This window comes from Cupressus sempervirens, chromosome 3 (assembly GCF_028749045.1).
Source record: "Cupressus sempervirens isolate cs-2001-9-10 chromosome 3, ASM2874904v1, whole genome shotgun sequence".
Taxonomy (NCBI): Eukaryota; Viridiplantae; Streptophyta; class Pinopsida; order Cupressales; family Cupressaceae; genus Cupressus; species Cupressus sempervirens.
In genome coordinates this window covers 736042399-736114487 of record NC_143120.1, presented here as the reverse complement: position 1 = coordinate 736114487, position 72089 = coordinate 736042399, and positions in this window count along the sequence as shown.

Genomic DNA, 72089 nt, shown 5'->3' with positions numbered 1-72089 from the left:
ACACCCCCCCTTTTCACTAAATCAAGAAACCCTCCCAAAATAGATGCTTTGGGCACTTTATCAGTAGTGTGATTACAATGGGCCACTTGCCAATTTTTGGCCTTCGTGGACTTCTGATTTTGCTTGTTACAACCTCTTAATAGAGTACAAATCTAAAACTTTACAATGTGCTACAATGCTGAAGCATTACAAAGCAAAGAAAGACCCTATTACTGAAAGTGAAAATTTTGTCCACACAACTCTATAATATGATGCTAGATCTAGAAAGTAGACAAAAAAAATGCACTTTCAAAAAAAATAGAACCTATTTTTGACTCCAGATGTGCTCGTACGGAGTGTTTGAAGTTGCAAAATGTAAGATTATGTAGGTACAGTTGCAAAAAAATGAAAATTATGAATAATCCATCCACCAAAACTAGAAAAGAGATACACCACTAAAAAATTTAGAAAATTTTACCCAATTTCAAAAAAAATTGCATCTGATTTGGAGTTAGGATGTCTAAGTTATGGCCTCTCGAAGTCAGACTGTAAAAACCAAAATGAATCTGGAGAGGGGTTGCATCAGCGAATCATGGGGTTAAATTTGATAGTCATACAACCATCTCAACAATTCTATTTTTCCTTGGAATGATGTCCAAATTAGCATCAATTTTAAGACTAGGGAAAAGGTGACGTCTGCAAAAACTCAACCAGCAGTGATGTCAATGTGACATTAGGATGACATCATCATGTATAGAATTGTACAAAAATCTGACTGGGAAAAAAATCATATGCTGACTATGCATATGATTTGGCTACCACGTAGATCTGATGTGGCACGGGTGATAGTGCTGTATCCCTGACTGCGCAGTCTGTACAGTCAATGCTGACTGTGCAGAGCAGGGCTGGATCATCCATGTGGCAGACTTGTTGTCAGTGGAGGGTATGAGAGAATGCCGCATGTCACTTGGTGCAAGTCATAGATGGGGTCAGTTTGAACCTTGAATTCGATGGTAGATTTACCCTGTAGGCGCCAAAAAGTTGAATCGCCAGAGGATTTGAGCAGTGGTGCTGGAGACTTTGCGCGGGTTGTCAGAATGTACCAGAATATTCCTTCAAACTGCGCAGTGTTCCCTGATAAGCTTGCCAAAACTTGTTTTGTTGCCAAAGTTTTGGGTGGGTTTTATCCCACATGCGTTGTGGGAGGAAGTTGTGGCGCTTTATATGTAGAAGCCCACAGACTTGATAATGAAGAGTCCGCTGGGTTTTGCGGCCGCGTGGGCTTGTTGTCTTGCCAAAAATTTGTGAATGGCCTCCGACTTGATGTCACCAGCAATATAGATTATGGTGGTCATTAATCGGCTATGTACGGGAAAATAGAATGCGTCAATTTGAATATTGAACTTGCAGATTTAATATAAAACCCTATGAATTAATAATCCACCACCAAATACAGAGCCGAGCCAAGGTGTCATTGCCTAGTTTGGAAAAAATATTTTCTCTACCTAGAAATAATTCCAAAAATACTAGATATGAAAATAAATTGCAAAGAAAAAATTGAATGCAGATCCAATAATAAAATAATCAGATCAAATAAAATAATCATACCCAGAATACAAATTAGGGCCTTCGAGTTCCGATTTGCAAATTTTTTTTGCCTCACGATCAACTTTCACCCAATATAGAAAAATTTATAGTTGATCTTCATCAAATCGATGCTTTGGAGACAACGGTGAGGTCAGATCTGGCTCTAGATGCTTCCAATTTCTGTGGATCCTCCAGATTTGTGTTGAGGTGCAGAAGATTGAATGGTCTCAAATGGCTATGTGATGAGAATCTCCCTCAGCTCTGATACCATGTAAGAATTTGGCTTAGGCTAGAATTCAACCAAGAACTAAAGAACTCAACACAAGCACACAATAGACCAAAATAGATAGAGTATGATTAGAATGATGATATTCATTCAATAAATGGATGAGAGTACACTAGGAGTACCTAAATATAAAGGCCTCAGGAGAGCTTCTAGAATGCATAGAAGTTAGCATCATGATATGTCATATAACTAGGCACATGTCCACCAGATATGGATTATCCTCCATTAAGCATGGGATTAAGTGCGATGATGTGAGGATAAGCCTACAATGGTGTAGCATGCAAATCAGTAGTGTAGACAACATGTGCTAAATAAGGAGTGCGGATAACTGTGTTGTCATCGTGACAACTCAGTGAATGATGCATACTCCTATGTTGTAGACACCATGTGCATAATTAGAGTTGCATAACTCAATAAGAGTACACAAACTCCTAAGTGTCTCACCTAAAATAATAAAAAAATAATGAAAAATAATTAAATAATGCATTAACCTAAGTAAAACTTAAGTGTAATAAGTAAATACTTATTTACACCAACAAACATGAACTTTGAACCAATTATCCATGGTTCAAGAGTTCAAAGTTCATAAGATTAAAAGGTGGTTGTCAGATATAAATGGTGCTACAGACACTCCTAAACTTTCCAAAAATGGGGAAAAGATACACATTTAATGGTTATTGGTAGGAATGATGACATAGTAAGATTTGGTAGTTACAATTATAAAGGCACTCATTAATGAGTAAAATGCACTCTATCATATCATTACTTTTGCTATCATCCCACAACATATACTCCAAGTTTTAACTTTCATAAAATCCCTTTTTGGTTATTTTACCATGAATGTTTGAGGGAAGAGCTTTGTTTCTTCTGCATATAAAAGGAGATAGAAATGTCATGTGCCATGTAAGGAATTTTTGCATATTCTATGTGTTAGCCCTATTTTTCATAGGCTAATGTTTTTTTTATATCTTAAGAATAGTCCTCTTTTTGTCTTGTACAGGGTTTGTTTTGGTTTTATCATTCACATATTATTACCCTAAGTATAGAACTCTAGGTCTATTATACATCTTGTATTAACCCTCAAAATATTTTTTCATCCTAACCCTTACCTTAATACATTTCTTCTATGGATTCACAACTTTGCATGAGATGTAGGGTTTATATATTCTAGGTCACGAGGTCGTGATATACTTTTTTTTTGTAGCATCTCTAGTCTCTTTTCATGGTTTACGAATTATTTGTTGTGATTTTATGATGTGAAGAAGTGTGTGAATTCATGAGTTTTATTTGGTATTATAAGATTTAGGTTATGAAGTCATGATTAAATAATTAGTTGTAACATCTCTTACTTCTTCTGTACAACAATATTTATGGTTGCAAAGTTGCGGTCAAAGTAACCCAAGTTGGGAGTACTACATCACAATGGTTTTCATAGCAATATGTTAAGGGTAGAAATGATGTGATATATCATTTTTTTCTATTATCATAACTTCTCCATGGTTTAAACTAAAAGGAATAGAGCATTTTTGAGGTAGTGATATGTGTGTTGGCAGTCTAGTGCAACATCTCCATAGTTAATACTGTGATGTATTTGTAGCCTGTGATGTTACATGGTCTATAAAAGAATTGTGATAGCTAGTTCTCTATATTTTACCTAGACTAGAAGTTTCAAGTCATGAAGTGACTATAAAGAGGTTGAGCACAACTTCACAAAGATGATTATAAATCATATGTTTCCATGTGGATAAATTAAAGAAAGGAAGAGTAGAAGATAAAATGGTGAAAATGATGTTGAATCAAGTGGGCCATTAACCTTGGTAATCACATATGTTTGTAGCGTTACAAGGAGTAAGATTTTGTGTTATGAAGTGGCGAGGATAATGAAATACATTAAAGTACAACATCACTAGTTAGGGTGCATGGTTAAAAGTAAAGGTTAACATGTTATAATAAACAAAGTAAAATGCACCAATATAACATCTCCACTATAAAGTGTTCTAACTTCTTAACTACCACAATGTCATGATGAAGGTTAAAAGATGTTAAGCGTAACATTGCAAGTTGGTCCATGTGGTTAAGTTTTGGAGTAGCCATGCTTCAAAATGAAATAGAAATTTTAGGCACATCTTTGTGAACTCATTCCACAGTTTAAAGATAAATGTTGTGAAGCCCGAACCAAGTTCAAATGTTAAGAGTAATAGTTAAGAGCTAGATAGTAATAGTTAAGTTTTATTTTTCAAGCCTGGTTGTGAAGTGGAGATAAAATTAAAAGGAGAAGATAATGACTTTGCAATCCTTTAGGAGGTATAAAAATAAACTATGGTGAAGTAATGATAAGGGCTATTAGAATGGTTGAGCATAGTATTGTGACTTTCAATTTGAAAAGTCTTAGCAAGCCTATTAGGGAAGAATAGGTGGGTCCACCCAATCATTTTAACGCCATTGTTGAAAAAATTAAAACTTGTGTCCAGTTGTGCAATGTCACAAAAATATTTATGTGAAGTAATTTTGAAGATTTAAAAATTGAGTTTTTGCATGCAAATTTTAATGGCATATATATTGGTTCTAGCTTTTAAAGGTATTACTAAATAACTAGTAGAAATCATCATTACAGAAAAGTTTTCAGAGTTGAGGGAATTTGTAGAGATAATATTATACTGAGGATTGCAGGGTTGATTTTTGGTTCAAGATGGTAGAGTAGTAAAGTTATTTTATTGTACAAGTGGAGATTGAAGAAGCTTCAGTAAGTTAGATTCACATAAGAACTAAAAATCCAAGTCCTTTTGCAGAAGAACAGGTAAAAATTCTTCCCAATTTTTCATACACACTGTCTTTGAATTGTAATGCCCAACCCAGAGATCCTTGGAACAAGGATAAAAAATGCATTGAATAATTTTTTTTCTTTAGATAAGTTACTTAACAACAACATAAGGTAACCAAGTGCAATAATGAAACAACTAGACAAGATAATAAAATAGGGAACATGGCTAAGCTCACATGTTCACTTACACTAGTGGAAGTCTTACAAGCACTTCAAAATATCTCTAAGCACAAAACCAAAACTTACAAAGTAATGATCACACAAATCATGAGAATAAACCAAGGAGGAATGTTATTTTTTAGCCCCAAAGAACAAGCTCCTAGTAAGGTTAAACATACAAGTCGATTTCCAACTAATCATAACATAATCAAGAATTACAAGTAGAGACCAACAATAGCCATGCACAAGATGAGGGGTCAAAGCTACAACCAATCATCTACTAGACACCATGCTGAAAGATAAATGCTAAATCCTAAAATTTGGCTAAGTCTGAAATCTAGAAGCCCTAAAATTTGGCTAAGTTTGAATTTCTGAAGCCCTAAAATTTCCTAGAATCTTTATCTTAACTTGGAGAGGTTTGAAACCTATCTCAAATGAATGATCACACATATTAAAATAAATCTTAAGTATAAATGATATATTTTAAACCCCATATAAAATCTATTTTGAACTAGGAAGGTGTAAAACCCTAAAGGTTCACTTTCCTTGGCCAAGACTAAATGCCCACTATCTCTTGCATGAGGAAGTGCACTGGTGTCAAGTCTCATGCAAGAATTTGTATCACTGTGCATGAGAAAGTGCATTACTCCATGTGAGGAAGTACATTACTTTATGCGAGAATTCACATTACACCACACAAGAAAGTACATACTCTGTGTGAGGAAGTAATTTCTTGCACAAGGAAGTACATGCTTGTGCGAGAGAGAATGTATGTCTACATGAAATAATACATTCTTACACAAGGAACTGCCCTTCCCATGTGAGGAATGCCAACAACACAATAACAAGGCAAGACAAAAATGCATAAAAACATGAAACCTCCACATTGGGGAGTACTAGATCCATGTAAATCAAGGAATGATCACTCAAGAGCATACAGGAAAAGACACCATGCAATAGGAAGGAGAAAACATCTATCCATCTAATCCATAACAACATATGAAAGAACATGCAAAATTCAACATCACAATGTACATACATGGTTCATAAAACAAACATCATTTGAAGGAAGCATAAATATCTAAGCACCAACACAACTAAAATTTGTGCATGGTTCCTCCCAACTAGAATAACAACATGAGATCTCAAACGCCCTAGCCATCCCCAGTGCGTAATATCCCAAACTTCCAACTAGATAGTCAAAGCTATCTTATGAGGGTGTTACTACTACAACATAAGTAACATCATAAGAACAAAAAGATCTAACATGCTAATCCATTAAATAATAGATACTCCAACTAGAAGTGAATCATATCATCTAACCATATTCTATAACATCATAATAAAGGGCTGCATCAAATGAAACCACATCATCTATACATTATATTCAAGAATTCCAATTAAAGCATAAATCACAAGGAAACATACTCTGGAAACCTAAAATACCAAGTGAACATTAAGCACTGGTCTGAACTAGAAATAAACCCTCTCTATACACCAGTCCCTAGCAGTTGTATAGGTAGCTATGCCTCCCAACCATGTGGAACCCATAGGCCCACTCTTGCTGTGCTAGTGGAGATAATGATCCAACCAAAACACACATAAAAAAAACATCCATGGCTAACACTCACATCAGGCAGTAAAGAGGACTGAAACCAAGATGATGAGATAATGTAGGTATAATAGGTCCTAGATAGGCACTTTCTGGGTCAACTATGTAGGGACTCTAGTGGAGTCTAATTCGCTTGGCATCAAAAAGCCCAAGCTAAAATTGACACAAAATGAATCCCTCAGGAAACCATCACACCAGTGTGGAATGAATCCCTTAGGAAACGATCACAACATGTCTTTGGAGACACTGTAGATGCATTCACTTATTTGAATTAAGTTTTATTACCGATTTATTAATTTAGTTATCACTTGTTAGAACTTCCTCATGTTACCTTGTCAAAAAATAACCAAAGTAACAAGAGAAGCCACTCCACATGCCTACCCTCACTAGTACATTTGAGACCATTTTTCGACCATTATTGGTCGAAATTTTGACCCAGTTTTCGACCAAACTTCGACCAAAATTGACCAACCCATTGGTCAGAATTTTTTCAATCGAAATTTTGACCAACCAGAAGGTTGGTCGAAATTTCGACCAATACGTTGGTCGAAAAACTTTGATAGCCTTGGTGTAAGTTTTGCCAAGAATTGGTCGAAATTTCGACCAATGAAGGTAGAAAATTTCGACCAATAAAGGTAGAAATTTTGACCAATGAATGTAGAAAAATTTGACCAATAAAGGTAGAAATTTCGACCAATAAAGGTAGAAATTTCGACCAATGAAGGTAGAAAATTTTGACCAATGAAGGTCAAAAATTTCAACCAATAAAGGTAGAAATTTCGACCAATGAAGGTAGAAATTTCTACCAATGCCTTGGGGTAAATTTTTTTTTAGGCATTCTATAAAACAGTTCACATGCCTTGCGTATGATATGACATTTTGCATGGATCCTGCACTCTCTCATCCAGCTGATGATGGATTACGGAGAGTGATCTGAAACGATGATGCTAAAAAACACACGCAATCAAATCCAAAACGAACTTGCATTACAAATGGATTGTGGAAATTTGATATTGTTAATTTTGCATGCATGTCTACCAGGACAATCACAACTTAATTGTGATTGTCCTGGTAGACATGCATGCAAAATTAACAATATCAAATTTCCACAATCCATTTGTAATGCAAGTTTGTTTTGGATTTGATTGCGTGTGGTTTTTAGCATCATCGTTTCAGATCACTCTTCGCAATCCATCATCAGCAGGATGAGAGAGTGCAAGATGCATGCAAAATGTCATATCATATGCAAGGCATGTGAATTGTTTTATAGAATGCCTGAAAAACATCGACAGTAACTAATCAAACTGTCGTAAACACCAATAGTAACTAATATGCTTCTTCATTAATATGCCTGATACAATAAGAAAACTTGGCAACTATGCACAACAAGTTATACGCTAAAAGGAAATCATTTAGGAGATACAAAATTTGAACAACCATATGTTAAGATTCAAAAACCTCATGCCAAACAGATATTGGTACTAATCAAATAGCTAGAAAGAAGGAGAAAGGGCAACATCATGCCTTATCAGGATGCCACTATCACTTTTCATTGATGATCTAAGAGGATTTGTCAACAAACAATGAACTCAACTTGCCTCTATTCAAAATGCTTTCAAGCTTAATAGCACAAAATTTGGGCACACGTAGACAAGGAGATGGAAGATATGGAGTGGCTGGGTTTAATTTTTTAATCCTGCCTATGAGCCTAATAGAAATAAACTATCTTGAAATAAGGAAAATAAACTTAGTAATTAATGCTAGAGAAAAGGAAAACTGCACCAAACTTCAAAATCATAAGTGTCTTAGTAACTTACACATTCTCCCACATGCCATAATGAAAAAAATACTTCGTTACATAAACTCAGAAGACACTTTTGCATATCATGATCACACAAACTAGAAGGAAAATAAGTCAAGTCTACTTACTCAAATTTTGTTCACATCTAAATGGCTGATAGCAAAATGAGTCTTTATATGCCAGTGTGACTTCTGACTAATGTCCAGGTAAGATGTACACCAGATCATCACAGTCACTTGTCTCTATTCAAAGACATGAATATTTTGAACAAATAATACTCCTGATAATCACCTTGAATAAAATTAATGACATTACCAGTTTGGAAAACAATATTATTGTACATTTACTCTGGAAAAAATTGAGAAAAAGAAATGAAAACTAGGACAGAAAGAATTACATGACAATAATTTATTATTTGAACTACTCTATTTGAACCATTATCAATTATAATTTAGCACTATTGTAAAATAACATTTAGCATCTGGCATATTCTGCAGCATGCCACTTCAAGGATTTCAGACATAAACAAAAACTTGGTAAAATATTCATATGAGAAGAGTAATTGATAAAATGATAAACTTATTTCGAGAAGCAGTGATTAAAATAAAATAAAAAAATTATTATTGTAGATAAAATTCATGATAATGGAGGACTTTGTTTGAAAACACAAATTGGGTCTACTTTGATCTTTTCTTAATTTGCCGAGTATATTTATTCGCAACTTTTAAAAGTGAAAACTCCAAGCAGAGTCTGGATTACCTTGTGAGGTTCTAGTAGAAATTCATGTGTTCTTTTTGCAGTGTTTGCTGTCGCAGGTTTTGGAGATCTAGAGTGCCATGAAGATTTCTCTTCAGTTCTATTCAAAAAATTGGTAGTGGGATCTGATTTATGCATGGAAATTAAGTCATCATTAATGTCAGAATCATCTTTGTTAGAAATGGTGCAACCTGAAGCCCTTTCCTTATTTTGAGAAGAACTAATCGCAGTTTGAGGAGACATTTCCATTGCACCATTAGACATGGAAGTGCTATGACCCTGAAGTTCATCTTCTGGAATTGTAGCATTATACTCATCTGGCTCCTGATTTAGAAAACAATGATTTAAACAAAATGAAAAAACATTACAATCGAAGATAAAATCCATGACAATGAAGGACATTGTTTCAGAACAAAATGGTTCTACTTTGATCTATATGGTGTCCATTGAAAGTTGGACAAAGAAAATTCACAAAGACAATGATGACTGAATCTGATAGAACAACCACCAACAAGGAGTTGGTATACCAAGGCAAATAGCAAGGGTGTGAAGACATGTTGCAGATAGTAGTAGAGGTCTCAAGGTGCAAAGAGACTAAGGATGAGAAGATAATGGAGATGAAGAGCCAAGGGAAGGCTAAATAAGGTGATTATATTTCGAGCATGGAGAAGTATGAAAATATGAGTTATTTTTGGTTTGTTATTCTGATTTTGTTGCAGGCATATGAGAATATGATGGAGATTCCTAGTGTGGGGAAGATAGCAATAATTGGTAAGAGTTATGTTCTAGAAGGAGCTTGTTATTGCTTCTTGTTTCTACTTATTGGGTTGATGACTACTAAGCCCAAAAAGAAGAAGAGAAGGGGCAAGAAGAATGGGCATGTTACAGCTCACAAAGGGATGTGGGAGCAGATGAATCAACATATTAAGAAGGAAAGGACAGTCTTGAAGAGTTTTAGGACACAAGAGGACACAAGGTGTCTACAAGACACATGCAAGTGCATGAAGAAGAGGAACACATTGCAAAGACATTGAGATATGTTTTCTAATGTTTATTTTGTAGGTACACAGTTTCCCACAGACTGGGAAACATTTGAAGTTAAGGAGTTTGGTGCAGGGGCACCCAACGCACATAGGAAACTACAGGGTACACCAAGATCTATGAAGGAGACCATGAAGGTACCAAGGGAAACCCATGCCTAATGAAGACATATCAAGTCAATTGATGAGAAATCATGGCTATTGAAGCCATTAAATGTAAGAAATATAATAAAGTTGTCAAAATGTAATGCCTTGGCAAGAATGGGCAAATTAGCATAAATAAGGAGTCAAGAGTCATAAAGGGTCATTTAGGTGTTATTAAATGTGTCCAAGGTCATGAATAATGTAATAGGCTATTAAAGCCTCTAAATGATGTAAAATGCACTCAAAGTGCAAGATGTGGTAAAATTGTTAACATTGACAATGTAAGCCAAATGCGGCACCTTAGAGGAAATTAAGGATAAAGGTGGAGTCTTTAGGTGACTTAGGTGTCATAAAGTCATTTAGGCACAATAATAAATGTTCCCAAGATCTTAAGGGAAGAAAGTGGCAAAGGGAAACCAAATAAGTAATGACTGTCATTTAAAAGTTATAAAAAATGCTTGTTTATTGTCATGTGACAGTTATATGGGAGTTTCGTCGATAGGAGTCAGTTTTAGGGTAGTTAGAGGGCAAGAGGTCTTTAAAAAGAATGCATTTTGAATGTAAGAGACAATGGTGGTCGAGGAGGAAGCAGTTTGAAAGAAAGAATAAATAAAATCTCTGTCATTTCAGTATTTTTTTCTGACTGTCATAACAGTGTTGTCCATTATTGTTTGATTTCAAAGTATTTACAAGTTTCTTGGCATGTAAAGTTGGTGTTTTGTAAGATTTAAGGTTGATTGAAGAATATCAATGATTTTTTAAAAGTCTCTTTAACATTGGAGTCAAATATATTGTAAAAGTTTATTGGAACAGTGCTGAATAAATTATTGTCTAACATAAGCACATGACAGTCACCTTGCTATTTTGTAAACAAACAATTTGTCCACAAACAATTATTGGCAATGAACAAGATCCTTCTCCATTAACTGATTGTCATTGGATAAAAAATGCAAAATTATCCACTGCCCACTGCCCGCTTCCAGTTCAAAATTGCAGCATGTTCAATGGGTTGGCGAAGATTTGGACAAGAAAAACTTTTCTACAATTTGGATTGTCCAGTGTGGTTATATGGATTGTGGAAAACACCCATCATCCATTTGCTCTGAGCTATAAGAGGATTGTAACTATTCAAATTGGTCATATGATAAAAGCTCCCGTAGTTTGAAAATGACACTTCATTACATCTCTTCTTTTAAACCTCCATTGGGAATTCAAGATTAAGTGATCAAGTTTTTTTTAACTGAAGAATCGAAGCAAGCAGAAAGTGGCTTATCCGCATCAGTAAATGAGGATACATAAAGTTTTGATTTTTCAACATACTCCTGTATTTGACATTACAGTCCATGTTGTTCAGACATCCCTTGTGGTTTCAATAAGCCCAACATAATGTTTACATCTGAACATAGTGGATTAAACATATTGAGATGATGTTGAATACCAATGTTGGTATTGGTGGAACATGATGAAGTAACAATTTGGGTATTTGAAACATGTGAAGGAAATGTAGAGTGGCTTGTTCTTGACATAGCAACCCCAAGCATGTCATTGTCCAATTCAACCACGTCTAGATGTGTTCTTGAGTCAGAGGAATTTATAAAATTACCATTTTGATCTATTTTAGTCTAAAATGGCATGCCTACACCATTTTTTGAAAGTGAAGCATGCAATGTTGGCAGCTCAGCATTGAGTGTTCCCCATTTTATGTAATTGCCTATAGCTTGAAGGTTATAAGAGTTATGTATCTCAGGGAGTTGGTTTTCTACTTTTAGCTTCTTTTTTGAATCTGTTATGTTCACTTTTCAAGCTTTTAGACTTACTTCCGCTGACTCATCTTTATTATCTTATATTTTTCAGGCATGCAAAATTCGATAATTTTGTGTTCCTGGTTGTTACCTTCAATTGCGAATTTAATTTTGCTTGCGTCTATTAGGTATAAGTCTTTCTGGAACTATTTATTTGTCCAACAAAAATTCTATATTCAGTTATGACAAAAAGTTCAGAGGAATTGATCTTAAAGGGTGAAATACAAGTAAATGTAGACTATATATGAGAAGAATCAATAAGAGAAGCTAAGTGAGAGCCCTAAATTAAAGTTCTTGAATAGGAGTTCAAATAAAGTGCTAGCAGTAAAAAGTGATAATAGATTCTACCCGAGTAACCATACTACTATATAATCATAAAAAATATGCAGCACAAAATTATAATCCATCAATGAAGTGACCCATGCAATCAATATGTCAATGCATTCAACTTCCCCAAAAATAAACATGCAATAAAACTACACAATCTATTTTCTTAGAACAAATCAAGTTGCTATACATAAAAAATAGAGAGTAAAGATAAAATATTGAATAAAAGCATCATAAGGTCTGACCCAATTATAGCTCACAGAAAGACAAAAACAGTTGGTTCATAGGCAATACCTACCTCAAGCCTGAAAGCTATGTCTGGATATCTTTCCCTGCTATATGGTGTCCATGTGCACAAATGTCAGCACAAATATTGTCAAATACATTTACCAGATGTAATGAATCATATTTGCAGTATTGTCAAAGGCAAATTGATTAATCGAATTTTCCAGACATAAAAGAAACATTAGAAAACTCATAAGATAAGTATAGTGCATAAGAGTACTCTAAAATAAATGCATAATCTTCCAAAAAGACAAATTGAGACCATACCTCCCTCATAACTCTAATTCAGTAAAAAATGAATGAGTGTTTCTTTTAAATATCTAACCATCATCAAATCATATAATAAAAAATGTAGATTGACATATACTTTTCAAGAATAAATCATATTTGATGATTAATCTTACTATTGTTTCTAAAACAATGCAATCAACAATTATCCTCATGTCAACCAAACCTTTCAACAGTCTTTTTCATAAAGTATCTTCTTCATTGATCGGTTTTCATGTGCACACATAATTCTTTTTTCATGACTCAATCTTATTTTTTTGTCTGAGTTGTTCAATACAATTCAATTCTTAATCTACTCTTGCATTATATCTTTCAGCATGCTCTTCTTTTTAAAGAAAAATGAAATCTGCATCATAGAAAAATGTGAGCCATCTTTCTTGTTTCAATCAATATTATCACCTCTTATTATTTTGTTTCAATGAATATTATCACCTCTTATTATTTTGTTCAAATCAGTTATGAAAACCAAATTCTTCTAAAACCGATAACTATCTTTTTTTTTAAAAACTTGGCAAACATCTTTATGACATAATAAATCTGTTTTCCTTGAAATAACATTCTTCAATCATAGTAAACAGGTTTTCTTAGACAAGTGTTTGAAGTGAACTAAGTAAAGATTAGTTGAAATTGTTGAACCATACTTCATCATTTCTCATTAAATTGATTGTGTTTGTCCAGCTAACCAAGTATAACAGAGTTAGAAGTAGTTACTTCTGACCCTGAAGCTATATAGAAGAGGTAAAATCTCTAAGTCAAGTTATCCACATTATTCTCTTCAAGCTCAACATATAGTGCAGTGTCATCTCCAAATTGGATTTTCATTATTGTCATTGTTGGGTAGGGATAAACCTATAATCTTAGCAGTCAAAGTTAATTATCTCAAAAGATAGAATATAGCATCAGATGTAATAACAAAGAGTGTAGAGGCAAGAGGAAATTCCTAACTAATTGACCTCTCCAAAGAGAATTGCTCTGAAAAGGGATCCATTAACCTCTACTTGAGCTACATCATCTTTCAATAGTTTTAACCATCTTTCTAATTGACCTCTCTAAAGATAATTTATTTGAAAGGGATCCATTAACCTCTACTTCAGCTACATCATCTTTCAATAGTGTTAACCATCTGACAATTTCTTTTAGAAAATTCAAATTCCTCAAGGGTAACCTTGAGAAAGGACCACTATGCCCCATGATATGTTTTTTCAAAGCCCAGAGGAAGGACAAAAGAGTTCTGTTTGAAATATCTAGCCCCATCACATAGCCTCCAAAGTGGTTAGGAGGTTTTTGAAAATATATCTCCCTTTTTTGAACCTTGTTTGAGTCACACTGATGAATGGGGTATGTCAACTAGTCTCTAGCTAAGATCTCTTCAAGGATATGAATTCAGAGGTCCTCAATGGTAATTTGAGAAAGGACCACTCTGACTGTTGGTACTCTCAATTTCCTGAGAGTAGCATGTTGACATCTAGCTATAGATCCCCTGTTTTCACTTTTGAGCATTAATGCCCCATGAGTTTCATGCTATATCAAGTGAAATATGTTTCACCACCTTGCATTCAACCCATACATTGCATGTCCCTATACTTCAGATTGAAGTTTTTTGGTAATGAGTCATTTCTAGCTTGTCTCAATCTGCATTTTTGCCTAGTCTCAAACTAGTTCAACATGCCTATTTTGCAATCGAACATTTTAGTCCTTATTGAGTGTCATGGCCTACTAGCCTAGGGGTATGATCATTGTGTATCAAACATCTTATCATTAAATTTTAATGGTGATCATGACATCAATGATCCCAAAATTGCAACTTTAATGCCTGCACTCCTCCTTTTAGTTGCATATCAAATAACTCATTTAATTGTAATATCAGATCCCCTCCATTTTCCATGGTACATTGTTCTAAAAGATCTAGATTGAAGTTCTCATAGTTATTCAAGGTCATTATTCTTTATAATCTTTAATCCATGAGCTATAGCTTCAAATTCAGCAATTACTACATCACTGACAACTTTTTCCTTATCTGAATCTTCAATTCTAGCTTCATCATTATCTGAATTGTGATTTAGTATGGAACTCTTAATTATTGTGGAATCCTCATCTTCTACTTCAGCTATTTTTTCATGTAAAATGTTATTATCACCTCTAACATCCTCACTTGCAACACCCCATTCGCCATCCTTATTGATTATCAAGTGTCACATGGCTTGACAGATGAGACCTTTGAAAGATTTATTTGAACTTAAAATATTGATTCCTGAATTACCATGGACACAAGTTGCCATGTGTTATGAATTAGCATAGTACAACTACATATAGAAGATAATCGCAAAAGTTGGGTGGCTGAAAAAGACAAATATTTGAAAGCTGCTACTGACGTAATTCTTCTGCTGCCTATTGGCTGCTACAAGTTTGATAAAACTAGGAAATTCTTTTGAAAACTATTGCTAAGTAAGAGCTGTGACCAAGTATGGAAAATAAAAGGATTAGAGCGATTAGAGCGTCCATTGCTAGGCATGGGGGTAACCCACAGGCTGAATTCAAATATAAGCAAGTTTGAATAACAATAAAGCCCTGAGGCTAAACAAGTATAAAATACTTTCAACGGGGCACATGAGCAATGTTTCTTGGTCCCTTGAAATGTATAATGAAAAAAAAACACAAGGCAGTGCCTGCCTCAACCTAGAATAAAGGAAAGACCTGCAACACATTGCAAAAATAGAGGGAAAACAAAATTTGTTATAAGAAAGTCTTTTAGTTTGTGTAGGATGGCACGAGTATCCTGCATCAGTGGTTGTGGAGGAGATATTATTGAATGCAACATTGTGACTTATAAACATCACGATCATTCCATAGAGATACCAAGAGTTTTACATTTGAAGAAAATATTGAATTGACTAGAAAGAAATGAAGTATTTGGAGGAAATGTATAGATTTATAGCATCTTTGTCTTTCTCTTGCACTATACCAAAGGCTGCCAGACGTGAATCAACAAGAAGCAAGACTTTGAGCAGCTTCTGGAAACCAATAAAAACCAATATTAATGAGAAATAACTGGACAAGATTCTGAATTTTAAAATTTGTTATGGCCCGTGTTTGAAACCTTAATTGCAAAATTTCCAATTTTCTGAAGTCTTTAGAAGAAATAAAATATTAGACTATGTTTTTACAAACTACTCTTCTATGGAAGAACTTAGAAGAATAAATTGAAAGGTGCGATCTACGAAATTTAAAACACTCTAAATGAAGTGTTGCGATTATATTTAACTAAAGAATCGACACAACATTGGATCAAGGAAAATAGAAACTTAGCACTCTTGGTTTTGTTTTTGGGCTTCCATTGAAAATACATATCATGTATCAATCGTCAATAGCAGGAGATTTGGAGCAATTACGGTCAAAGCCTTTTAGTTGACTATTGAAGAAGGCAACTAAGCTAATATTTTTTTTCTACCATGAGATGATTAGCAATGTATCCTTTGACCATCAAATATACTCTAAAATGATAAACAATAAAGAGAGTATCGGGTGACTAGTCACAAGCGATCACATAGATTGGGTTAGAGAACAACTCAATTACAAACAGAAAAGATGGTGATTAGTCATGAAATGTAGTTAAAAGATTATCAATCAAAGATTAGTAATATGGAACTAAATTATATTTAGATATGGGGCACAATTGATGCAAGGTATACTATGATGCACTCCACTGTGTTAACTTGGTATTTGTAGTCCAAACCATTTCATGTAGGAAGACTCTGAATATTTGTAGTCTAAACCATTTAATGAAGCTGTTACAACTGCAAGGCTTTAACCAAACCCTGTAATAGTGACAAAAAGGGGCCAGTGATGGAATGCACGAGAAAAGTTAGGGTGATTGTGATACCAGCATCAAACTATTTCAACTCCACATTCTGAAAGACATAGCCAATGCAAACAATGTTCACTTTCTTGGTAATTATTTCACTAGCAATTGTAATAATCATGATAATGAGTCAACTCTTGATCAAGTGCTATTGACGATTTGGATATTTTTTGAGGCTTTAGAGTCTTGATTCTTTATCATCTCTTATTGATGAAAAACCTGCTTTTTTGGTCATTTTTTTAAAAGCTTCCCCTCCTCTGAGTGTGTATATATTAACTATCTGCCTATTGATCACATATTGCATTGTGAAGAGTGTGTTGTCTAGTAATTTGTTAGCATCTAACAATAATAAATTTGTAATTAAAAACATTCTATGTTGAAGTTGTATATACTGGGCCTCCTTTTTCGTATATATTCTTTTTAAAAGTCCCTGTCAAATACCAGATCGCAGGATACGTATTATAAAAGCAGTGACTAGAATATCAAATAGCAGCACCCATATCATTTACAATTTATTAATTAAAGTGGAGCTAGCAATATAAAGGAGATTATGGCAGTGATTGGATAAGAAGGGGTGTGATTCCTTCTAGTGGGAAGGGTTCCGACTTACTCACATATATGTTATAGAGGGGAATTCATTTTATTATAAAGGGGTCAACTATTGAGAATCAAGGAATCAATTGAATCAATTAGAAATTGCCAATCTAGCAATCAAGCAATCAATTTGGAAAATAGGAAGTGACTTGCAAATAAGCAATTACGACCAAGGATAACAAACCCCTCCAGAGTTCATAAAGAGATTTAAGGGAGAAAACCCTTATTTCTTACCAAGTTGTGGACAAAAACCCAAGCCTTGACTTGCCAAAGAGGATGTAAACCCTCCAAGGTAAATTAGGAATTTTAAGGATGGAACCCCTCAAGTTATCACATCAAGTTTGTTAAGTTTTGAACCAGAATGTAGATTGCAATAAACTGAAATCACAATTGCAGAGAACACATAATTTCTGGGAAAAACCCTCCTCACTGAGGGAAAATACCCAACCCATAGAAAGATAGATCCTTTATTCAGTTCATCAAATAAATTATAAAGAATCTCTGCCCCTTATAGACGTCTTCAAAATACAATGAAAACTCAATGATCAAAGTCTAAAATTCAACAGAATATTGCTTCACAAAATCAGGAGACCCAGATATCAACATCACAGCTTTTTCTGAATACACGTAAAGATGCTGCTCACATATTGAGCATACCATCAAAAATGAATATATAGTCAATATTGAGCTTTTTAGAATGAAACGTTCAACAATGAATACTTTCTGAAATATAAATCTCAACTCTAAACATGACGAAAACTCATATCTCTCTACAGAGAGAGACTACACATATATCTATAGACCTGGGCAGTTACAAGATATGGATTGACACTGCAATGAAGCACCACACACGTAAGGTACCAACTGATGAAGGTGAGACATGAACTAATGCTTCATTTAGAATCATCACAAGAGTAAATGAGCAACGTTTCTGTTTTACATCTGCAGCCATTAAGGAAGAAACTGAAGCCTTCAAATGTAATGCCAGCAAGGATAAGGTGAAAGAATGCCAAGTCATATGGCAGAGAAAAAGTATGCCAGCAAGGATAATAGGAAAAATTTGATGTAGGTTAGTAGAATCACATGCAAACTGGATGTGACATTGCAGTAAGAAAACTATAATAAGAGCTAGGAGCTTGCCTAGTGATCAGGGCTTGAAACTAGACACTGCATGAAGCATTTGTAGGCATTTGAGTCTCAAGCGTCACCAGCTCAAAATCAAACTGAAAAGGAAACTTGGCGAATAAAACTAAATAAAAATAGTCTTCTTGAGTAAACATCAACATTGTATGAACAATACCATTACAATGCATTATACTTGGTACAAATATATTGTTGGCTGAGTATAAAGAACATTGGTGGTGAATTCATGTCCAAGCTGCAAAAGCAAAGACATTTACATAAAAACTAAGCAACCCTATTTGGCAGGAAAAGATATATAGAGAATTCTGACTGAAATTACAAATTGATGCTATAAAACTTAAACCATAAGAATTGTTCGGTAGAATAATAAAGAAGAAAGATGAAGAATCAAACACCTGAAGTATACAATGTTGATGCACCTTCAGAAAGATCGTTTGAAAGACATCCTATACTCAGGCTGAAGGAGCTTTGAGATTCATTACTACAGTCGGGAATGGGCTCATCTTCAATCTTCTGAAGATTGAAGATGAGCCCATTCCTGAGTGTAGTAATGAATCTCATCTATGAAGCGTATTAAAAGCTAATAGAGCATCTTTGCTAGCTGATCTCCCTTACAAACCATAGGAGAATGATGAAGATAGTCATGATGCTAATAGGCACATCGTGACTATCTTCGACATTCTCCTATGGCTCTTGTGGTTCTACTCTTATAACATGAGGCTTCCTCTTCTTTTTTCAAGCATAAGGCTAATGTGGCCCTGTAATAAGAAATAAATGGGTTTAATTTGGATTATGTACAACACAAAGAAAACCAATATGTAATAGAAATTTTTACCAGAGAAATGAACTATATAAACTTATAAAGCTCATAATAATAAAAGGCCATAAACAAGAGCTAAATTCTGAGTAGACAAACTTCGAACACATGAAGCATACTTGATTGATCAAAATCAAATCACTGCCAAGCCTTTTAACCACTCCTTAATAGCACTTTCTCTATCACCAAGTTTGCAGCAGGGTTTTTGTTTATTTTTGGATTTAACATTAATATGACATCTCCATCCAAAAATTTCTTCAGAGCCTGAAAGATTTATACATGAAGTGATCAAAAACTTAAAATTTGTCATGAGAAATAGAGGCCCAACACTGATAGTTTATACATCTGCTAAAATCATAACAACCCTGTTCAAGGAAAAGCATCCTTTAATTCAATATGGTTCACAAGAAAAGACTCAGTTTATACAATTAATATGAAAAACATTAGTAAGGGACATTGATTGCGAGCACAACAAATATATTGTTCACAGAAATGGTAGTAAAACTGACATTTGTATTTGTGCCAAGTATAATTAATTATGTCATGTATCACCACATGGGTACCATATGCAAAAGAAACATTAAAAAGCCATCATAAAATACTACCTTTGATCAGTCTCTGAAACATAACAATCTTAGATGATGGAACTTCAACATCCCTAGAAAATAATTCACATAAGATGTTAGCTAGCTCTAAACTTCAGTTCAGGCAATTCCTAGACATCATTTAATATTTCTTACAAAGCATTCAAAATTCAAAACTATTATACAAGCAAATCTCAATCAAAACTCTGTGACCTCTAGCATCCCTCTTGTCCGTACAAATGTGGAAGTTTTCATCAACGCATGGGCATTCATCACCATCTCCAAGCTTTATCTCTGAGACCTATTTAATTCTCTGTCTTAAATGATGAAATATATAAGCATTTATATAGTAAGATTTTAAAGTTTTAAATGCCAATAAACTTCAATAGAATACATATTTTACGAGCTTTATTTCTCAACATGTTTTATCGGAAACTAGAATTTGGCAGCTAGCGATGCAGAGTGTATGTTTAGCGACTGAAAATATAAGACTCTTATTATTAAATAATTTTAATTTTTTTGTGAAAATTCTTTCCAAAGAGATGAGCCAAGTCTAAGCCCAAGGAATCACCAAATTTTAATGTCTAATGCCTACACCTTAGATCAAGAAGATTGAGCCTTGGAAACTTTTCCAGAGCTAAAATCATTTCCAAAAAGTTTTAGAGAAGTCATAATGAGTAGTTTCATTACAAAGTTTTAGAGAAGTCATAATTGGCAGTCTTATTACTACCAACAGAAGACACGAAAAGGTGGGGTAACAACCATCAACAGCAAGTGAACAATACGGAGGGCCCTGAAATGACTGAGAGAATGGATCTGTAATCAAAAGGCCAAAATGGATTTTTCACCCAAGGTACCCACTCCTCTATTAATTATTTTTCAGCGGTTTCAAATATTTCCACACACATAGACTCAAATGTATGCACTCTTTGCTGACTGGTATTGTATTTTTATAGAGTATACTACTAATTTGGGTACAAATAGTACAATAAAACCACATTGGATGACGTTCCATCAGTCATCAAATAATGATGTTGGAGTCCCCACTAATCCAATCATGTCTTCACAATCTAGTCCAACAAAGAAAAAGGTGGTAGATCTACTTGGTCCTTAGTATCCTCCTATTTAGACTGATCCAAACTATCATAGAATTGGTTTGGTGATATCGTAAAGCTAGTACCCTTCTTGTGAACATTATGAGTCTCAGCTATGTGAACGATTGCCAAATTTTTCCTAGGCAACATATGATCCTTCAACAAGCTTTTATACTCCAATAATGAGACCTAGTTCTGATGGAGATATTAGTTTCTGTACATTTCTTGGATCTATTGCTGCTACCAAGTATAATGGGAATCTTGGAATTTTATCTAGTTAGAACGGGTCATCATCACAAGAGTGTGGAAACTCTTTGGTACTCTCCAATGTAGGTCCCCAGCTCTAGCAACCCAAACAACTAGAATTGTGCAAATAACAATACCATTGGCATAGCAGACCATGCTTCTCTTTCATCAACTTGACAGTATACATATTCAACACTATCCTCCTAGCTATATCCTATACCATCGATATATTCCATATGTGTATGTGCCATCCTAAACATGCACAATTTAGGAGGCAATAGTGGTTTTACATAGCTTCCTATTGGTAGGTCATATCCACCAGTAGCTACTAGTGTGAAATTCTCTATGTCATCATAGTATAAGCCAGGGATGGCTATTGGGAACTCTCCCCATATTGGCATTCTTGCAAGTTATGGTAACTATACCACAACACCATTAGGATATAGTGAAAGTCTTACTACAACTGTAGGAAATGTATCATTTTTGATGATATTGGAGGATCCTATTATAAAGAAAATAATTTGTATATTGCTGGTCAACAGGCTGGAGAATTTGGACTATGGTTTCCTCAATAGCCTTGAGATCTTTTAGAGGTGCAAGAAAATTCATATTACAACATGCACAAAATTCCCCATAGTCAAGATGTATAGCTTTGACTAGCATGGTATCAATCACCAAATTGCTATAATGGAAAGTGAGTTGAGTTGTGTTGAGCAGTCATACTTTCTAGAAGTTTTATGTTATAAGAAATATGTCTTTTGAAATTTTCAAAAAAATGTATTTTTTTTTCTTTGTAATCAAACCCTTATAAGGCTAATGTGGTTGTTTGATATTTGGCTATCTGCCACTATTTTTTGAGCCATAGGTGTGGAGTATGTAGTGCATTCGTAAGAAAGTAATATTTGATGACATTCACTAATTTTAATAGCTCTGCCCTATTATCTACTGATTTTCCTAGAATAAGGAAAGTTGTTATTTTATAATAATATATGAAGAGCATTTAAATTACTTATTTCTTCATTAGTTACTAACTCTTCTGTAGGTTGTCATCCAATTTCCAATATCAGCAAAGATTTTTCAATTCCTACCATCATGGCATATGGTTAAAACAGTCCATCGTCAAATTAATTGAACTTTCTAATGTCCATCTCCAACCCACTATGGCAATATAATTTAATTGAATTAATCTTAATTTCCAATCTTGTACAACTAAGACCCCAATGAAACATTTCATCTTGAAAACATATCATAAGCTTGACCAACCACGTAATACAACATTTACGATTCCAGTGGATCTTGGGCTTAATAAAGCTAAATGAAAAATGTATAATACTTATAAAAAAATTGTATTATGAATAAATTTATTGCAATCACATTTATTTTTAAAGCAAAACTAGTAGACTTATACTATAGGGGAAGGCCAAGAATGAATTGATTTTCCAAACCAATTTGTTTTGCAGCTAGGTTTGCAAAAAAAATGGTGGCTTGCAAAATAAAAGGTTTTGAATAATGGTTTAGAATTAGAATAATATTTAACTGACCTCTTCTAAGAAGATTAAAAAAATGAACCTTGACAACCTGAGACAAACTATGTAACCAATAGAAGAGCCAAAGACAACAAACAAAACATCATGGATACATAACAAGTTTGTAAACATATGAAGTGTAAAAGCCTTTATACAACTCTGTTGATCAGGTTATTCATAGATATTACCAACTATCTCAAACACAAAGAACATTCAACCTCGCCAAATGGAAGCAACTTAGAGAACTTTCATTCTATACAAGAAAAATTCCAAAAATTAATTTAAGTGTTGTGTAAAGTCCTATTTGTATAATAGATAGTATTGTTTTCCTGCAGTGTACATCTTCAGACTACTACTTAGTCGAGTGAAAGAAGTTTGTAGTCTGATATTAGATAATTCATAGCAAAACTTTCCTTTTCAATCATTTTGAAGGCATTATGCATCCAAGCATAGAAGTATAAGCTCAAAGTTTGTGCTTGATCTTCATCCACTATTTCTATTGCCTTTCTTACTAGAGGATACCCATTAATGGTAAAAATAAAATCTTTAGCTTACTAGTGGGTTTGTTTTAGTATTTGGGTTGTGAGTTGGCTACTGAAGCAATCTCCCCAGTAATTTCTCAACCATTATTATGTTGCCTTTCGTAGATGCCAAGTGCAAAGGTGTTCTTCCCTCATAATCGATTGCAGAAACTAAGTCCACAAAGGATGATTTGAGTAAAATATCCACAACTAGGTGCCCATTAATTCCTTTTGCTGTTAAATGTAAAGAGTTTTGGTTCAACTTATCCAGGGTAACTGCTTTTAACTTCCAGTTCTCGATACAATCATTGCATGAATAAGCTTGTCGAATAAGTGTTTCCCAGTGAAGAAAGGTTCTTCCCCATTTATCGATTTTTCTAACTTTGTACCATTCCATATATGCTTCACCGACCATTCGGGAGATTTCTCCATTTTCTGATTTGGTTGCATAATCAAAGAGGGTTTTTCCATGTTCATCTTGTAGAAGCTCGCCCTTTAATAAATTTACCATATTCTGCAGACACTTCGAGTTTCCTTTGAGGATGGCCTTTCATGCAATCTTCAAACAAACATCTTTACCATTTTTGTTCATGAAATCTTTCAAATCCCTCCGTTCTAGCGTTCATCACCTGTATCTTGCATAACAAATGTGATGCCCTGCATGCCATGAATATATTCAAAGGGCCCATCAAAAGGAATTATAGTTTAGGATAGAGTCATTGATCCTGTAACACAAAATGTGACAAGCTTTTGCCCCGATCCTTACAAACCGCTCTCATCCAGCCTGTAGGCAAACAAAGACACAACATGAGCTCCCTGTGAACACCCACAACATCTTGAGCATCTAGCATGTGGAGTAACTGCATCATGGTATGCTGCGATGGAATTCAAGTGTGGAGATTCCAAATATTTTAGGAAAACTCAAGGAAACCCTACACCATGCTCCAGGTTGAGCTCCTTCCCGCCCGCTCCATGGACATTAATGAAATTGAAATTGAATTTTGATTTTGAAGTTAAACCCGTGTTGGTCAAAATTTCGACCAACACGGGCTTAGATATAAGAAAAATAAAATTTTTCCTTTTATAATTCGACCAACATTTACCTTTTCAATTGATGGTCAAAAATTTTGGTCAAAAATTGAGGTAAAATGTAGTAGTGCCTACATGCCCATGCTCATATCACAATGAGTGCCCAGAAGCAATGCAAGTTCCCAACCCAACCCCAATGAGCAATCCCTCAATTGGGCTATATCTATTAGTTTAGGTCTCATAAGATTGTGTCAAATGCATGCACACATGCTCATGTGTGGGTACAACCAAATTTATGACATAATCAAGTAACCAATGCAAGGGTTGGATATGAGAACCAATAAAGTACCAAGAATCAAAAAAATACTCAACTAATTTATATCTAGGAGTACAGACTCAACAAAAATCCAAAGGAAACAAAATAAAACTAGAATAACAATTCACTCAACTAACCTGTATCTAGGAGCATAGATTCTACATGAATTTGAATCATGAAAATGCAACGTAACAAGAACAAACACTCTATCAACCTGAATATGGGAGTATGGATTTTGCATGCATTGCAATCCAAACAAAAATATACAATTGTGTTTGGATTAAATTCCTACTAATATTATAAATCCACAACCAACACCATGCCAAGAAAACTCAAGAAAATTGGATGACACACAAATTGAGGTGAAAACCTTAAAAACCCAACATTGACAAAAATCAATGAAAATAAAACCCATTCTACCCTCAAGTAGACGAGCCACATAAATCCAAAAAAAATCAGTTTTGAGTCCTGTATGCAAAAATGACTAGCATAATGGTACAAAACCCAAAACCCCCATCTTGAAAAATAGGAAAATGCTCATATCTACCCAACCGGGTAGAGCTAGTAATCAGAAATAGAGGGGAACACTAGTTCTCAACCTCCTAAGAAATGAATACCAAAATCAAAAGTAAAAATGAAGCTAAAACTATAAAACAAGATAGCCCTAGCCGACAACCAAAAGGGAAAATACAGGAACCTGAGCAGTAAAATAAAAATCTTGTAGAAATTGCAAAAAGTCATGGAAATCCAAGGTCTCCCTGAGCTGGATCTAATGAGACCAACCTTGTGATGATCCCATACCTATAGATCCTACAACAAATAGAACAACATTTCCTCTTGAAGAGGATTAGCAATTTGCTCTCAAATTTCTATTTCAAAAAGTAAGTGAGGAATTATTGCCATGGTTTTAGTTCCCCCATATTTTTTGAAACTTCTAGGATTAGGGTTGAGTCAATGTGATGTCATTTTTGGGTCTAGATTTCCTTTAAGGAACTCATACTATCATATATTCCTCTATATGCACCTAAGTGGGCATTCAAAAGAAATCTAATGAATTCATTCATATTAGGTGATTAGGAAAGGGTGGATAAGTCTACGCATTTCATAGATGAGAGGGAAGTTATTTTAAAACCCTAATTCTTTGAATAAATGTTCATGGTGAAGACATGATGCTTTTGAAAATAATATCACACTTATATTCAAAGAAAAAGTTAGTAGAGAACACCAAGATTAAGGCTATAGGATATGATGTAGATCATGAAAACATGCTAGAAGGAAGAGCATTTGAATCCGATGCAAATGAAGAGCTCAAATACTCAATAATGGTGGAGAACTATGGTCAAGGTGGAAGGATGAAAATTCAAAGGTCAAAGGGCTTGATGAATCATTTTGGACCATCAGATAGAGTCAAATGGACAATTGTGATTTAACTTACATATTTATGTGGTCTCTGAAGTTGAATAGTCAAAACCCAATCATAAGCTTCCATGTGGTGAGGGTCCCATAGTGTACTAAGTAATAGAGAGTTAAAGGTCAAATGATCCTAACCATTAGATGGAGATTAGATCAATGACTCCAAATGAATTTCGGGCCTAAATGTTGAACAATATAAAGTTTTGGAGAAAGTCTTTGGAATAACAACACTTGTCATACTCAAATCCATTTTGTACCAAAATTAAATGGTGTGCAAATCATACGACCCTCATAATCTCATGAAGATAAGATGCACAAAAGCATTAACTTTTGATATGTTTTATAAAGAAAGGTGATCGTCCAGGCCCAACTAAGATGGAGAGAAAATAAAGGAAGGCCATTTGGAACCAATTAAAACACAAGGCAACACTTTAGATGAATCTCCAGCCATTGATGAAGTTTAATCTACAATCTAGCTTAGGGTTTTAGAAAATCACTTAAAGGTATTAAATAAGGTAAAAGATCTAATTGTAATAATTCATTACAAGATCAATGACTCATATTAAAGTCTAGGGTTAGTCAAAGAAAAAATAAGTTTTCAAAGGCAGAGTCAATGTTTCATTGATGAGTTTGAATCTTTTCAATTGTAGAGTGAACTGGAGTATTGATTGGAGTGTTAATAGAGAATGAACGCATGTGAAAAATAATCCATCAATGCCATAAGGAGAATATTAGGGTTTTCTACATGTTTCTTAGTGATAATGTAATGATTGACCTTCTCTATTCTTATCCTTTCTATTGTATCTCTTCTTCTCCTTGGATATGTAACAAATAACTATTGATATTCCAGTGCTATGGTAATATAATAATTGAATGTAACTAAAGACTGTTAGTCTTCCATGTAATAATGATTGTAAATGGCCAAGAACCCAATGAAGGGGTCCTATATATGTAATTTCATTTCAATTAATAAAGGATTGACAAGTTTTTTGCAACTTCTCCCCCTATATTTCCAAATACTGAGTGAGAATCAAGTGGGAGTGCGAAATGGAGGATGTGTATGATGTCTGCAACTAGGATCTTTTTGGTCTTGATTCCATTTATTATCAACACTTCTGATGTTAAGGGCATTGTCTCCTCTAGTCAAGATAATTTTGCATTTAGGTTAGTTTCTTATGGAGTTGAAGGACATTTTTGTATGAAGCTAATAACTTCTCTTTGGATTCCACTTTACCTTTCACATGCAAATCTACTTCCTTTCCATTTCTTGGGTTGCATTCTGATAGCTTAGTTGCACTTTGCATTTAGGAGTAGGAGTAGTGTTAGTAGTTAGCTCTAAACCTTGCCTAGGTTGCTTATGTCTATGAATAATCTAGTTAGCCTCTTTTGCTCTCAGGTTAAGATCAACCCCATAGTCACCCTTTGATCAAGTAAAAACATCATTCATTGAATATAATATTCACATGGGGGAGTTGTACCCTTCAATTGAGGCATTAGTGACATAGGAGTGCACTAATCCAATATATTGTAGATAGCTTATTTCTCATAAAATTGGGCATAAGGAGTCAAGGTAAAGCCAATTCAAGGTGAGGGAGAAATTGTTTACCAATAGGAATTAAATTCATTTTTGGATACTTATTCATTTTTTGAGTGAACAAAGGATTAGGGTAATTAACCAAGTCACCTAGTTAAACCCTAAATCCACCCAAATGAAAATAAGCTATTCCAAGTAATTGGAATTCAACTATGAAAAAACTATCGAGAATGAAATAAAATAAAATAAAGACCAAAATTCCCTTAACCAATAAATCACAATAATTAGATAACTTCCATAACCATTGTGGATTTCTAAATGCATAGACACACTCATGGGTCTAATCACATAATGCATTATGAATATGGATTTACCAATTACCATATGATTAAAACTACAATATAAGATACATCATCCATACGAAAATGATATTGGCGTAACATGAAAATTCCAATCATTAACTCCATATGCCACTGCTAGGGATATAAGACCTGAACACTAAATAAACACAATCAAGTGTAGATACACAATATATAATAGCTAAATAAATAATTATACAAAATCACATAATTAAAGAATCTATTTAATTTTATTAAAATAATCCATTTAAATCATTCATTTGCGCAATAGTAAAAGACTATTGCAAGAATGATGTAAATACTCATAGCACAATCACATTATAAAGGAAGATCATCAAAGTTGCATTCATCAAGATGATTTACAAAAATCCATTGGGAGAGGCACTACAACTCATGAAATAAGAGATCCATATTTTTTTTTGGTAGAGATGCCACATTCCCCAATACCAATTGAGTAGAACTCTTCTAGTTTTGTATAAAAATAGATTGGAGAACCCTCCAGCCTCTAACCCTTGGTATAGAAATTTGGGTAAGTTGATTTTTCCAAAGGTCTTTGTTGATGTATATTTTGTGAAGGCTTTAATTAAGCATTATAACCTTGCCACTCAATCATTTCATCGATAGGATAGGAAGGTGTTGTGTAGATTAGATAGGGATTCATTCATATAAGCATTTGGTCTTGAAGGACCTATGGGTGTAGAAATTGATTTGGATAAATTTGAGGCAACCTTATAGTCACAAAAAAATTTCTTCATTGGTAAGGTTATGAGAGAACACATTCCCACGAGCAAGAAGTAGATGTGAGAAATACCAATAAAGGTTGACAAACTCATCCCTCTTGAGTATTTTCATGGCTAGTTTTAGAAGATAGTATTTGCTTTGAACAAAGTTCTAGGGCTTGATGGAACCATAAATTCCAAAGGTGAAATGCATACAATAGCCATAAACATTTATTACTTGTATACAAATATAGGTTATGAGTATGTCAGACACATAATTATAGTATTACAAAATGAGATCATAGCTACAAAACAAGGAGAAATGGGAAATTTTTAATTTCACTATTATTTAATTTTCATGCACTTGATTTTGTACAAAAATGTCAATCATATCAGTCCATACTTCATTGAGTAGACTGAGGAGTATGGAGAATCCATTCTTGTATAATGGTAGACTAGGGTATGGAATAGATTTTACCCTTATGCAAGCTCTATCTCATTTTATAATTATTTTATATTCCCAATCATGAACATGATCAAAGGTAATTTAGAAAGAGTGTGAAGAATACTAAAGAAATTACTTAGGCCTACTTTATGTTTTGGTGATGATGATAAATTATAACACAATTGGGCAGATATCATTTTGTTTAACAACTATACTATCATGAGGGTTTATGGGTACCAACAACCACCACATGTTCTACCTAGATTTATACCTTAAAGAGTACTCATCAAAATTATTTTGGCAATTGATTTTTATGAACAAAGAGCACTTAGGGCCAAAAAGAAGAAGGGGAAACTTTTTGTGTAGAAACTTTAGAGTTAGGGATTTTAATATTGGTAAAGATGCAATTGATGATATTGATTCATTTCTTAGACATTGCAAATTCTCTCATTTAGTTTCTAGGAAATATGACCTTGAAGATTCAATAAGGGGGAAATTGAGGAAAAGGATGTAATTATAAATTCTCTATTTGAAGAAAAATTTAAGATAAAACCATAAAATGGAGGCATATTATAAGGGTTAAAGAGGAAATGAGAAGAAATGACTTGACATTTCCTAACTTCTTTCATGATGCTAAATATTTAAATAGATTTAATAAATGTATTGAAAATTATCAAGAGATCATGTCCAAAACACCTGAGCAAGTGCAAGAATGAGAGGAAGAGAGAGTGAACCCTGTGTCCCCAAAACTTGATGTTTTCCTTGAAGTGGAAGATGAAGAGGAACAAATTGAAACATCAACATGGGCACAAGAGGGAAGAACAAAGAAAAAATTAATTAAGATTCCTCATAAGGCAAGAGAAAAAGATTTATAATTTTTTCTAGGAGAAAGTCAATACTTTGCTGACTTAAGGAAGAGCTTATTATAAATCAAGCCACTAAAAGTACAAAAGCTCCTAGAGAGCTTAAAATGGCTTCCAAAATACTGGATGAGAAAGTTATCCAAGCACATGGATTTTTACAAGATGATGATTTTTTTAAAAATTGGAAGAAAAATGAATTGACCTTCACTCTATAGCCTGAAGACTTAGATTAAAAAGTTGTTGGATTAGTAGAAATTTTTTAGGCTTGTGATCATAATAGCGAGACTCTTACTGTAGAGGAGGACATAGAATTAGTGAAGACAAGTAGAATGATATTGATCCCTGGGTGGGATTTGAGTTCTTCTTTCAGGTTAGATCAAATTAGGAAACAAGAAAAGTCAATTTATTTTGTGGCTTTTGGCCCAAGAGGGTTACAAAGAGTGTTTGGTTACAATATAGATGCTTAGATTAGGGTCTAATGGAGTTTACCTCTAGAATTAGACAAGCCAAAACTAATGGAGGTAAGGGATACTTCTTAGGGAAGTGCATTTTTTGGGAGTGTATAGTCTACATCTAGTGGTGAGGTTTCTAGTTTATTAAGTGTTGTAATAGCCTTGAGAAAAGATAAAATGGAATAGATCAAGGACTAGCTTGTTTAGACATTCTAAAATTATTTTTCTAGAAGAAAGCAATATGAAGAAGAAATGAAAAAGACATATGTGATGGACCAGAAGATCATAAGATAAGAAATAGAAATAAGAGCTTTAAAAAGTGCTACTAGGAATATAAAAGAGGTTAGTGATAAATAGATCCAGATAGAAGAAGAGGGATCAATTTCCATTGTGATGATTGATAAACCATTAGGCATGGATATTGATGAAAAGGATACAAAAAATGAGGTAGAGGTAAAAGGAATGAAATGCATACTATGTCATAGAATAAATGTGTTAAAGAATATGTCACAAAATATTCATAGTATTGGAATTACAAGTGGGAAGAGTAAACTTCTGAGAGGGTGGGTGGGGGGGAGGGGTGGGTGAATCAGTAGTTTAAACTTGGACCCATAAAACTTTCACCATTTATTCATCATATGCATTCAATATGTAAACTAAAATAACATGTAAAACATATGCATCTAAATAATGTAAATATTTAATTAATCGCACACATAACACTAGATATGATCACCCAGAAACCCTCCAAGTGAGGAGGTAAAACTGGAGTGGGGATGACAATCACAAATCTTCACTACTGCAGTTGTAAAGTGTATCTAATTAAGGTTACAATGTTTTGACCATGAATCATGGTCTACTCTATGAAAGGCCTACCCTATTAAACGCTTACAAAGACTATTAAGTCCCACCTTCTTAGAGGATTTCAACACCCTGTTAGAAGTGTGCCTAGTTAGAGGAATTCAACTTACAACTAAGTAAGCACCTTGTTAAACGATTTCATATAGCATGTTAGGACTACTTTGCTTAAGAGATTTGACTAAAATCACCTGTTAGAATGTCTTAGCATAGATCCTATGATTGGCACTTGCTTTCCCCATGATAGATCACCTCTACACAATGTACTTTTTGATCCTTCACGATCTAATGTATCAATGTTGTATCCTTGTCTACCCTTTGTTCTTCTCTAATTGATTTTGTAATTCATTCTTACTTCTAAGTCACCTTGAATTCTCTACAAACTATCTTGTTCACTTCTCTAATTTGATCGATAACCCATCCACACAATGTAAAGAGTTTAGGGCTTTTTCCTCCTCAAGAAGAGTCTAGTGGCTTAGGGTTAGGTATGAATCTATGGCTGAGATTCATCCATTTTTCCACTTAAACCTTCCTAGTTTCTAATTAGTTTCATGTAATTACATAGGGAATCCACATATAGATTCATCATTATCTCCAAAAGATCATAATCTATCCTTAAGTGAACTTGAAAATAGTTTACATAATTGTTTGTGCAATTACAAATAAACATGTCAAAACTGTTTCACTTGGCATATGAAGTCACTGATGCTCGACATGCACTATATTTCTATTCTGACTCGAGACTTGCATTACTTAGCATCCAATGTTTAGTCACTGATGCTCGACATGCACTATATGACTCGACATGAAGTCACTGATGCTCGACATGCACTATATGACTCGACACTCATTGTAACTAGACATGGTCTAATATTTGCATGTTGTGCTCGACACGTATTACTAGTTTGGCATGAACTAAGTAAATGGCTTAAGTGTGTTGACACTCACTTGTCAAAACCAATCTGAGAACAAAAATACCCCCCTTTGACATGAGTGTCAAAAACACTTAAATATACATAATCAACTTCAATCTTCTCAAGCATAACATATCCATGACTCAGCTTATATACAAAACTTCAAAATTTCAAAATTTTGCAATAACCTATATACCTCAAAATTGATAACTCCCCCTTAGTTTATGTGTCTATTTTGTATCTAAAATCTATGTTCTTCTCTGAATTCAATGTGCTATATTATAATACTCTTTCATTTGATATGCTTTGTCTTGGCTGATATCTATATTTGTTTACTACTTTACTCTCCAAAAATGTATATCAACCCAATGATATAACTCTGCTATTATGCTCTTCTATTATTCATACTCCCCCAAATATGTTTCTCATATTCTATATCTTACTTTTTTTAATTCTTCCCCTGTATTATATCTCCTTCATGGTATATTTCTCCCTTTCTTTATCTCCCCCTTTGCTTTATCTCCCCCCTTCTTTATTCTCCCCCTTTTTGACACTTATGTCAAATGGGCTATACACTTATAGTGTGTTTTTCCAAAAAATATTTATGGAATTATATTATGATCTTGAGGGCTACATCCCAGTTGTCACATACAACATCCAATGACTTGATTTTGATTGCAAGCTCGGCAGCAAGGTGCACTAGGCCATCTAGAGTAGAAAGATTGGGGTGTTTCTTCAGTAGAGTCTCAACATAACCTAGTTCCTTGTGTAGTATCTCAATGTGTGGGGTAAGGGATGCCTATATACATGTCAATTTGGCTCTTATTCTAGCCTCATCTACTATCAGTACAAATAATTGACTTTGAGTTTGAAGCAATGTTCTAAAGTGCTTCTCACTTTGAGTTGGGTTCTAAGGTAGCTTAGTACTTGATATGTTTAGGTTTCTCTCTAGACTCAAAATATGGCTCTTGATCTCTTGAGTGAAGAGTGTAGGATTACATAGCTTGGTGAAAAATGAGAATATATTCTCAAGTACCTTCTTCACATCTTCAAACTTAGTTTCCAATGCAACTTGAGTTAGTGCTATTTCACTAGACATTCTTTCATTCACCTCTCCTTGAAACTTTTTCTTAGACCACTCTAAAAGTTTTCCTATTGTATCTTGGTCTTCATTGCTGACCTTTTCCACTATATCTATTAGTTCTATAAGTGGCTTGGTCTCTTCAGGAGTTGGTAGGCTAAATGCATCTAAAATGATGTCTTTAATGTCTTGGAGAGCTTGCTTTTGCCTATGTTCTCTCCTAAGAATTTCTTGATGCTTTTTATTCTCTAAGGTTTGTTGCAAAATGCCTATCTATTCCAATGTCATTGTATCCTAATCAAAATTTGTAATCACAATGTCTTCATCAAGGTTTATGTCTCTATAGTGAATTAACTTATCAACCTTTGATGAACTAGGGCTTGGCACTGAGATTTTCAATGGTATGGCTTCCGTGTTTGACTTTTGAAGAACCTATGTAGAAGGACTACTAGATGTTGTTAGAGTTATCAAATCTTGGATGGCTTCCTATTCCTTCACCTTACATGTTTTCTTATGTTCTTTAGGCTTTCCTTGATCTAACACTATGACTTGAATAACAACTTGGTCTTGTGCTTTAGGTATAGATGAATCTATCTATCCTATTTCTATTGTCCTACAATATCTTTTTCTTCTCCTTGCTTCTTCTCAATGGTATCAACTTTAACATGTGTATCAACCTTAGTAGATGTGTCTACTATTGTTTGAATTGAAGGTTTTACATTAGTAACTAAAGGGATGATAGAAGGTAGTTCTTGTGTTTTCACCTTTTCCCTTGTGACCTCAGTTACTGGCTTTTGCAACTCTTATACATTGACCAAAACTAGATTTTCACAAAGTTTAGCCTGGAGTGTAGATTGGTATAGAATCTTTTTCAAGTCTTTTATAGTAAGTGGATTGATGTTTTGAGTTGAAGCATCAGAAACATCCTTTACAATTACTATCTCAGTAGTTGCACTAGTGTCATGAGGGGGACTAACACTCGGCACGTGTGTGTCCTGCACACTCCATTCATTTTTCTATTATTCAATTGTTTCCCCATCATCTATTTGTTTTTTAGTTTCTTCCCTAACTATATCATCTTTCTTATCATCATCTTCCTTTTCATCATCATTTCCATCATCCTTATCATCTTGTTTACCCTCTGAAGGGTTAGCTTCTCCTTGTTTCACAGTAGTCAATCCATAGATAAGTTTCCATATTTGGGTTGATTTCTTGACCACATCTTCAATATTATTCTAAATAATACTGAAGGCTCTATATTTAGGTGTAAACCTAAAAACATATCTTTTGAAAGCCTTAGCAATCTATCCTTTTGTTAGCTCTGGCATCACTTGAGCTAATGTTGTTTCTCTAATCTTCTTTTCCAAATTCAAATAGTAAAGCCACTTTTTCTCAACAATATCATATAAATCTTTTGGCATTGTGTTGGAAAAATCTAGTGGATTGTTCTTAAATTTAGACATCATAGCATATAATGCCTCTTCTACTTGATTCTTCTCTTCTTTTCCAAGTTTCTCAAAATCAATATGCTTTGAACTTGATAGATCTACATTTATTTTGATATTTTCACATAAATTTTCAAGATCAAATAGGGGATTATGAATTAACACTTTAAATTGGTTATTCTCATTTGATTCTGTCCTTTCCTCATCTGAATCTTGTTGTGCAACATATTTTCTTCTTTGTTTCTTTTACAATTGGCCGCCTTGCTCTATTTGCTTGGTCTTTTCCTTGCCCTTCTAAGTTGTTTCTCGTGTGTTGTGGGCTTGGCTGGGCTAGGTTTCATTGTTTTCGTTACCTTTGCTACTAGTTTTGCTTTAGCTTTTGTCTTTTTTGGCTTGGCATGAGTAAGTGCTTCCTCAAATTCTCCCTTGGCACCTTCCATTTCCTCCTCTTCCCATCCTCTCTGATGCCTTGAGTTAATACAAGAGGTTCTTGTTCTTGTGCTTGTTCTTCCTCTTCATCCTCTTCTTCTTCTTCTTCCTCCTCTACTCCTCCAAATTTGGCTTTTAGTTTCTTAACTAGCTTATCTTTCTTCTTGAGTGTGGAGGTAGTTTTCAACTCCATGGTAATCTTTGACTTTATTATCTCATAGTTCCAAATTTTTTTTGCACTTTTGTCTATATTTTCTGCTAGGAGTGCAATGATGGCTACTAAAGCTTCATCAATATTTATTTCATACCCAAGTGGTCTTAGCCATCTAGCCCTTGGTATGGCAGCTTGCACGAAGTTTAATCAGCATCAACAAGAAAACATATGTCATTGTAGTGTTATTCAACCAAAGAAACTGGTATCCTCATTGTTTCCTTCATTTATTTCTTAAAATCTTCAAAATAACTTATCATCAGTGTTTCAAAGTTCTCTCCCATCTGCTCAATGAACTCATTTATCTGTACTACAATTGACCTATTTGTTTTCCATCCTACAGTACCAAAAGAGGAAAATTTATTCTACACATAAAAGAATATATAGACTAGAATTGAACCAAATTTACATTGAGCACTCTTGGTCTTCCTGATAGCTCCAAGATTTTTCATCAGTTGTTGTAATTGTAGCTCAACCAAATCATAAGTATGATCTTTCTTTATAATTTTGTAGACAACATCCACAACTATGTAAGGTACACTATTCAATCTACTAGATTGATAGAATTTATGAGAGATTACCCTTACAAAAAAGTTTAATAGTGGAATAGTGATGGTATCTATAGTCATACCTCATTTATTCCAAACTGCTCTAGTGTTCTTCTCAATCACTTCTTTGGAGTTACTTCTGAGTGTCTTTGGCCAATCTAGGGTTGGATAAGCAGTTACCCTATGAATTATTCTCTTAGTAATCTTAATAGGTCCTCCTTCCAGGCATAAAGAATCATCATGTATTCTTCTTGGAATAATTCTTATCCACTCAGTTTTAAACACATTCAAAAAATCTAGGGCTCCTGTTAAACCCTTCTTCTCAATGATTTTATATTCCTCCTTCAAAACACCATTCTCACACAATTTTTTATATGCTTCTCTAATTTCCATATCTCCTGTACCTCCTATTTTATTATTATAACACTTTCTAACGTCTTGCACCATGATAACATTTGGCGGGATCATTGACAAAGCACTAGAAGGATCTTGTTTATAGGAAATGTAAGGAATGTCCTTAAATACTAGTTGTTTCACTTCATTACTGCAAAGTTGCACATTCAAAACTTCCTTCCCTTCTATGTTCTTTGAACTAGAGACCATTTTGTCAATCTAGAGTTTGTGCAAAAGTAAACTACATAGCTCGACTTATGATAAATACCTTATGAAATCTATATGCTGGTGTGAGATCATTGCTGGATTCTCTGCAAATGCTTTGGATAGGTTTTTGAATCATCTTCTACTCTACTTTCTCTTGCTTGAATTCAAAATGATGAATAATGAGTAGAAATTGATCATATACCCTTTGAAAACCTTGCATTTAATGCTTAGTGCTTGTACAACTGTAAGCTTGACATCAACCATTTTTAGAATCACTCAACATCCATTGATATTTCTATCACTCGACAACTACTATGAACTCAACATCAACTAGCATTCCACTTGGCATACACATAAAACATTACATGCTTGGCAACAACATGAAAAATTTAATGTTTTGATTTTGGTTTTAACAACATCTTGCATCTTTATTCATGCTAATGTAGTATTTTCAGTACTATCTTCTTTGGAACTAATGTTTGATATAACACTTGAATATTAGTCCCACATACCTCTTTGATTGTCTAGTTTGATGAGGTGTGATCACTTGACCCATTGGGTGAAGTGATCCCTTCTCCATTTGATGTGCTACAAACATATTTCTTTTTCCATGTCTTGTACATCTCATCTCTGATGTGTTCAACATCTACCTTGCCTTTACCTTTATCAAATTCACAACTTGGTGCCTTCAACCTAGTTGGACAATGCTTACTGATGTGACCAGTCTTCAACAACTAAAACATGTAGTTTGACTCACCATTGAAGTGTGTCCTAATATAGTTCTCAAGAATATGTCCATATTCTTGACAATAGTGACAACTATATCTTGTATTATAATCCCAATTATAAAAATTTCCATTGCTTCTCACCTTTGTTGGCTTATTTGATGACCACATGGATTTGGATCTACAATCAAAAGCTCTATGTCCATACTTTTTATAGTTGTAGCAATATCCTTCAAATCTTTGTTTATGCATGGTCCTAGTTCTACATTCATGTGCCTGATGGCTTTACTTGTTGCACTTATGATAACGAGTCATGTTCTTAGGCTTGACATTCTGATTTGTATTCTTGCTCTTGCACACATTAGAAACATGTCCTTTCTTACCACAATTATGACAAGTAGGCTTAGAGTTCTTACCTTTGATGTTTCTTTCTTTAGCAACCTTGGATGACTCTCCTTCTTTAGTGCTTATGTAGCCCAGTCCTGATGTATCTTTGTTGGATCTAGGAGATCTCAATAATTTCTCAAAGTATTTGATAACTTGATTTGGCTTGTTGAAACTTTCAGCAAATTCCTTCTCTCTTTTCAGGTCACTCTGCAATTGTTCATTCTATAACTTTAATGTAGTTATCTCGATGTCTTTGACATTGAGTTCATAATTGGCACTCACCATTTGACTTAGAGTATCCAATTGCATGTTGGAAATCTTGGTTAACTTTGTTGAATTTTCTTCAAATCTATTTGTTAGAATTATTTTGTCTTCTTTAACCATGGCTTTGTCTTCTATGGCTTTCTTCTTCTATTCAACCACTTCACATAGTAGTATAGCTTGTGATTCCCTCTCTAACTTGATATTTCTAATTTCCCTAGCTTGGATTCTATTCTTTTCCATTAATCTATAACTATTACATCAAATTCATTAGAGTCACTATCTACAAATAGCATGGTAGTGTCTATCTCTTTGTATTGCGTGTCATTCTTCGTAATAGCAATTTCTTTCCTTCTCTTCATGGATTTCTTTAATTCCTCTCTTGCCTCATTTTGTTGATGTAGTATGAGATGTATTTAAATCTCTTGGTTCTCAATAGTCTTTCCCAACTTATAGACTTCCATTTCAAGATCTTTCCTCAAAGCTGCAAAGATTCTCTTTCAAAGAACAAGGCTCTGATACCAATTATTAGAATTACAAGTGGGAAGAGTAAAATTCTGAGAGGGGAGGTGAATTAGTAGTTTAAACTTGGACCCATAAAACTTTCACCATTCATTCATCATATGCATTTAATATGTAAACTGAAATAACATGTAAAGCATATGCATCTAAATCATGCAAATATGTAATCAATCACACATATAACACTAGATATGACACCTACAAATCTTCACTACTATAGTTGTAAAGTGCATCCAGTTAAGATTACAATGTTTTGACTATGAATCATGGTCTACCCTATGAAAGGCTTGCCCTATTAAAGGCTTACTAAGACTATTAAGTCCCACCTTGTTAGAGGATTTCAACACCTTGTTAGGAGTGTGCCTAGTTAGAGGACTTCAACTTACAACTAAGTAAGAACCCTATTAAAGGATTTCATACAACTTGTTAGGAATACTCTACTTTAGAGATTTGATTAAAATCACTTGTTAGAATGTCTTAGCATAGATCCTATGATTGACACTTTCTTTCTTGATGATAGATCATCTCTACACAATATCCTTTTTGATCCTTCATGATCTGATGTATCAATGTTGTATCCTTCTCTATCCTTTGTTCTTCTCTAACTAATTCTACAATTTACTCTTACTTTTAAGTCACCTTGAATACTATGGAAACTATCTTTTTTGCTTCTCCAATTCGATCAATCACCCATCCACACACTATAAAGAGTTTAGGGCTTTGTCCTCCTTAAGAAGACTCTGGTGGCTTAGGGTTAGGTATAAATCTATGGCTGAGATTCATCCATTTTCCACTTAAACATTCCCATTTCTGATTGGCTACATGTAATTACATAGGGAATCCACATTAAGATTCATCCTTATCTCCAAAAGATTGTAATCTATCCTTAAGTTAGCTTGAAAATGATTTACATAGTTGTTTGTGCCATTACAAACAAATATGTAAAATTTTTTTCATTTAGCATATGAAGTCACTGATGCTCGACATGCACTGTATTTCTATTCTAACTCAACACCTGCATTACTCAACATCCACTATTTACTTGGCTCCTAAATCACTTGGCATGGTCTATCTACTCGACACCTGAGTGACTCAGCACATGAGTGATTCAACACTCATTGCAACTTAGCATGGTCTAATATTTGCATGTTGTGCTCGACATGTATTACTAGTTCAACATGAACTAAGTAAATGACTTAAGTGTGTTGACACTCACTTGTCAAAACCAATCTAAGATCAACAGTTTACATTTCTTTAGAAGGTGCATAACACTAGTGTTTTGAGGCACTTTCATTGTTAATTCCGTTGTTTAAAAAGTGGGGCACATATAGCTAGTTTTTTGATAAGATAATTCCAATCATAACCCAAAAAAAAGAGTTGCAAAGGAAATTATCATTCGTACTAGAAAAATGATTTGCAAGGTTAAGGAATTATATGGATTTTTCTATGGTAAAATGCAATTAATACAAAATGAGATGAGAACTATTGTAGATGGCACACAGGGCTTTATACCTCTTGTTGTCTCCTAATTTGAAAATATTTCAAATTCCTTATGAAAGTGAAAGAAATACCTAGGAATTAGCTAAAAACCATAGTGGGTATTTAGAGAAATTGAATAGGACCAACTATTAAGACCTTCTAGTCTTCCACCCTTTCAATTCTGCCAAATTTAGGCTAGTGTACCTTGAAATTTATCATTCTTCACCTCAAAAGAAATATGTAAGCATAAATTCCAACATATTAGATGGATTTTTATTTAACTCTTCTAATTCAAGGACTATAAAAGAGATGGGAAACAACTAATTCTTCAAATCCTAAGACTCCATAAATCAAGTGCAGGTTGAGTTTTTACATCTGCAAAAAATAAAAGGTTTTAAAGATTTGATTTATGAAATTTTTACCATACATCATGACCATTTCCTAAAAACTTATCTCATGACCAATGTTTTATCCATTTGGGCTATTAACCAATAAAATTGACACATGAGAACAAATCTATCTTCTCACCTTGTGAATAAGTCAATATTTAGTCCTAAATCTCATTCTTATCAAAATCTTTCCATGAAAATCCTCAATCATCTTAATCCATATCAATAATTTATATAATCAATTTGATCATCAACAAAACATGAAAAAAAAAAAACTCAAAATGAATTACATCTGAGAATTCAATAACCTTGGTTATCAAACCTTAGAAAATTGAAAGTAACACATAAAGAGACAAAATCCAGATTGAGTCACCAATATGTATGCACTTTGTATTATCTTTCTTGAAAATATACAATTTGGTATTCAATATTCATGGGAAAACATTAATATAGGCTTAACACATCCTACTTTCAGTTTCTATTCAAGAAAATTATGGACAACAATATACAGTAAAATGGATAGAACATAAAATGAGATAATACATTCATCTATCAAAATTTTAGACCCTTCTCTAGTCCTAGGAAACACCTTATGTAGGTGAGTTGCTACAAGCTTTAGGCATATGGATTACTACACGTGTCATTATCTTTGTTGGAAATGTAATGATGACTGAGTGGCCGAGAGGGAGGGGGTGGGGGCGGGACTACTTAAAACTTCTTTCTCTTAATCCCACTTTATTATATTTGATAGTGGACTACTTAAAACTTCCTTAAGAGTGTAACACTTGCTTCCAAATACCTTAAAATATTTGACAGTAGGTGAGTATCCATACCATAATACATATGGTGTGAAATTTGTACCTTTCTTGACTTGTACTCAGTTCAAGGTATAGACAATTGTATTGCCAACTTTTCTCTAGTATTTTAAAGAAACATTCTTCTCCATCATCAAAATTGTGACACAATCCATCACAAGCTTGTTCCTCCTTTCAAATATCCCATTTTATATAGGGGTCCTAGATGCAAAAGTTTTTCTTTTGATTCCTCTATCATTATAGAAGTTATTGAATTTATTTGATGTAAACTCTCCACCTCTATCAAATCACAAACATTTCAAGATTTTACCAATTTCCTTTTCAAATTTAGCCAAATACCACTAAAACATTTGAAAAGCATCATATTTTTCTCTCAAAAACATACCTTTCATCATTCTTGAGTAATCATCAACAAATAGAATACAATACTTATCACCTTTGTAGCTTTGCACATCAATTGTTCCATATTGATCAATATGAACTAATTCCAAAAAAATATTTTGAAGTACAAGTCTTACTCTTAAAACTAGAATTTTTCATATTTCCTAACTGACATTGTTTTCAAATCACATTATTAGGTTTCTTTAGTTTTGGCAAACGTTTGACTCTTTTCATTTGACTGATACTAACCAAGTTGTCAAAATTTACATGATATAATATTTTGTACCATAGCAACACATCATCAAATTGTACAAAAAGAAATAGCTTCATTCATGTCAAGATAAAATATATTACCTCTTATCTAATCTCCATTCTCAATGAATTCTCCATCAACATCATAGATCTTAGCTTTCTTGTGTTCAAATTCAACTTGGTATCCTGAACTATTCAATTGTGACACTGTCAATAGATTTTAGTTAATTCCTTCTACATAGTAAGCATTGTCGCACATGATTTTTTTTGTCAACCTTATTGATCCTTTACCTTTCAGTAGACAGGGTGCATCATTACCAAATCTAACACTATTTCCATTTTAATGCTCAAGGGTAATGAACTTACTTTTGTCACTAGTCATGTGATGAGAACATCCTCTATCAATGATCCATATTTCACCTTTGATTACATAAGATACTAATGTAGTTGCCTCATCTTCATCTGAATCATCTTGCATAGCAACATACACAACTTCATCATCATGATCATTTGATTCTTAATTAGATTCTTCTTTAGAAATGTAACAAGCTTTCTTTCCCTTGTCTTTATAGCCTTTGTTACTCTCATCTTTTCCACCTTTGAATTTGTCTTCATTTTTGTTTTTTTTCTTCTTAGTATGCCTTGCTACAATATGACCAACTTCATTATAATTAAAACATATGATGGGTAACTTACCTTCATATTTTTCTTTGCCTCTTTGAAATCTCCTAACCAACAGTGCTTCCAATGCTTCTAGTTCTTCTAGATCTTCATCATCTATGTCACTGTCTCTAGCAACATGCTTGATCTTTTTCTTTCCTTTAGGTTCTTTTAGTGTCAACTTAGCTTTGAAAGCAGAATCAATATTCTTAAATTTGAAATTATCAAAATTTGAGAGTTCAAAAGTAGTGAGTCTACCATCCAGTCCTTCAAGGGTTAGATCACTACTAGGAGTACACCTTAGTTATTGTATAGTAGAGACTCTAATCACATAGATAGGTAATAGGTTCTCAACACTTTTCTGATCATAATCTCATCTTCAATAACTCCATTTTCTCCTTTGACTACATTTACAACATCTTTGATTCTTGCACAATACTGGACTATAGTCTCACCTTCTTGCATTCTTATTTCATCAAATTTTCCTCTTATACTTTTTTCTTTGGCACTTAGCACATTCTTGTCTCCTCCATATATCTTCTGTATGGCATCCCACATTCCTTTAGAAGTGGTACATGTTTTGATGTCTTCAAAATTTGAATAGCTTAGGGTAGATGCAATCTCCAACATTGTTTGATTGTGCTCTTTCTTCTATTTGAGTTGTTCAATAGTTAGGGATCCAACTACTTCAACATGTTTAGTGGTGATAGTTGTTTGTGCATAGTCTCCAAGACCTCCTAGATGCAACTTCATCAAACTTTTCCATGTAGGAAAGTTTTCCTTGTTTAACTTGGGCACCTCCTTTCTATACATCTTGATCTTTAGCTTCAAGTAGCTTCAAACTTTTTCTTTCACAAGAACCAAACACTCTAATACAAATTGATGGAATACTTTAGAATAATTGAGAGTGGAGTGAATTGGTTATCCAAGGTCCAAATGTATTAGAAAAAACTTTTTAGCACTTAACAAATACATGTTTATGCATTGATCATCCAATATCTCAAATTATAGTATATTACTATCTTAGGTCAAATGAACTTTGTAGAAATGTAAACATGAAATACCACAAAATCATTTACACAATTTGACACAAGTGTTTTACATGGAAACCCAATTTGGGAAAAAAAACACAAATAACATGCTACCAATTTTCACTCTTTTGAAGTGAGCTCTGTGAGGAGCCAACCCTATTAAAGGTTACAATGCACACTGTTAAATGTGACCTTGATTAAAAGATTTCAATCACTCTATTAGGAGTGAACCTTGTCATAGGACTTTAGAACATTCCATTAGAATGTAACCCTATTAAAGGATTTACTCACGACTATTAGGTCAAACTTAATCCAAAGGATTTATTCAAAATGACATAGTTGTTAGAAAGTAACAGTAGGAATTGATTTGATAACAAAATAGCTCACTTGTAGATTACAAATATCTTATTCAATCCTCCATTCTACTTGGAATTCAATCTCCTTCATCTCTAACATCTTTTTCACCCTTCAATCCTTCACCTCCTTAAGCCTTCTTTTTTAGTATGCCAACTGTAGATTCATCCCTTCAACCACCAAGTGAAGCAACACCACAAGACTTCTTGTCTATCTCTAGTTTTTATTATGACACTTTTCTTCTAGCATTTTATCTCCTTATATAGAGAATTTAGATCACTTTCCACTTAACCACAATCATCCATCTTAGGGTTAGGTCAGATTAATCGAATCCACCCTCTTTTCCTTTTTGTTCCCTTCTAAAAAATTCCTTTACAATCCTCTTCAAATTCATCTCAAAATGGCTTATCTTTAATTTTGTGCCACCAACTCATCATACTTATCTTCCACATGCTTTACATAATTCAAGAAATCAACTTTGTCAGCTTAGATTCATCAAATCTTTTATCAAACTGATTTGACTGGCACTCAGCAATAACATGTTGTTTACTCGGCAATAACTATCTTTTGATGCTCGGTCAACACTAGGTTGTTTGACATACACTAAGTCTTACTGGTTCTCAACACACACTAAAATTCCTTTCACTTGACACCTACTATATTTATCTTTTCTTGACACATAGTCAATTTCCTTCACTTGGCTTCAACTAACTTTCAGCTCAACCTGCACTAACTTACTCGACTTCTACTATTTGCTTAGTCAGACTTAGTAGACACATTTATTTTCTTAGCCTTGTTATTATCTTTGCTCAACTACCCTTTCATTATAGCCTTAAGTAGATAAACAATACATTATATCATCAAAGTCTTACTTGGTCTTAGTGCTTCTTTTATACACCATATAACTCAACCTTTCTCTAGGTACTCTTGTTATCCTTTGTTTTCAAATCCTCTTCAGCATTTCATGTTCTATATTTTTGATAATGTCATCATGATCATAATCTATCCTTTCCCCCTTTTTCTCACCAACCATCTTGTGATAATATTCTCTAAAATAATACCATAGTAATTGCTTGAAGGGGACTGATTTAACAAATTCATCATAAAAAATATTCACCTTACAAGACTCTGTCATGAGTTCCCTTGTGAACAATCCCTTCATGTCTTGTATAGTGATGTCAAATATTGGTTCTCTTAGGACTTGGAGGTCTCCTCTTGTGACATCTTCTTTGGGAACATAAATGTACTCCTATTCTTCCTCATCATCATCTCCATAGGGAATATTTAATTCCCCAAATTTCTCTGCACCTTGTGCAAGCTATACCTCCATTGTAACTTCTCTTTTATCAATTTCTCTCTCCTCTTATTCATGTATGTTTTTACTATGCCTCTCATGTAGAGAAGCTAAAGAAGGTGGTTTGGGAGATTCAGGATATGGGGATCTTCTTGCTAGATCACCTCGCATTACAACCTCCACACTAGGTATTTCTACTATTCTAGGATCAACAAGTCTTTCTCCCATTCTTCTTTGATGAAACCTTAAGACCTTTGGATTTTTGAGATCTTTTTCTGGTTCAACATCATGGGCTTGTGCTTCCTCCCTGGTAATATTTTGTCCCTTTCTTTTTTTTGGACTATATCAGTGGACTACAACAACACACTCAAACTTTCTTCATTATCAATAACAATTACTTTTTTTTTTCTTCCTCTCCCCAATTTCTCAATCATAGTGTCATATATACTTTGAAAATTTCCTAAAAGTATCCTTAACCTCTACTCTAGACTCTTATATTTTTAGTGTGTCATATTTAGGGTCCTCTCTCATCTCTTCTAGGATCTCCTAGTACATGCACGAGTATGCTTTCTTTCTTCTTTGAGACTTCAAATCTTCTTCATTTCTAATGATTTCCTCACAATAATCAAATTCATGTTTACCTCTTGGAGCCTTATTTATTTATTATTATTAATCTTTTATAAAAACCTTCAATTCTATTCATCCTTTATGAACTGATATTCATGCTATAAGGTCTTAGCAATTGAATTAGATTATTTCCCCCATCCTTGATAATAGAAAAATGATGAAAGATTGTTAACTCTGGAAAGAAAGTTCCTTTCCTAGCCATTTTCAAGGGAAAATTAGTATCTCTTAACATGTCAATTTGTCTCATGACTTCCAGGAAACCAATTCTTAGTGGAACATATTTTGGAAGCACAAAGTGCCTTCCTAGAAAACTATATACCCTTATGACTATAGTGAAAGGATAGAAATAGATATCCCCCCACAGGTAACAAATCTTTGGCACTACATTGAAATCAATAGGTCTCAATAAATTTTTTAATTGTTTTGGAAAACCATCAATTATATGTAGAATCCTCCTTCTTAGGGAAACTTGAAATTGGTTTTCAAAAAACATGAAACTTGAACCTTCCCAGTCTATAGAAAAAATGGTTGACCATAGTTGGATAGGAAGCTTATCTCCATCTCTTTCAAACTCATGATCCATCTCCCCTACAAAATAATCTTTGTTGTAAAAAATAACCATATGCATCAACAATGAGTGCCACTTAAAATTAGTAGTCTCCTCTCTTTTCAAAAATTTCAATCCTTCATTAATGTTGTTCTCCAAATACCTTGGGGAATCATAAATTACAACATCCCCATATTTTTGCATTCCCAAGCACATTCACATTGTTGTCTTACTGAATTTTTTCCTATTTATCATTCCTAACACCTGATATAAAGCAGTGTGAGTGTTCACCAAAGTGTCATTATAGAGCCCATAATTTACAATTGTATATGAAATGGCCAAGGGAGTCAATTGCATCCATCTACTTCTTTCAAAAAAGAAGTTATCAAATTTTGTTGCATGTGCTTACCTACTCCTTCAAAAGATTCTTCAAAAATCTAAAAATCTATAACATTAGTTACATCTTCAGTAGGGTGAAGACCAAAGGATTCTCTAATTGAGTCAACACTTATTTTTAATAGAGTATATCCATTTATATCTCTAATTTCATATGATACAGGGTCATATCTATCTGCTAACTCCAAAAGTAGGTCAACATCTAGGAAAGTAGTGGACATTACCAGTTTACCTAGATTATACTGCCATACATTACTGAGTGGGCTTTGTTCATTAGCCTAGCCATACCACCATGTGAAAATCTCTAGGCCTTTAGTGGGCATGTTTGTGTCACACACATTTCCATATTTTTCTTTTAAACCTAATTATACTTAATTATTTAATACCTTCTATTCCTTTGTGGCCTCTCTTCCCTCCCTTGACATAGGTATCTATTCAATGAAATCATCCCAAAGTCTCCTATCTTCCTAATTAAATTTCTTAGAGTATTTCTTTAGAGGTATTTTTCTTAGAGAAGATAATCCATACAACTAGGGTTTATCTAGGGTTCAAAAACACAAACTAGGGCCTACTAGTAGCAAAAGAAAATATCAGGAAACCTAATTATCAAATTCAAAATACACAAGATAATGTAATACTTGTTCAATTCAAAGTTTTCTAGAGCACTCCAATTTTAATTTTGCAATCCCTCAAGCTCTGCAATTTTCTTCTTGCAAATTTAGCATGTAGAGACAATTCATGATAAGATGATGACCTTTAAATTCATTATATCATCAATTAGCCCAAGCTCATGAAAAATAACTATCATCTTACCATGCTAAAGAAAAATCCATTCCTTGGCTCTATACTTAGATTTGAACATCAACAATTGATAATATTTTAACTTTGCATCAGACGAATGATAACCCTTTTGACTTTTTTTGACTATCCTACTTAGCCTTCGAGACCCATCACTAACTAATGAGAAGTCAAAAAAGTGACTACACAAGCATGTTTGAAAATTCAAAGATTTCTAGGAGGGAGGGATATGAAAATGCATCACACTACATTTCCATACAGATGCCACTTCCTTGCAATAATATGTTGACTGTTAATTCACCCTTTCCTTCTCAAACACATGGTAATTTGGTCCTTACTGAGTGATTAAGTCCCCGCAATTGATACAAAATTGGTTCTTGCGGCAGTATTGAGTTGTAAGGGATTATGGATTGTAATTAGGTTGTAATCACTGGATTGTAATAAGATCGGACTTGCTGTTTGGTGGACGTAGCCCAGGAATTGGGTGAACCACATTAAATCTTGGTGCCTTGTGTTCATTTCTGTGTGTTCTATTATTTTTTCTATTATTGGTTATATTTGCATGTAGTTTTTATTTCTGTCCATGGTTTATCCTAATAAGTGGTATCAGAGCGAGGTTGTCTTTCAGTTATCCTCTGTAGGAAAGTCTCACGGTTAAGTGGGAGTCTCACGGTTGAGTGGGAGCGATGGCAGATGAGGGTAAGTTGAGGGTTGACAGGTTTAATGGGCAGAACTTCTAGTTATGGAAGATGCAAATGGAAGACTATTTATATTAGAAGGATTTATGGAAGCCATTGGAAGGAAAAGCCAAGAATCAGGGAACTATGTCAGAGGCTGAATGGGATCTTTTGGACAGAAAGGCACTTGGAAGCATTCGGTTATGCTTGGAACCATCGGTGGCATTTAATATTACAAAAGCAAAGACGACAGAAGATTTGATGAAAACCCTAACGACATTGTATGAAAAGCCCTCCGCTTCAAACAAGGTATTTCTCATGAAGCGTTTATTTAATATGAAAATGGTAGAAGGTGGATCTGTTGTAGATCATTTAAATGAGTTTAATACTATTACTTGTCAATTATCTTCTGTGGGTATCAATTTTGATGAAGAAATTAGGGCTCTCTTGATTTTGTGTTCTTTGCCTAAAAGCTGGAATGGCTTGGTAATGACGGTGAGTAATTTTGTTCCTGGATCTAGTACCCTAAAATATGATGATGTGATCGGTGTTATTTTAAGTGAGGAAACTCGTAGAAAATCCTCAAGTGGATCTACATCAGGAAGTGCTTTAAATGCACAAAGCAGGGGCAGAATGACTGAAAGAGGAAGTAACTCTGGAAATTGTGGAAAATCAAGAGGAAAGTCAAAGGGGAGGAGGTCTCAATCGAGAGGACCAAATGATTGCTGGTACTGTGGGAAACTAGGGCACAAAAAGAAAGATTGCTGGAATCGAAAGAAAAATGAAGGAGATAAATTAGATGGAGACAAGGAGGCAAATTTGGTAAGTAACAAATCCGAAGAGGATGCTTTGCTTCTGTCTTTAGAGAGTGTTGATGATTCATGGGTTTTAGATTCTGGTGCTTCATTTCATGCTACACCTCATAGAGGTTATTTCATTGATTATGTCCAAGGGGATTTTGGGCTTGTTTATTTGGGGGATAATGAACCCTGTCAGATTGTTGGAAAGGGAAAAATTAAGATTAAGTTGCAGAATGGGAATCATTGGCTACTACATGAGGTAAGACATGTTCCAAAACTAAGTAGAAATTTAATTTCAGCAGGGCAATTCGGTGATGAGGGTTGTGTAGTTACTTTTAATGATAAAAGTTGGAAGGTTTCAAAAGGTTCCCTTGTAGTAGCAAAAGGTGTGAAAGTAGGCACCTTATATCTTTGTACAAGTCATATTATTCCTTCTACTTTGATTGTTTCAGAGAAAAATGAATGTTCAAGAACAATTGCTTTAGTTGAGCAAGGAGAACAAATAGCTGCTGTAGATTCTGATACAGCGCTGTGGCACAATAGACTTGGGCACATGAGTGAGAAAGGTATGAAAGTACTTCATTCAAAGAAAGTTTTACTAGGTTTGAAATGTGTGAATATGGATTTCTGTGAAAGTTGTGTGTATGGAAAACAAAAGAGAGTGAGTTTTTTAAAGATTGGGAAGGAAAACAAAAAGGAGAAATTAGAGCTTGTGCATACAGATGTATGGGGACCGGCTTAGGTATCTTCCCTTGGTGGCTCTCATTATTATGTTACATTTATTGATGATGCAACTAGAAAAGTATGGGTTTATTTCCTTAGACAGAAATCTGATGTATTTCAAACTTTTAAGAAATGGAAATGCTTGGTTGAAAATGAGACTGGTAAGAAATTAAAATGTCTCAGATCTGATAATGGTGGTGAGTATTGCAGTCATAAATTTGAAGATTATTGCTCCACTAATGGTATTCATAGACAAAAAACTGTTCCAAGGACTCCATAGGAAAATGGAGTGGCTGAACGCATGAACAGGACTATAATGGAGCGCGCAAGGAACATGAGGTTGCATGCTGGGTTGCCCTTACACATGTGGGCAGATGCTGTCAATACTGTAGTATATTTGATTAATAGAGGTCCTTCTACTCCTTTGGGCTGTGGTATTCCAGAGGAAGCATGGACTAGTAAGAAGGTGAGTTATTGTTTTCTCAAGACCTTCGGTTGTGAAGCTTTTGCTCATATAGACTCTGAAAATAGAACCAAGCTAGAAGCTAAATCAAAGAAATGTGTCTTTGTTGGATATGGCATTAATGAATTTGGTTATAGGCTTTGGGATTTTGAAAATCTTAAAATTGTTAGAAGTTGGGATGTCATATTCAATGAGAAAGTGTTGTACAAAGATCTGTTGTAGCAACATGAGAAGAAAGAAGATGATTATGTAGTGCTGGATGATACTCCAAAAGTTGATGTTCCAGCCATTCCTCATGATGTGCAACAATTGCAACAACAAAAAACACACACACCAGTAAATGTTAGACGGTCAACAAGGCAAATTAGACCTCCACAAAGGTTTTCTCCCTCTTTTTATTCTATTTTACTTATTGATGCTGGTGATCCTGAAAGTTATGATGAAGATGTGCAGGTGGATACTAAGATTCAGTGGGAGTCTGCAATGAAAGATGAAATGGACTCTTTGCTGAAAAATAAGACATGGGATTTGTGCAAGTTGCCTGCAGGTAAAAAGGCTTTACAGAATAAGTGGGTTTACAGGTTGAAAGAAGAGGAAGGAGGTAAGAAAAGATTTAAGGCTAGATTAGTTGTAAAAGGATTTGCACAGAAAAAGGGAATTGATTTTGATGAGATATTTTCTCCTATTTTTAAAATGACTTCTATTCGTACTGTTTTAAGTCAAAGGTAAGGAGAACTTAGTGTGCAAATTGAAGACAAGTTTATATGGCTTGAAGCAAGCACCTCGGCAATGGTATCTGAAATTTGACAGTTTTATGCATGAGCATGGATATAACAGGTTTCATTCAGATTATTGTGTTTATTTTAAGAGGTTGGATGATGATAGCTACATTATTTTATGTCTATATGTTGATGATATGCTTATAGTTGGGTCTAACATGCATCATATTAAGGGGCTAAAATTCCAATTAGCACATGCATTTTCTATGAAGGATTTGGGGGCAGCAAAACAAATCCTTGGTATGAATATTTGCAGAGATAGGAAGAATAGAACATTGACGCTATCTCAAGCTGATTATGTTGAGAAGGTGTTGCAACGTTTCTCTATGGAGAATGCTAAAGCTGTCAACACACCTTTACCTAGTCATTTGAAATTGACTAAAGAAATGTGTCCCAAGACACAAGAAGAGGAGGATAAAATGTCCAAGGTACCCTATGCTTTAGCTATAGGAAGTTTGATGTATGCTATGGTATGCACTAGGCCAGATATTGCACATGCAGTGAGAGTTGTTAGCAGGTATATGAGTCATCCAGGATTTGAGCATTCGAATGTTGTCAAGTAGATTCTCAGATATTTGAGAGGAACATCCAATAAGTGTTTACACTTTGGAGGCTCTACTACTGATTTACAGGGCTATGTTGACTCATATTTGGCTGGGGATATTGATACCAGGCGGAGTACTACAGGTTATGTCTTTACTATTGGTGGGGCAACCATGAGCTAGGTTTCTAGGTTACAGAAGATTAATGCTCTCTCCACTACAGAGGCAGAGTATGTTGCTGCTACAGAGGCAACAAAGGAGATGATATGGCTTCAGTTCTTCTTGGAAGAATTGGGTCATCCTCAGAAGGATAATTATTTGTTCACAGATAGTCAGAGTGCCATTCATCTTGCTAAGAATTCAGCTCTACATTCTAAGACCAAACACATACAGTTGCGGTACCATTTCATTTGGTCAGTTCTGAAGGATGGACAGTTAAAGCTGGAGAAGATACATACCAATGACAATCCAACAGATATGTTGACAAAGGTTGTAACAAGGGAGAAGCTGAAATCCTCTTCAGCTTCAGTTGGTCTTTTAGACTAACCGTGAATAAAAGAACAACAGAGTCCAAGGTGGTTTGATCCAGTGGGAGCCCCATGTGGTAGTTGTATTGCTACAGGATCAGTCTCCAAGTGGGAGATTGTTGTTTAGTGTGGAGCCTGATCAATCCCCAAGTGGGAGATTATTAGATTGTGGTGACTGATAAGGAAAGTACTGTACATACTTCATAAATAGTGGGGTTCGTCGATTTTTTTTTTTTTTGGGCAGTAGCTGACATATTATGGCTGACATATGGCCGACATGTTATAACCCTAAAGCGGTTTAATACTTGTATAAAAGGGCTTAGGGTTGGGTATTTTTCATAATGTTGTGATACAAAATTGGTTCTTGCGGCGGTATTGAGCTGTAAGGGATTACGGATTATAATCAGGTTGTAATCACTGGATTGTAATAAGATCAGACTTTTTGTTTGGTGGACGTAGCCCAGGAATTGGGTGAACCACGTTAAATCTTGGTGCCTTGTGTTCATTTCTATGTGTTCTATTATTTTTTCTGTTATTGGTTATATTTGCATGTAGTTTTTATTTCTGTCCATGGTTTATCCTAACATTAAGCATCATGAATTATATCTCCTTCAAATGGTAACACATTTACTTTGGCTTGAGTGGGACATGTGGAAGCATCACGCTTCATCTCTATAGGAGAGCTAGTCTTCAACAAAGAAGCATGGATTGTTAGATTATCCCTTTTGAAAAGTAATGATGAGTACTTCATGTTTAAGCTTACTATCATAGTCTATGTGGTCCAATCATTCATTAGGTCCCACTAGAAAGATTACTCAAAGGACACGACACGTGTCCTAATTTCACTTCTTTTCCATAGTCCTTGTTAGATTTTGAGATGCCATGACACTAGTGAACCATAAGGAAATGGATCTGTTGTGGAAAAAAAAGGAAAGTTGTTACCAAATCCATGTGGCATCATCCTATTTGATCCATTATATAACTCATACATTCTCTTCACTCTCGCCCACTGATAGAATTACACATGGACCAATTAGAGAAATACCGATCCTAACTAGAGTTGTTCCCACTTAAGACTTCATACTATGGTTCACATCATGTGTCATCATCTCACTTCATTGTTATACCACTAGCCAATGATATAAAGTAAATGTGGGCCATTGACCTACATCATTATGTTTTCTAATACATGGGCCACCAGTTCGACACATGTCATCATCATGTCATAGTGCCATTTGGGAAAGGACACTTAGCATAATAGCGATAGATATTGATCTGTCAACAACTACAGGCTCCAAATAAGGGGTACTTGACTCCACTATATCCATGTGGAATGATCACATAAATTTTCTAATATGGAGATTAGATTGAGTGCTAATACATGTTTTAGTTATTCAAAGACCCATAAATTTCATGTGCTTAAAAGGAGAGGGCAAAAATTATTTTAAGAAAAGCTTCAAACTTTGATTAAAAGGAAAGGACCATGGGAGAAAAAGACAAATATATCTTAGGAAATGAACATCAATATCCCAATCACATAGAAACAACCCTTACTTATGTGGCTTTAAAACATAGACACATTAAAATAAAAAATGGACACAGGGTCACGACTTAAGTCAATAATGTCTAGGCATTTAAAACACATAACACATGGAGAATACCCCTCCTTTAAGTGAAACAAAATTAATGATGAAATAAAAGATTTAGGGATCCTCTTCCTTTCAACTAGGTCTTCCACCTAAAACCCTTTATAGTTAGGAATTTCTCCTAAGAAGGGGCATCCATAGGATTATAAAACTAGACAAAACCATACTAGTGGTAAAATGAATTTTTTTTTTGGAAAACATACCAACAATGGCTCTTTCTAGGGATGATGAACACTCCCTATTTCATGTAGGGTCTAAGAATTTATAGATGAAGCAAATCACATACCACAGAACAATATAGAGAGAGAACCGATCACACAACCTTAATAGAAATGCACCTATATACAAAGGAAAAAACACACTATGTACAAAACCTATTGACTGTTCATGGAAAGAAAACATATTTTTCAGCAAAACTACCTCTTCAAGAACTATCCATGAACTGATAGTTCAAAAATATCTCTAGTGATTCCTTTTAATATGTATGAGTCTTCTCCCCACCTAGAATTAATTAGATAAGGGCACAACCACAAGGGGATCAAACTTTTCACTCTTCCCTTTGTCTTCCAATCTCACATTCCACATCAGCACAAGGTTTTTCAGGCTCAAATTTTCTTTTAGTTGCCTTTTTATCAAAAAGGTTCTTCAATTGTAGTTTTAGTTTGACATTTCTTATTGATTCTTCTCTCCTCTATTCATTTAATCCATTGAGCTATACATCCTTTTTTGCATATCATCAACTATATCCTAATCATACCTTTTAATAAACTTATACAAACCTAAAAAGTTATTTTGAGGCAATCTAGCATGAATCCCATATATAAGACCAAATGGTGCTAGTGCAATGACTTTCTTGATTGTCACCCTATCTTCGCAAAGTGCCAGGTAACTTGAAATCCAAAGCTTTCTTGTTATCAACTAGAATCCTCTTTATAATCTTCAATAGACTTTTTTTTGTGGACTTAACTTGTCCATTTCCCTGTGGGTGGTATGGGGGAAGAAGTGGACCTAGTTATGTTATACTTATCACAAAATTGCACAAACTCATAAGATCTAAAACACATAGCATTATCTATTACATTTTTTTTGGAGCACCCATAACTAGAAGTTATATTATTCAACATGAAATCATTTACAACATTACTAGTTGATCATCTAGTTGGGATGGCTTCTACCCATTTTGTAAAATAATCAATAGAAACAAGAATCCACGAGTAGCTATTTCTTAATTTATTTGCTATTTCTCTAATAATGTAAATATGACATTGCTAAAAAGGGGCTTGCACCTCTACTGGATTCAATGGCATGTTCCCCAAAAATTTCAGTTTACCAACAAACCTCTGACATGGCTCACATTTCTTTACCAACTCATGCACATTTTTGAATAGGGTAGGCCACTAAAAACTAGATCTCAACACCTTATAGGTTGTTGTTTTGGCCATATAATGTCCTCCACATACTCTATTATGCATCTCAATCAGTATTTGGGCTGATTCTTCCTGGTCTATACATTTTAATTGTACCCCTTCAAGATTTCTCCACTAGAGCTTACCATCAACAATAATATACCTTATGACTTGTAGTTTCAAAGATATTTACTCATTATCAATCATCCTAGATGTAGCAGTCATGTGTTGCAAGTAATAAATGACATCCTTATACCATTCACAATGGTCCATATCATAGATGTAAGGGTGATGATCATCATCCACAACATTCATCTGATTAGCATCCAAGTTGGATTGCGCCATTAACTTTTCCAAACCTTGGCCCCTCACCAGTTTTGTAATCTGAATGTCTATGTTGAATTCTTGTATCTTGTTGATCCACCTACACCTCTAATAAGAGACCTCTTACTGAGAGAATATGTCTTTAACTGCAACACTTGGGACAAAATAAATAACTATATCATGAACCAATTAGCAAATGGAAGCATTCACTACTTTCACTAAGGCATATGCATGGTTTTCATTTCTATAATACTCGAGCTCAACTGCTTGAAGAGATTTACTAAAAAATACAATGGGCTGATCAAAGCCTTCATTTTTCTAGAGCAATATTGCAACAATAATGTGGAAAGAGGCAAAATAAAATATATCTATTGGTTTACTATAGTCTTGGGTCCTCAGTAGATTTGTTATTTTTTTGGCTCTTGATTTAACAAGGATCTTATCTACTAGGTAGTTGAAAATGAAATGCATCTAAGGGTAACTAAATTCCATAATGGAAGCATTCTGATTAGAACTCGGGCCAACTATAAGGCTATATTCCTTCTACACTTTAGGCTTTGCAAGACCTAGGTGGGCAAACCTTAGATTCATCTATATGACTAATGCAAAATACATATATGAATCTATACAAAATAGATAAACCCTAATTTATTCTATACTTTAATCAAATGAAAAAGGCATGAAATAACTAATAACATGACCTATGAGATTCACAAAGCTAGGTATGAGTATCTTTTTTAGCTCTACGACATGAAAGGGAAAATGATTTAATATAAGATTGATTTCAGCATAACCCAGTTATGAAGAAACAAAATATGCATTCTCATTATTGAGATTAGTGCCTAATCCATTAGGTATGCCACAAACTACAACATACATCAATATATTTTGATCTATCCACTCACTTTGTGAATGAGACATCAATTTTCACAATGAATCTCATGCTTATTAGAATCCTTCCATGAAATTAGTTTTTGCCAAAATACATCGAGCATTTTTTTGATTCCTTGAATCAATGTAAAAACATAGTAAGACATACAACCCTAAACAAGTTGCTATTGGAACCTATTTTCTTAGTCCACAAACCACCAAGAAATTGTAAACATCAAAGATAGGAGAAAATAATCAGAATGAAATTAAACTCCATTCGCTATTTTGTATCCATTTCCTTGAGAAAAATACATTCAGGAAGCATGAAAATAACTCACAAAACACATAAAAGACAAGAACTATTACTTATAACTACATTATTGTTGTTCATACAAGAGAGATAAATGCTGAAGAAAATGGTGGAATCACTACTATGGAAACTTGTCCAAATGATTGAGACCAATCTAGATATGAAAAGAGAAGAGAATATGTTGAAGAATGAAGCTAGGTAAGATTTGATCTTTTTTTGACACTTGTCATCTTCATTCTTCATCATCTACTGAAAGAAAACCTCTCTTCTCTTTCTTCAATAGAAACCCAAATCTGATCTCCATCAATATGTAAAAGAATGAAGTTGGGCCAGATTTGATCTCTTGTTGACACATGGCATCTTCATTCTTCATCATCTACTAAAAGAAAACCTCTCTCCTCTTTCTTCAACTGAAATCCAAATATTATCTCCATCATTGTTGCAAAAAACTAGAAAATATTTGATCAAAAAGATAGAAAAACCCTCTTGGAGAAAAGATTAGATCTATTACTAAAACCACTGCTAAAAACTCCACCAAATTGATCAGAAGGCAAAAGAACACTATTGAAAGATATTATCTATAATTAATCTTACTTAACTTAGTTGCATACACATAAAAGAACTAGCATGAACACAACTAACACCAAGATTTAACATGGAATCCCAATTTGGGAAAAACCATCAATTGCAACTAGTTACTAATTTTCACTCTTCTAAAGTGAGCCCTGTTAGGAGCCAACCCTGTTAAAGGTTACAAAATACACTATTAGGTGTGACCCTATTAGAGGATTTAATCACCCTGTTAGGAGTGGCCTTGTTAGAGGTCTTTAGATAATTCAATCTAGAAAAGCCACTTTGTTAGAGGATTTAAAAATAGATGTTAAGCCAACTCTGTTAAGAGATTTAGATCATTGCTACAATGGTTAGAAAGTAACAATGAGATGACCTAATTTTTGGTGCAGCTGAATTGTTGATTATAGATCTCAATTTTGGCTTGTATACTTGATCCTTCCTGATCAAATGTATCTTTGCAACTCAACAAAAATATTCTACTTATCCTTCCAATTTGTTTCCTCTAAGCATCATCAAATCTTCTATTATGTTCTGCATATTCAATCCTCAACTTGACCTTATATTTATATCTTACTGTAAGAACCCCAAATAGGCTCTATGCTGATCACTGTTTGTTTCCCTGGGTGTAATGATTGTTTTTGGTTTGTTTTTGAATGTTTTAAGCTATTTTTGGGTTTTTGAGTTGACGAAAAGAAAATACAAATATTGAAAACTAATCTTACCTAAAATTATAACTCAAATCTGGTTATAATGCTAATCAAATTCATTTATTCGGATGGCTCCTAATGTATGTACAATACTTATTGCTGGAAGAATACATTAAAAACATCATCATTAATAGTTGAAAAAAACCTGATTTTTGTCTCCAATATGCAACCATGCTGCTGGTTGCTTCCTCCTTGGGCAACGCCTATCAAAAACCGCAATATTAAATCTCTGATTTTTAATTCACTGTAGCGCTGTACTGTTCACAACACTGTAGCTGCTGTTATAACCCCTTCCAACCTGTAAACAAGTTCATCCACCTTTTTCCTACTGAAACACAATATTGACTCCAGAATGAAGTCAACTCACAGGAAAAATTCAAGTGATATTTCACACCCTCAAATTGCATCAACTCTGAAGATACTACATTCTCCACAGTCTGAATTCTTCTCAAACTTGTAGAAACCCTTGTTGCCACAACTTCAAGAAATTTCACAAGGCAAAGTTTTTAAGCAATTCTCATAACCTGCTCTTGAAGGAAGACAAGGTTTGTTTATAAGGACTCCTCAACTCCAGAATGAGTCTCCACACTCAATGTGGGATAAAAGATATAATAATAACATAAAAAATGTTATTACATTAAAACTTAGAAAATTCCTTCTAATTTTTCCATAAGCTTGGACCCACAATTGATTGAAACAATGGCCCCTTTTATGATATCATGACCCTCACTTAAGTTATATATTATAACTTAACAATATAGGCTTAAAACCAATAATGTTTATTTTAACTAAATAAACATTAATATCTCCATTATTACTCAACATTTTTGAATGTCGTTTGGACTAGGAGCTAACATGATAGAACTGCATATGACCATACCCCTTTTCTAAAAATAGCAGGGGTCTATCTTTATAACTCCAAAACTGCTAAAAATAGCCTAACCAAGCCAAACTCAAAGGAAAACTCATCATAAAAAAACTCTGGCAACCTAGAAGAGTACTCTGCTCTAGTCCTTGGAGGATCTCCACACCAAGGTGACCCTCTATCCAATCTTATTAGCCTACGAGGGTCTCTGATAGGCTAATCAATAGCTAAAGTGATGTCTCTAGCTAGAAGGGGACATCACAGTCCACCCTCCTTGAAATTGCTTGTCCTCAAGCAATCTCAACTCTGGATGCTATAAAATCTCCTCGCTCTCCCAAGTAGCATCCTCTACCGAAAAATCCTTCCACTTCACCAAATATTCTCGGATGGTACATTTCCTCAAGTTCCTCTCTCTAAAATCCATGATAGCCTCCGGTATCAAAACAAGTTTTCCCTCATCATCCAGGGGTGGTAGTACTGTAGAAGGCACAATATGATGCCCTAGCACTTTTTTGAGGCGTGACACATGAAAAACATTGTGCACCTTGCTCTCCGTTGGCAAGTCTAACTCATAAGCCACCTCTCCCACTTTCTTGATAATCCTAAATGGACCATAGTATCGTGGCTTGAGTTTCTTGGCACCACTCTTCTTGAGAGTGGATTGACGCTAAGGCTGCAACATAAGATACACCATGTCTCCAACCTCAAAAGTCTGCTCAGTCCTCTTCTGATCTGCATACTGCTTTTGCTGATTTTGTGCCTTAGTTAGATTATCCTTGAGAGTCTTAACAAGGTCTTGAATCTCCTATAACAAATCACCTGCACTGGGCACTCTACTGTCAGTCAAAAGCAGATCCATAAAATTGGGTGCCTCATACCTATATAGGGCCATAAAGGGTGACATCTGAATAGACATGTGATAAGTGGTATTGTAGCAATACTCACAAAGATAAATCCACTTTACCCATGCCCTCTGTTGCCCTGCTATATAATTTCTGAGATATCCCTCCACCCATTTGTTTACTATCTCTGTTTGACCATCTGTCTGAGGGTGGTAGCTAGTACTCAGAGTGAGCTCTGTCGCACACAACCTGAATAGCTCTTGCCAAAAGTGACTCATAAACCTGCTGTCTCTGTCACTTACAATGCTCTGAGGTAAGCCATGTAATCTGAATATCTCTTTGAAGAACAACTTTGCCACCTGTGTAGCAGTGATCGGAAAGAAGTGTGCAAACTTTGTAAGGCGATCCACAACCACATATATGCTGTCCCTACCTTGGGCTCTAGGCAGTCCTGTGATGAAGTCCATAGACAAACACTCCCACTTCCTATCAGGAATCGGAAGTGGCTGAAGTAAACCAACTGGATAGGAGTGTTCTTGCTTATTCTGTTGGCAAGTGGGACACTCCCTAACATACTGAAGTACCTCTGCTTTGAGCCCTTTCCATGTGAATCGCTCTCTAATCTGTCGGTATGTCTTGTAGTGACCAGGATGTCCTGCCATAGGTGAATCATGAAAAGATTTCAAAACCACCCTCCTCACTACTGATCCTGGGACCAAAAATATTCGTCCTTTGTAAATGATGAGCTCATTCACAAGGGTGTATCTGCTGTCCTGAATAGTCCCATCTATGAATCCAGCTGCCCAAGTGTCCTTTGCATACTCTGCAAGGATTAAGTGTCTCCAATCCTCCGATATGTCTATCAGTAAGCTCAAATGGGGCCTACGTGATAAGGCATCAGAAACTACATTCTGTGTCCCCTTAAACTATGTAATGTCAAAGTCATAGGACTGTAACTTGCTCACCCACTTTTGCTGCCTATCATTGAGATCTCGCTGCCCCAAAAAGTGTCTTAGGCTATTATGGTCAGTTTTGATACAAAATTTGCTACCTACCAAATATTGCCTAAATTTGGCCAAAGCATACATAATGGCTAACATCTCCTTATCATATATGCTGAAGCTCCGCTCTGGCCCTCTCAATTTCCTGCTCTCATAAGCAATAGGGTGCTTGTCCTGCATAAGCACCGCTCCAATGCCCTCTCCGAAAGCATCACAATTTAGCTCAAAAGGTTTGTTGAAATCTGGTAATGCTAACACTGGACAAGAAGTCATCAACCCCTTAAATTTCTCAAAAAACTCATGTGCCTCAAGAGTCCACAAGAAAGCTCCCTTTCTCATCAAATCTGTCAAGGGTGCCGCATGCCTGGAATATCCATCCACAAACCTTCTGTAGAAACCACATAGTCCTAGAAAGCCCCTCAACTGTGTAAGGTTCACCGGTGAAGGCCACTCCACAATGGCATGAATCTTTTCAGGATCCATGCACACGCCCTCTGCACTGATGATGTGACCCAAGTACAACAACTCTGTCATGCCCAAATCACACTTCAACTCCTTTGCATACAAGGATTCTCTGTCCAATATACCCAGCACCGTGTCCAGGTGAACCAAGTGCTCCTCCCAAGATCTACTATATACCAAGATATCATCGAAGAAGACAAGTACAAATCTCCTCAACTGGGGATGGAAAAACCTATTCATTGTTGCCTGAAAAGTATCAGGTGCGTTAGTTAGCCCAAATGGCATAACTACAAACTCAAAATGGCCACAATGACATCTAAAGGCTATCTTCTCGATATCTTGCTCTCTAACTCTGATCTGGTGATAACCTGATCTCAAATCTACCTTTGAGAAGAAGCAAGCTCCATGAAGCTCATCTATCAAATCATCGATCCTGGGAATGGGGTATCTATTTTTAATCGTCTTCCTGTTAAGCACTCTGTAATCAATGCACATCCTCAATGTCCCATCCTTCTTCTTTACTAACACCACTGAAGAAGCAAAAGGAGACTTACTTGGTCTAATGTGGCCCATAGCAAGTAACTCCTTTATGGTTTTCTCAATTTCATCCTTCAACCTCTTCGGATGCCTATAATGTGTAATCATGATGGGCTTAGCCCCCTCCTCTAACTCAATGATGTGCTCAATACCTCTGTCTGGTGGTCTACCTAGTGGAATGTCACTGAACACCTTAGAGTGTTTAACTCTAAGCTCCTGAATATCAAGAGGATATTCAATCTTATGCTGTCCCTCCTGTGATGGCATCAACATGCACTCTGCTGCCCACTCTACCTAATCATGTCGAATCAATCTAGCCATTCTACGAAAAGAGACCATCCTGAGATCACTGTCCCTAATTGCCTTAAGAATATGTGTCTTCCCATTGACTTTAAACCTCATCTCCATCTCCTTGAGGTTAAGAGTGAACTCACCAATATCGTGCAACCAACTCATTCTGAGAACTATATCTGTATCTCCCATAGGTACAACATAAAAATCTTCCTTAAAGTCATAATTATTAACTTTCAATGGGAGTCCAGTGATCCTACGATCACATTTGAGGACATAGCCATCCACTACCCTCACTCTAATTCCCCCAAACTCCTTTGTATGCCATGCTTCTCCACCATCCTAGCATCAATGAAATTATGAGTGGCACCTGTATCAACCAAGGTTATGACTCGCTGTCCAGCAAGTACTCCTCTCATCCGGAATGACCCTTCTTGCTTACTACTAGTGAGACGAGCTTCCCTAAGTTTCCCATCTCCTTCCCCATCCTTGGACTCCATTTTAGACAAGTTTTCAGCCTTGTCTTCCTCTTTTTCACCATCTATTTCCTCTATATCAGACTGCTGATCTGAATTATTTGATTTTGATTCCTCATAGTATGCCCACATAACTCTGTTAGCTTTTCCCTTTGGCCTAAGAGGACAATCATGGTTTGCATCATAGGGTCCCTTACAATAGAAACATAATTTTTTCTTCCTCAAATCGTTTAATGTTTCCCTGTCAAAAGGTGCTGGAGTTTTATCTTTAGAATCATTTTTAAAATCAGTCCTCTCTGGTTTTTTATGAAATGGTTTGTTATCCTTACTAGAAGATGCTCCTTTGGACTGAAATTTGTTTGTTGGGACTGCATGTTCTTTACTTCTTTCCTTTCTCATCGATTCCTGTAAAGAAATAGGATCAAATGCCTTTATCCAACCTCTCAGTGGTTCGGATAGGCCCTCAATGAAAAGAACTATCAATCTATGCTCTGAAATGTTTGGCACCATGATTGCCAACCGCTGAAATTCACCAATGAAATACTCCAAGTTGCCTGTTTGTTTCAGCTGTGCTAAGTCCCGAAAGTAAATCTCTGGATCTTTCTTGTCAAATCTTTCAACCAACCTATCCACAAAGTCCTGGTATTCTGTCACTTGGTTATGCTGAAGTGTTACGATACCATGGTACCACCAATCATGTGCTATTCCCTCCAAATGCAAGGTGGCATATTTTATAGCTTCAATCTCTATCATTGGCCTCAGTGCCAAAAATGTGTCAAGCTTATGAATCCAAGCTTGAGCTGTCATCTTACCACTCCCATCAAATGTAGGCATAGTAAGCTTGCCTGTAGCCCTCTTCAGCTCACTATTTTGACCTCTAGGCCTCCTATCCTGTCTGAGTGACCTGTAATGCTCTCTCCTCTGATTTACAAAGCGTTCAAAGGTCATCCTCTCCCGAACCTGCGAAGCTAATAATTCCCATTCATCATTTGCAGCCATGAGTGCATCTGCGAATATGGGGTCTCCTGTCGCCTCCTCTACCGAAGCTTCTTCTGGCTCCTCCGGAACAAATGTAGGGCGTGTAGGCCTATCAATTGTTCTGGAATGGGTTTGTTGTGGTCTCTGATTACCTGTAGCACTCCTATTATCTCCATGTTCTCTTGGCTCCCCATTTTGTCTAACAGGTGGGTTCATCCTTTCTACCATAGTAGTGAGTGCCTGTAATGCCTGTGCCATCTGCTGCTGCCCTGTAACCATAGCATGGTAGAATTCTCTGGTATCCTGATCATCATTATTCCTCCTGTTTCTAGGTGGACTACCATCATGCCTCTCTTCCATATTTCCTGTTTCCTGTAACTGTTCTCTTTCAATCAGAGCTCTCCTATGAGTATGGTACCTGTGTGGTCCAATTTCCAATGGCTGCATATGACTCCCCAAACCCTCAGGATGGTAGGAATGAGGCTTTGATACCAATGTAAGAACCCCAAATAGGCTCTACGCTGATCACTGTTTGTTTCCCTGGGTGTAATGATTGTTTTTGGTTTGTTTTTGAATGTTTTAAGCTGTTTTTGGGTTTTTGAGTTGATGAAAATAAAATGCAAATATTGAAAACTAATCTTACCTAAAATTATAACTCAAATCTGGTTATAATGCTAATCAAATTCATTTATTCGGATGGCTCCTAATGTATGTACAATACTTATTGCTAGAAGAATACATTAAAAACATCATCATTAATAGTTGAAAAAAGCCTAATTTTTGTCTCCAATATGCAACCATGCTGCTGGTTGCTTCCTCCTTGGGAAGCGCCTATCAAAAACCTCAATATTAAATCTCTGATTTTTAATTCACTGTAGCACTGTACTGTTCACAGCACTATAGCTACTGTTATAACCCCTTCCAACTTGTAAACAGATTCATCTACTTTTTTCCTACTGAAACACAATATTGACTCCAGAATGAAGTCAACTCACAGGAAAAATTCAAGTGATATTTCACACCCTCAAATTGCATCAACTCTGAAGATACTACGTTCTCCACAGTCTGAATTCTTCTCAAACTTGTAGAAACCCTTGTTGCCACAACTTGAAGAAATCTCACAAGGCAAAGTTTTTAAGCAATTCTCATAACCTACTCTTGAAGGAAGACAAGGTTTGTTTATAAGGACTTCTCAACTCCAGAATGAGTCTCCACGCTCAATGTGGGATAAAAGATATAATAATAACATAAAAAATGTTATTACATTAAAACTTAGAAAATTCCTTTTAATTTTTCCATAAGCTTGGACCCACAATTAATTGAAACGATGGCCCCCTTTATGATATCATGACCCTCACTTAAGTTATATATTATAACTTAACAATATAGGCTTAAAACCAATAATGTTTATTTTAACTAAATAAACATTAATATCTCCATTATTACTCAACATTTTTGAGTGTCGTTTGGACTGGGAGCTAACATGATAGAACTGCATATGACCATACCCCTTTTCTAAAAATAGCAGGGGTCTATCTTTATAACTCCAAAATTGCTAAAAATAGCCTGACCAAGCTAAACTCAAAGGAAAACTCATCATAAACAAACTCTAGCAACCCAGAAGAGTACTCTGCTCTGGTCCTTGGAGGATCTCCACACCAAGGTGACCCTCTATCCAATCTTATTAGCCTACGAGGGTCTCTAATAGGCTAATCACCAGCTAAAGTGATGTCTCTAGCTAGAAGGGGACATCACACTTAGACATTGTCAAGTCAGCTTGAATACAACTTAGAATAATTAATATTCATCTCCTCGGCTAGAAAAGGCTTTATCCCTACCCACCATTTGTCTGTAGCTTTTCATACATTTCAGCCATAGTTTCTCATTGGTATAACATTATCCATAAATCACATGTTTATTTTTTATGATAGTAGATTAGGGAGACATTTGAATGACAAAGGCTCTTCTTATGCATTCACACACATAATTAATTGTACCGATCCATTAATTATAACACTGGAAAAGGATCCATTTCAACTAGAAAAGGCTTTATCTGTATCCACCATTTGTTTGTATCTTTTCATACATTTCAGCCATAGTTTCTCATTGGTATAAAATTATCCATAACTCACATGTTTATTTTTTATGCGAGTAGATTAGGGAGCAATTTGAATGACAAAGGCTCTTCTTATACATTCACACACATAATTAATGACCCTATTAGGAGTCTATACATAATTAATTGCCCTATTAGGAGTCTATACATAATTAATGGCCCTATTAGATCTCATGTTTATACATGGATAAGGGGATCCATTTCATCTGGAAAAGGCTTTATCCATACCCACCATTTGTCCATAGCTTTTCATACATTTCAGCCATAGTTTCTCATCTGTATAAAATTATCCATAACTCACATGTTTATTTTTTATGCAAGTAGATTAGGGAGCAGTTTAAATGACAAAGGTTCTTTATACATTCACACACATAATTAATGGTACTAATCCATTAATTATATTTCCCAACAACTTCTTTTTATATTGACGATTCAACATTGGTTATGTTTAAATGTTCTTTCAATCTTCTTGTTTGACAGATTCTTATGTTTTTTTTTGAACTAATTTACAAGATTGTTTTAAAGCATAAGCTATTTTTTCAAGATTTGGTAGTAATTTTGATGATAAGTTTTGGATGGTTGGAAACAATGCATTTATTTAGAACATTTTACTAAATTTAGACGATATGAAATTTGAAATATCTTTGCAAGCCCTGATTCATGGTGAGGTATATTTCTCATGTTTCCTCTCAAGCTTTGTGACATTAATGCCAAAAAATGAAAAATTAGAGAGAAGCTTTAGCACTATCTTACAGAGCTAACCAATGAAGGTAACAAGTGGGTCACAAGCCAAAACAAGGAAGCTATTGGATTCATCCTTGATACATCGGGCCTTACTTGGTATAACAATTGTAGACATTTCAATTAATTCTTATGTTGGTGTTTAATGCACATCATCCTTACCATGACACTCTACCTCTGCATACAATCATCCATCACTTGTATTTGATCATCAAGTATTTTTGTATAACATTAACATTGATCAAACTTTTATTTTGATGTAACAAAAGTGGCATATGTACATTGTACAAAGAAAAAAACCTACCTCACACTTTGAAACCCATTTCATACACTACCAAATATTTGGTTAATAGATTTTTTTTATGTTATACAAGAAATTTTACGTTCATAGTTTATGTTTTCCTTACTAAGTATTATGAGTTTGAAGCCTTCCACTATGAGTTGGCTCGCATAAGAACCAACATTTTTTTCCTCATGCCTAAACATGATTCTATGCTAGTTTGAAGAAGTTATGATGGTTTACAAATCATGGCTTTTAGATTAGGTTTGCGAGGAGTCAATGCCCCAAAATCAAGCATGACTTGGGACTCAAGCCTTAATTCTACAATATTTAGATTTAATTCTATGATATTTAGAAATAGACTCAGTTTGATGTATATTTAGATTTAATCTAGGAAATATCTTATTTCATTCATCCAATAGTTACTTAATCTAAACAATATTAGAACAACTAATTGCAACATCACCATACTCATTTTTAGCAATATATTATGAAATGCAACTCTATTTCTTTCTCAAGCATACTATCAATCTTTCTCCTAAAAAGAAAGCTCCACCTCTTGTGCTTTTTATATCATCAACATTACCAACCCAATCAACATTAGTATAAACTTTAAGAGTAAAGTCACCATCTTGTTTATACCATAGTCCAAAAACTCTAGTCCTTTTTGAATATCTATGTACCACTAATTTGGGATGAATTCATTTGAACTTCTTTCCAAATTTTTAGAGTTTAAGAGAGGAAGGAAGAATCATGACCTACTTGAATTTAAGCCTATAGGTTGAATGACAATATGAATTTTTTTCTAGTTCCCTAGTTTTCCTCCCAGTATCTCTAGAAGCTCCTGGAACTCTCACTCCTTTGTTCTTGAAAATATTCCTCCAACTAATATTCAAAATTTTTCCTATAGTTTTTCCACAAAATGTTTCTTATACTATCTTCCTGAGAAAAATTTGAATTTATAGTGGACTATATGTCATTGCATTGGCTGTAGTCATTTCAACTGACATCCCCTAAGGTTTGATTACATAAATCAAACCTTTGTTTAATTTTTTATTTAATTTTGTTTTAGTCTCTAACTAATTACTATGTTATCTAGGTTGTTAAGAAGTCCTTTGATGCAGGAGCATCCTGGGTGTAAGAGAAATCTTGCATCACCCAAAAATATTTTCTTTTTAGTATTTTCAGTGTTACACATCCTTTTATGATGGAGCTTAAGGCAGCCTGGTCCAAATTTGTGTTCTAGGGCTTATTTTACCATAGATGGTAGGAAGTAGAGATCATTAAGGTAACCCATTTATTTTTGTGTGCTATGAGAAGCTAGGATAAAATGATAATAGAAGCTCACATATTAGCCACAACTGAAAAATATGTGAATGCCAATCTTCCCTTCATCACAAATTCCTCACCATATCTATGATATTTTCCAATAAGAATTCATATGCTTAGATAGAGGTGTTATAGATGAATCATAGGCCTGATGATGTGTGTGTAACAATTGTATAATTTTTAGATGATGAAATGTGCATAATGAGTAGAGTTGCTGATGAGAAAAAGAATGATCACATAACCTATTTGTATGTTACACATCAACATGTAGTTGCCATAGTTACTGAGGCTTATTCTCTTTAATTCATTTGTTTTCACCTCTTTCAACATCAAACTAAATTAACATCATCTTTCCTCATCTCTATGATTTCAATGCACCATAGATATGCATCTCCACTTTGAAATGCAATTATTTCTATCACTGGCATTAAACATACTTGTTATGGATTAGGGCTTGTGTATGCTCAGAAAAGCATAATTGAATCTCCAAAATCAAAATGACCAAATTTTCCCCATTTATATGCTTTCATATTAGTATTTTAGCTTAGCAAATTTTCATTTCATCGTGCATTACATTTTGAGATCAACATGTGTATAATCACCACATAGCCATTTGATCTTGAGAAATTATGTATACATACTAAGATATACAACCAATATTTATCATTTTAACTTATTTAGACATCATTATAGTGCAAACTTTATTTTAGCCACTTAATGAAATTAGTCAGACCCCAAAGTAGGTTTGACTACATTTTTTTTTCAAACTAAAACACATTATCCCTCAATCTAAGCCACCTAAACTCATTGCATTGATTGGACTTGAAATTGATCATTGATTCCAATTCAGACTCAATTTTTACACTTTTTTACAAATAGTCGATTTCATGTGAGGAGACCTCTAAACCAACTTTAAAAAGTGGCAAAATCAAATAACTTGGAGTTGACACTTGACAAATTTGTTCTTTGGTTCACATACTCTTACCTTATCAGATTTTATCTCATGAAGACCTTTGGATTGAAAGATATTAATTGTCAAAGTCACCTATTTCAAAACTGTCTTGCAAGTAAACATGTTAGAAACAAATTATTGCATTTGGATTTTTCTTAGAGAATTAGTCAAACAACCACTTGTAAATTTGAGATTTGGGATATGAAATTACTTTGATATGGAGAGCATGGGTCTATGATTTGGGATTATGATGGTTAAAAAGGGCACATTTGGAAAGCTTGCAAAGTTGGCTTTTGGGAATCACAGAACTAGACACACTAGTAAAATAGAGGTTTTTACAGACGGAATGAACCTAGGAAAGTGTGAAAATAGATTGGTGAAAACTTACAAACTGGTACACTTGAAGTAATTTTAGTGTAGAACATAGTGGTGAAATCCATTTGGCTTCATATCTTACAGATTTAGAGTTATAAAATCTCAAATAGGGCTACCAATCAATTTGCACATCTGATCACTAGTAAAACTTTAGAGGTTACATTTGGAATCATGTTTGAAAACTAGCCAAACAAGTTCATCATAAGGTCAAATATTGAACATAACACGTCTTTGACCCTTAGTATACACTAGAAAAATAATTTTCTTAATAGGGTCAACTGGGTCAAAGTTTTGATTGGTCAAAATAAGCTACTGGTAAACTATGATAAAGGACAACTAGGCCATTTTGAGTTTTTTGCAAATGGAATTAGCTTGGAAAACTCAACAAATGGATTCATCAAACCTTGAAATTGAAAATGTAGGATATCATTTATGACTTCAACATATATGTATGGCCATCTAATTAAATTTATCAATAAGTCATGAAATATTCACTATCAAGTAGGGCTTCCCAAAATTTTGAACAATGTGCATCAACATGACAACAATAAACAACCAACATTAGGGACTTCAAAACCATATCAAAATATACCAAAATAGCGCAAAATTTTAAACATAGGTTCTTTGATATTCATAATAAACAATCCCAAAGTGGCAAGTCATGAAAATTTACCAGGGGCAAGGTATTCATATGTAAACTAGCCTTTTGAACTTTGTTCGGCACTTGGGCAAAAAGTGTAGATTTCTCAAATGCTGAAAATGACACTTCACAAAATACCTCAGAATTACAACCTAAAATATTGAGACACATGCATATACTAAATGAAAGGTGAGGAAGTACTTAAACACATCATAGGCCTCAAAATGATAGCTGTGCACATATGCATGAAAATCTCTTATAAGGGGTTTGATTAACAAAGTTCACATATATGGTACTTAAAACCCTGTTGTAATTTTAATTCCCAACACATCCTATTGTTGATAGTGATGGGAATTTGATGGATTGGAAGGAGTGGGCCATGTCTTGTGAGAATATTATGAATGATTAGTAGGTTACAACTTATTATGATGTTGATATTAATGCGTCAAGTTTCTATGAGGTTATTGATGCTTTTTATAAAATTGAAATGGGTATTGAATAAAGTGGCTATAGATGTAAAGGATATAAAATATTTCAAGTGGATCAACTGCTTAAATGAACTGAATATGGTTAGGGATGCCACATGGCTGAACATAGACACTGATATCACCATCTAGGAGGTTGTAGCAGAGATCAAGGCTTTGCCTAACATAGATAGTGATTGAATATAGTTGTAACAAACTATGTAGAGCCAATAGAGGAAGGATAATCATTAGAATAGGGTATCTTACTTTTTTAGTTCACTTGCTATGGAAACACCTATACTATTATTAGAGAACTGATCCTAAATACAAATGCTATCGGCTATTCATTTTTTAAAACTATCTCTAGTATTGTCTCTTGCTATTTTTGTCTTATTTGAAACAAGTATGATTGTCAAATGAAAATGTGACATGTCTCCCATATCTAAAGCTTGTTGCAATCCTTGTTTATAAAAGTTCCAAGACTAGGATGAGAGGTCCAAATTTTGAGAAAAAATGTTATTTTTTCATGTTTTGAGTCAATCCAATTGTATGTAGTGTTATTTTTCAGATATTGTTCACGTGAAGGGAGAATAGAAATATTTAATTTTTTTTCTTGATTTTCTAATTTCAAAATATCTAATACTTCAAATGTATTCTTTCAAGTTAATTAATACAAATGGAAAAGTATTATGAGTTGTCTGATTTGGATCTTGTCTCTTTTATGTTGTCTTTAATTTTATGTGATTCAATGACAAAATGTATTGACTTCTAGTTGTAATTCTATTTGAATTATATCTTATTTCAAATTTTTTTGTTAATCAAACTGATTGAGTAAATGCTTAATTGATTTGCAAGAATTAAAGGGTTTCATAGGGAGATTGTGATAAGATTGAGATCTAAGATTGAGTATTGATTTTATTCATAAAGTGAGGAAATAGATCTGAAGTGGTGGTGTCAAATTTTATGAGTAGATAACCCAATGGATAAAATTCTGGCCATGTATTGAAGTTGAGAAAGTCATTGAAAAATACATAGTGTCAAAGTCATTAATCAAAATATTTAATATTCCAATTCTTGTTGTAGATTCTGAAAAGGATTATCCTATATTTGGTTTGGAGAGCTTTAGGATCTTGAGAATTAATTATCTTATAGTTCTTTTGTTGTCTTTGAACTAGAATAATTAGAGGCTATTGTCTTTTGTAATGGAATTTATGATAAAATATTGTTAGAGAAGGAAGTGATAATAAATTCCATTGTACAACCAACCGAATCTTGCATAATTCAAAGTGAAGAAGACTAAATATCTTGTCATTTAGTCCTGATGACATGTCTAGGAGTCCTAATTATGGTAACTAATTCCTAGGTATTCCTCTCATCTCAAAGGGTTGTTAAAATATTTTCAAATTAGGAGCTAACAAAATGATGACTCTATTGGGGAAATATGATGTGGGTTATATGTGAAAAGTGTTGCATATGTCAAAATAGTGTCCTTGCCTCTATTAACAGTTGGATCTATTTTTTATTATAAGCTTCTATGCTTGGTTGATATTTTAAGTACTCTCCCTAGAGTAATATGTTTTATTTTATGTGGTAAGTGGGCTAGTCATATTTCATATCCTTCATGGGAATAGGTTTCACACCTTGTTCTAATTGGTTTAGTCTATTATATATTCTCAAGGTTTGTCATTAAGAAAAATTCATTTCCCTAGGTGGGTGGTGACTCGGTCAAGGTTTCTTAACTAGTGTTTTAAAATTTACATTTCATTAATATTTTAATGGTGGACACGAGAAAAAAATATGAGGGGCTACATAAAAGTACATCCTGATGTCCCACTATAGACTGATTACCCAAGGGTAATAGAAAGATCTAGCCTAAGAAAAGGGGAGAGTCCAGTCATGCTTGACAACCTAGAAATAATGTCAGGGTAAACCTCTAGCTTCAAATTGTAGAAGAGAAAGGTTTCTCCTCTAAGAGTTATGGCTTTGAT